Genomic DNA, 72089 nt, shown 5'->3' on the forward strand with positions numbered 1-72089 from the left:
TGCAAGGCAAGCACCTTACTTGCTATACTATTGCTCCGACTCCCAAAAGCAGATAAATTTTCAGAATACAATAAGTTGTTATTCCTGAATTAAAAAAGTTATAGGTAGTACTTTAATGTTTTAAATAGATTTTGTTTTCCACCTGACCCTGAAGGCTTCACCGACATGGCAGCACTGAGAAGGATGAGAAAGGAGAGGCCGACAAAATCTCAAGGCCGACCTAGGATGCCACAACGAAGGAAGACAAAAATGATCGTCTATACTTTCAATGCACGTACACTAGCATCAGATGCATCCATCGAGGACCTGATGGTACAAGCGCGAATGATCAAGTACGACATCATTGGTCTGACCGAGACAAGAATGCACGAATCTCACCATGCCGTTTTCGACACTGGAGAATGACCACCAACTGGGAACTCTTTGGTACTATTGCGGCAACATGGGAAGATGCCATTGTTGACAACATTGACGAGGAATACGATCGACTGGTTCAGCACCTCCATGAATGTGCGAGGAACGCCAAGAGAGAGATAGCCACAAAAAGTCGCCTATCTTCGAAAACTCTTGAGCTAATTCGCCAGCGTGGTTTGGCACATGCCTCAGGCAACCGCAAGCTAACGTCCGAGCTTGCAAAGCAGTGCAGAGATGCGATCAAGGAAGACCTCAAAGAGAGAAGAGCAGAAGTATTGGTAGATGCGGCAGAAGCCGGGAAAAGTATTCGTAGCGCCCGCCTGTCCTTCGCCAACTATAAGACCAAGATGACTGCCCTCCGACGTCCTGATGGATCCATCACATCCTCCAGAACGGCAATGGAGAAGATTATCCATGACTTCTACTCAAATCTCTTCAAGCCATGTCCACTTGCCGACATACCAAATTCCACAGGATGGGTATGTCGTTCCTAACGTTCTCCCTTCCGAAATCCGACACGCCAATTCGTTGGTAAATAAGCAAACAGCACCCGGCCCAGACAAGGTCAGACCTGAACACCTGAAGAACCTGCCGTCAGTACTCATCAATACACTGGCTCGGCTCTTCACTCGCTACCTGTCTGAATGCAAGGTTCCATCCCAATGGAAAACCAGCAGGACCGTACTACTGTTCAAGAAGGGAGACATCCATGACATTGGCAACTATCGCCCGATCTGCCTATTGTCTGTCATCTACAAGCTGTTCACTCGAGTCATCCTGAATAGGATTGGCAGAACACTAGATGAAGGACAACCATGCGAGCAAGCAGGGTTCCGCAAAGGATTCAGCACCATCGACCATATCCACACGGTAACCAAGCTCATTGAGGTTTCTCGGGAGTTCAAGATGCCGCTCTGCTTAACGTTCATTGATTTAAAGAAGGCCTTTGATTCTGTTGAGACGGAAGTGGTCATTGAAGCCCTAGCCAATCAGGGCATTCAAGCCCAATACATCAGGATCCTCCGTGAGCTGTATTGCGGATTCACTACCAGGATCTCACTATTCTACAAAGAAGTGATCGTTGATGTCAAGAGAGGGGTGCGGCAGGGTGATACCATTTCACCGAAACTCTTCAGTGCCAGCCTCGAGAACATCATGCGACGACTGGAATGGGAAGGAATGGGAGTGAAGATAGATGGTCGGCAACTACACCACCTCCGCTTTGCTGATGACATTGTTTTAATAACACCAAACATCAGCCAAGCGGCACAAATGCTGGCCGACTTTGACCGTGAGTGTGGAAAGGTAGGACTACAGCTGAATCTTACGAAGACAATGTTTATGAGAAACAGCCTTGTTCCTGACGCCCCATTCGCTCTCAATGGAACGACCATCTCCGAATGCAACAGCTATGTGTACCTAGGTCGAGAGGTCAACATGACAAATGACCTGGCACCCGAGCTGCGCAGGAGGAAGAGAGCGGCTTGGAACGCCTTCAAGAACGTCGAAGAAATAGCTAAGAGGACGAAGAACCTCCGGCTCCGGGCACATCTCTTTGATTCCACTGTTCTTCCTGCATTAACATATGCCTCAGAGACCTGGGCCCTATGCAAACAAGATGAGAACGCCATTCAGGTCTCCCAAAGAAGAATAGAAAGAGCTATGCTTGGAATATCACGTTTCACTCAAATGAGAGAACGAATCCGGAGTTCTGACATCCGTCGACGATCAAGGATCAGGGACGCTGTCTCATATGCCAAGGTGTCGAAAATCAGATGGGCTGGTCACGTAATGAGATTTAAAGACAACTGTTGGACTAGAGCTGTTACTGATTGGATTCCACGGGATATCAAGAGACCGCGTGGCCGCCCACCTACCAGATGGTCAGACTTCTTTGTCAAGATCATGAACGATTGGTTTGAGGCCCTCCATGTTCCCGGAGCGAAGAGATGCCATTGGGCTACACTAGCACGCGACAGGGACAAATGGAGACGTTACTGGCGCCCGCTCGAGCAAATCGACGACTAATGGGAAGTTCAGTGATTAAGTGATTAAGTGGTATGAATGACTAACGTAAGAAAACTGAGAGCAAGCGGAAGCACACAGCTTATTATGTAAAAATCAAGTGATTTTTAGAGAATAGATTTGAGATGTGAATGTGAACTTCCTGATATAGGCTTTCATTGATACAAAGAATTTTGTTGTTTTCCATTTTTCAACAGTTTGCGATTTTACTTGTTCAAAGGAGTGGCATCAACATGGACGAACATGCTACTACTTTTCAGAAATTTTGTTTCCTCGGGATATATGTGATAAATTTTGCACGAGTTTATTTTCAAGTTTTCTTAAAGTGATTACTGAAGAAGAAATGGTAAATTTTTATGAAACATCCATTTAATATGAAAATTTTTAGATGCATAAGAGTCATATATTTAAAGTATTAAAATTTAGAGTTATCAAGCTATTACACTCCTCTTCACGATAGAAAGTTGTATTTCTGATATATTTTCATCTCACTTTGCAGAATTTTGTAATGGATTTGTCAAAAATATATTTTCGTAAGGAAAAAGCAAAATTTGTGACCAGCTTATACTATGACAATGTACAAAGGAAATGGGTTTGGGGAGATGGCACAGACTTTACCCTGGCCAAGTAAGTCTCTTTCTGTTTTAAAATTTCATTACAAAATCCTAATTTTTTTAATCAGACTTCAGTTTTACTGTGGATATGTGTGTAATTACATTACATGTCAAAGAAAATGCCCATAACCAAACAATAAAGAAAGCACAAGGGTAAATGGAAATGAATTATATAATGACATGATACTAGGCTAAATCACCCACTTTTATAATGGAAATAACTTTATAACTGATATGGTAGACTAAAGCATTCAATTTTATAACTAAATAGATTATCAGTTTCATAATGCTTATTCTGAAATTTATTAAGTGACAATTTTATACATATTAAACTTACATAAGACCACATTATAACAGAGCTGTCAAATTAATGTAACAACAATGATTTTGCTTCCAGACATGCACACATAAGCAATTTACTCAAGAAACCAGACATGAGAAGGGCAAGTCACATTTACGTTCATGCTAGTTCATGCCTTTTCCCCAGCCTTAGGGGCTTTCTTAATTTATTTTAATTAATTTCCTTAATTGAATTATAATACCACAATTTACAAAGTTGTTCCTAGTACAGCTGTATCAGGCATAGACTGTTCCAACACCAATCCCATAAGCACTGCCCTCAGTTGTCGTCCTACCCCCCACCCCCTCGCCCAGCTTGCCGTCTTAGGAAGCACATAAGAATTGACTTAATATTTTTTCTTATGGCAAATGGCAAATGGAATTTTCAGTGAATAAATCGATAAAAGTCCATTGGTGATGGCTGATTATTATATCTCACAACAGTGTTCCTGAGGTTACTGTGTGAAGATTTCCTGAGCTGGGTAGTGCTGGTTGAGCCTTCTGTGTTACTCTTTTTACTTGCTGAACTTGGTGGGTTTCTACTTAAGTTTCCCATCAAATTTGCTGTTACTGTTTTTCCTGATTGAGCAACTATGCAACTTTCCAACAGTCTAGCCATGCTCTATGTAGTTGCTCAATTCAGGAGCTATGAAGCTGGCTTGCTTAAATGGTGAACAAGGTCGGGTGTAGTGGCTGGTGGGCTTAGGCAGAGGGCAAGGGAATCTGTGCACCACTGTTATGGAAGGGTCTGATAGTTGAGTTCAGAGAACGATCTACCTTGACAGCGGACAGTGTGGCATCTTGGTAGTTTGGTGTTTTGTTTTGCAGAAATTTTCTTAAACCATGTTCTCACCCTGTCTTGAACTGCTGGTGTGTTCTTTGCTTTTGTGCTGCTTTCTCTGGTTAAATCAGTTGAGTGCCTTGCTCGAGGCCCTCCCGTTGATCGTCGATTTGCTCGAGCAGGCCCAGTAACATCTCCATTGGAGACTTTGTTGTTACTGTGTCTGGCATATCGAATACTCTCGGTAGCTTGCCGTGCTCTCCGAGAGGGGCGGAGGAATCGAACTCGGGTCGGCCATGTTGGCCGCTTGTAAGGCGAACGCCCTACCCGCTGTGCTATCGCTCCAGCCCTTAAAGCTACAGAATACATGTTGAGTTGAGTGCCTTAAAGCTACAGAATACATGTCAACAGTTCAGAAGATAAAAGACAGAAATCTAGGTGTTAGTTATTTCTAGAATTTCTTTTTCCTTTGGTGGAGCTAGCTGAAATTTTCTAACAATTATAAAATTATGTATTATTTTTGATAATAGTGTTCATATATAGGTACGTATATAACCTACTTATATCACTTTCTCTTCAACTTTTATGTCCTTTTGTCTACTGCAAAAATACTTTTATTAGATTAAGCTAAAAAATTCAGCATGATTTTTACCTTAATTTTTCCTACAAAGAATTTACTGTGGAAGCAGAACAATTTCTTGCTTTGTTTGGGTTTTAGGACCACACATGGCAGTGCTCAGGGCATACTCCTGACAATACACTTATGACTTGCAGCTGGCCATTTAGGGAACTGTACATTGTGTTGTGGGTAGAAATGGTGTTGACCAAAAGGAAGGCAAGCACCCTACTTGCTATACTGTTGCTCTGACTCCCAAGAGCACATCACTTTTGAGAATACAATACGCTATTATTCCTCATTAAACAAAGTTATAGGTATTACTTTAATATAGTATCTTTACAAATGAAATGTGCTCACAAAATGCAGTATGTAAAGGAAAATTGGCTAAGCTTAGTGAATACGAATGAGGGTATGACATGCCGGAAGTCACAGCTATCATAGGGAGAACTGAAGACATTTCTAATTCCTGAGTTAATATTTAATTCAAATAAATGTTGGTAAAACATAAGTTAATTTTTATTTTAGAAAATTGGGGAAATTATAATTCTGTTTTTCATAAGTATCTGAAAATATTATATACTAAAAATTTCACCATATATAATCACATTAATCTTTTAATGAAACTATGTTTTATTCTAGGTTTAAAATTTCAGAACATGTGAACACTACAATGTGTGGGTACATAATTAATGGCACAATAAGGAATGAAGACTGTCAAAGTAAAGGTTGTTGTATTTGTAAGAAATTGGTACATTTTCCTTAGATAAAATACAGAAAAAAATGTAATCTGAGATTTCGCAGTGTGATTCCATAAACAATGTGAAACAGTTAAATAAATGAAATATTTGACACTAAACATTAATGGCCAGAGTATTATTTTTTAACTTTAATTCATAAGCTGAAATGGCGTGAATACAATAAACAACATTTTAGTATCAGGTAATATCAGAGCAATAAAATGTAAAAGGAAAATTACTTTCATAATTCTTTACAGAAGAATTTTCTTTAAAACTCTAAGTATAGGGACTGAAGTATCAAACAAATTGAATTTTAGATTAGCAGACTTCCAGATCTTTTTTAGAGGTAACGTTCATTTATAAGACCATGTATTTCAGAGGGCTATTACATTATTCTAAATATACACTACCACACCACAGTTACCATCATAGTACACACATTCCATCATCAAAATTCACAGGAGCTTCTCCCATCTTTAATGCTTTTCATCCTTCCTTTTTTTGTGGCCTCAATTCTGAGGTCAACATCCAAGGGTTTGTAATGTTTGTATTTTTATGTTTCCTTAATTTGCTCCACTCCACACTGTCTATGAGTGAGATCATTCAGCATTTGCCTTTTCCCTTCTGACTTTGAAATTAGTGTGAGCCCACCCAGTTTCACCCATGTCACTAAAGGTGAGATTTTATCTTGTCCTATCACTCAGTAGTATTCCATTGTGTGTTACCCCACACATCCTCATAATCTGCTCATTTAACATAAGGCATTTCAGATGTTTTCAAATGTTGTATATTGTAAATAAAATTTCAGTGAACAGAGATGTAACTATTTTTTTTCTTTCTTTTGTGTTCTTGGGAATATACTGAACAATGAAATTCCTGGGTCATAAATTAGTTTTTTTTCCTTTTAATTTTTATTAAGATACCAGATTTATGGGCTGGAGAGATAGCACAGTGGTAGGGAGTTTGCCTTGTGAGCCGCCTGCCTGGCCGTGGCAGGTTCAATTCCTCCACCCTGTTTGGAAAGCCTGGCAAGCTACCAAGAGTATCTCGCCCACACGGCAAAGTTTGGCAAGGTACCTGTCACGTATATCAATATGCCAAACACAGTAACAACAAGTCTCACAATGGAGACGTTACTGGGTCCACTGGAGCAAATCTATAAAAGAAGGGAGTGCAGTGCAATGCTAACATGATTTATAAACTTATTTATAATTGAGCTGTTCCAGGCATATTATGTTCCATTAAAAAATCACACAACCAATGTCCCCTTACCTCCACCAATGTCCCAGTTAACCTTCCATATCCAGGCCTGTTACAAAAAATCCAGAAATTTCATTATTTTTCTTAGTAATGTAAATAATCAAGCAATATCTATAGTATAATATTTTGTGATATTAAAGAAATAATCCTTTCTTATGAAAAGTTTGTACTTTTATAAATCTATTTATATTTTACCACATAAATTTTTAAAATTCTCTGTATTTTTTTTTACTAAATTTTACATTTGTAGATTTTTCCTGTTTAATGCAAACTAAAATACATTGGCATAAAATTTAAACAAAAATATTTATTATAACAGGGAAGACATGATAATTACCACGACAAGATCCAAGGGCAGAATAGAATTTAACTCAAAAAATTTTAGATGCCAGAATTAAAAATTTATTAAATTATAATAGGATGTAAAATGTATTGCAATAAATGATTTGAATATTTTCGCACAAGTTAAAATCGTATAACAATCATCACAAATGGATTTTGTTGATTTATTTTCTAATAATTCCATTTGCTATTCTTTTCAGTTTTGTTAGAGCAAGTAATATGAAATAAATTTAGGAATAATAATAGTACTATCAATATAAATGAGATGGCAATTTATTATTGAAAATATGTGAAATCCCTTAACAAGCTAGGAGTAAACTTCATTCTCTTAATCTAGTAGAGGGCCAGCACATGTATGGTTGGTGAGCACCGTACTCGATGCCACACTGCCAACATTCACTAGGGCTCCTCTGGAAGGGGAGGCAGAGCCCCTCCTTTCTTACTAGGACCCTGCAGCCTCCAGAGTCCACATGTACTTATACCTGCCCCACACCACAGTTCCTGAGGACTGCTGCATAAGAAGATGAGCAACAAGTGCACTCACCGAATTATAGGCAGCTCCCAAGGTTTATTATTATTATTATTATTATTATTATTATTTCTTTGTTTGTTTGCTTTAAAATATCTTTCTACTTTAAAACTCCATAGAATTTGGACCAACCTACATTCACATCTATTTTTTTCTCCAAACCCCAATTATTAGTTGTGATTTCTCTGCTTTATGCACGCTATTTAATTGCATGAGGTGGTCTCTAATCAGTATTTTCATTCAAATTTACATGATGAATAGTACAAAAAGAGCAACCTTTTAGTGTACTTATAGGCCATCCAATTGTCTACTGTATTGATATTGACGTGCGTAATTAGCTCTCTTTCCATTTTTCATGGGGTCATTTGTTTTCTTTGTTTTTGAGTTTTATGAATGCCTTATAGAAATATGCATAGAGCCCATCTGTTGCGCGGTGAACGATTATTTTATCCTGTTAAGTAGATGTTTTTCAGCTATATATATATCTATATGTATATAGATATATATATATTTCTTTATTTTTCCTGGGAAGTGAGGGTGTAGATGATCACTACAGTGGCACTCAGGGTGCTTTGTAATGTCACGGGTCATGGGTCAACCCAGGACACACAAAGAATGTGCTCTAGTCCTTTGAACCATATAAATATTTATGAGTAAAACAATACTGTTTTTATATTACTATGATTTCATAATGCATAAAATCAAACAACAGTCCCTCTCACCCCAAATATATTCCCATAGTTGAACTCCATTTGAGTAATTCCATTTTTTAAAAGTTCTCATTTTTATCCAGGGTAAGTAATGATAAAACAGCTTATTTTGTGACATAAACATGAAACCGAATATAGTTGGGGGGGCATGAACTCTAACTATTGAAAATAAAATATTTTTAAATAATGATTTTATTATTTATTTAAAATTTTCATAGAAATGATCATTTTAACAATGTTAATTTGATCCATCCTTGAACATTTTCCCAATTTTTAAATGTCTTTCTTTAATTTTTTGGTCGTGACTTTATGCATATATTTCCCCTCCTTACTTAAGTTGATTCCTAATGACTTTTTATGTTATTGTAAATAAGGTTCCATTAAAAATTTTTTTCCCAATTTTAATTAATTTAACTTAATGTTCTTGCTTTAATTGTGTAGTTAAGACTTCTTTTATTTTTTGCTTTTTGGGTCACACCCGGCGATGCTCAGGGGTTACTCCTGGCTCTGCACTCAGGAGTTACTCCTGGCGGTGCTCAGGGGACCATATGGGATGCTGAGAATAGAACCCTGGTCGGCTGCGTGCAAGGCATATGCCCTATCCACTGTGCTATCTCTCCAACTCCCAAAGACTTCTAATGTCATATTGAACAGCACTGTTGATAGTTCACATTTTGTTGTGTGTCTGGCCTTAGTAGAAAATATTTCAGTTTTTCACTCTTCGATATAAAATTAGCTGTGTTGCATATAAAATTTGCATTGAGTGTTTTCTCTCCCAGTTTTGTGGAGAGCTTAATTTTTACAATTGGATGTTGAATCTGGTCCAAAGCTTTATCCCCATCTATTAATATAAGCCACGTGATTTTTATCTTATCATAGCTCTTGTTGGTTCAGTGCACAGTGTGGGGTGATTTGGTTGTCTCCAATTTTAGTTGCATCACTGAATAAAATTCACTTCGTATTATACATGATTTTTTTAGAAGAACTTTTCAGTTCAGTGAGATTTTATATATAAATATTTTTTCATTCATGTCATGGGGTATACTGTTGATAATTTTCTGTTTATATATCCTATTTCTGATATAAAAGTCTTCTTCTTTTCATCCAAACAAATATTACTGAAGATTGTATGGAATCACAAAACCACCGGAATGTTCAAAACAATCCTGATGGGGGGAAAATTGGAGGTTGGATTCCCCTACTTTAAATTATAACATTAAAGTATATTAATCAAAATGTAAGTCATTAAGAAAAAAATTGATACTCAGATTAATCCTTATAATTGAGAAAAATGCAGACAGCTAATATTTGCAGACAGGTGAAAACATAAAATAGAAAAAGAACGCTTTTGTCAAATCTGTATTCTCTCTTGAACATTTATTTTTCTTTTTTAATCTCCTTTCATACTTCTCTGAAAACATTGGTTCAATGAAAGTTATTTTGCTTCACTAAAAATAATACTAAAAGAAAAGCTTTATAAACAACTGGTTCTATAAAACTGGGTGATCCCATGAAAAATTATTACCTTAAACTATTGTGCAAAAATTCAATATTTAAATATTAGTCCTGAATTTATAAAATATGTTCGAGAAGATAGAATTGAAACACTGCATTATGTTGACTTCAGAGGTATCTTCAGTAATTTAACTCCATTAGCAACTAAAATTAAAATGTAATAATAAATGAAACTATCTGAAAACAAAAAGGCTTTTTTCACTGTGAAAAAAACTACCACCTAAACATGAAGAAATCTTACTGACATGAGAAAATATTTTTGTGCACTATTACTAACAGAGACTAATATCCAAGATAAATAAAGACTCAACAAAACTGAATAAAAACTAATTCAAAAAACCTACAATATATGGGAGAACTGAACAGACACCTCTCCAAATAAAAAATATAGGAGGTAAACACGCCTGAAAAAATACTCATGTTTACTGATTGTAATTAAATGCAATGAAAGCAATAAAAAACGATATGATCCATGCTAAAAGTAGTCTATAGACCAAACATGATTGCCACTCAATGCCTCTCTTGCAAAACACAGTACCCAAAAGAAGAGAGAGAGAACAAGGGGGAATGCCCTGCCACAGCGACAGGGTAGGACGGGGGGATGGGGGTGGGAGGGATGCTAGGACACGTGGTGGGGGAGGATGGGCACTGGTGGAGGGATGGGTACTTGATCATTGTATCACTGAAACCCAAGCACAAAAATTTATAAGTCTATAACTGTACCTAATGGTGTTTCACTAATAAAAAATGATTAAAAAATAAATAAATTCATGTTTCATACATACTGATGCAACCTCATTAATTATTATATTCAAGTGTCTTACTTAGACTACTCATACATTATAGAGTGACCCAGGTATATTAAAGTGTCCTGTATTTATGCAAATTTATTTTATTTTTCCTATGGGTTTTGACTATATTTTGCTATTAGTAATTGGTATATAAATCTCTACTTCTGCTGACATATTTTATCAATTAAATATGACCCTTTGTCAAAAAAAAAAAAAACGATATGATCCAACATAAGTGAGAAAGGCCAATGAGAAAAATACCAGAAACAAGAAGTGCTGGTGGGGATATGAAAGATAAGGAGCCCTAAATCATTGCTAATTGGGATGTAAATTAATTCAGATGTTTTAGAAAACAGCCTGGAGATTTCCCAAAAGGTTAAAACCAAAAATCCAGTATTAGCCAGTAATTTCACTCTAAGTATCTATCCTCAGAATATCACTCAAAAATATTTCTACCAGGAATGGAATGATCACACTCGCTTTACACATGGACAAGCCCGCAGGATGTTGGTCTGTCCCTTAAGCCACTTAAATATTACAAGGGGTGATTTCTCATCTTTTCCAGGTGTTCCCCAATATAAAAATATGGTCGAGAAGAGAATTTCAACAATAGTTCTTTATACAACATTCCTTCACTAAGATTTATTGGAGCTTACCATAACTTACAAATATAAACTTGACTCTAATAATGAGAGTTTATAGCACCAAAGTGAAAGAACACACGAGTTTCTAGTGTAAAGGGTCTAACTGCTCCGAGTAACATCCAGTTTGTGCTTCAATGCATTTGACTTAAAGAATCATGTTATTTTCCAAGTCTTTTCTTATCTATCATATGTGTATTTATATATTTATTACATATATTCCCCCCACCCGTACAGCACAAACTGTATTTTCAAGAATAGAAAATACTCTACTGATGAAAAACAGAATAAAAAGCATGTTTCTTTGGGACATGAATCAATTTGATTATTATTCATTTTGAATATTTTTCTTTTGTATTTTGGGGAGAGTCTGATCCACTTGAGTTACTGTTCCATTCACACTCTTTTCTGTTACTTTCCTAAATCTACCTTTGGTCACTGTTGGTTTCTACTTCAACAGTTGATGCCTGAGAACCAGAATGTTCCCTTCACCTCCAAAGCTGAAAATTAATGAACTTCCACATCATGAATGCTTAGGTAATGCACATAGATGCCAGAACAGCAATTCTAACAGCTAACATGTTGAAGTTTCCTGTGCTAAAATCCAGCTTCTGAACTCAGCTCCTCCTTCAAGGCAGAAGCCAACAGTGGCACTGAAAGAGTTAAAGTCAGAAGTCCTCCCCAAAACAAAAGAACTGTCCACAAAGGAAACCCTTTCTGATATTTTTCATCATTAAAATAAAACGGGAGGAAATATGGAAAGTAATTCAACAAAACAATGTATTACCAGAAGAACAAGTCCAAGATGATTCAAGTTCAAAAGATAAGTTCAAAAGATAAGCTCCAGCAATTTATTAAAAATGTGCAAGATTTATTATAAATATGTATTATATAATTATGATACATTATATGCATTTATATATGCATATAGAAATATATTATATGTATTTGTATATATCTATATACTTATTATTTAGAAAAATATAAATATATTAAATTACTTGTCATTCGTTAACTATATATCATTGTGTTTTATATATGCAGATACATTTATTACATTATTGTATAGTATATGTGCATTTATACATACATAAATTTATTTATATATCAGGGATGTATTATTCATATCTCTGTCAGTGTATATTTGGTGAGTGATTGACCCTCAGTGAAAAGGTGTCTTGTATAATTAGAGGAGAGACTGAGAAAGGTCCAAACTAAAAAGACTATTGGGCTAAACTGAAGAGCAATAAATGAGCTTCCTGTGTGGTTACCTCCAGAGCACGTTTACTCTTGAATTCTATGTTCACCAAAGTTTCTCATAGGATAGAATAGGTTTTAATTAACCTGTCTCTTTCTTTCCATTCTTCTTTTCCTGGTTCTTCATTAAAACAAAAAACAACCAGAATTTTTAAATTCAAGCTTCATAGATTAGAGTTAAGATTTGTGTCTTTCCAGGGTATTTATACACACTCCGAGAAAAATCAGAAATTTTATTCTAAAACACAGGTATTTCTTTCACATATATTTATACTTCTCTCTCTCTTATTTTAAGAATTAAATCAAAGTAGGACATACTGTTATATTAATCTCTGTATTTTTTCCCAAATTGAAGATATATAATATATATTTCTCCTAAAGAGCCTTGAATATAATCTCAGGGGTAGGATGAAGGAGACGTTACTGGGGCCTGCTCGAGGCAATCGACGAATAACAGGATGGTCGTGATTCGTGATTCGTGAAGATATAACTTCACTTATCTGTGGAATTTTCAAGCAATATGAAGCTATACAGCAGTAAACTTCTCCATATAACATTTGAATAAATGGATGGATGAGAGTCGTAAATGGAATTAAGAGGAAAACATAGGACAAAAATCTTGAAGAGGTGTTTGGAGGTAAATTAGATGGGATTATGCCGCATTACCTAATCAATAATTAGCATGTTTTCATTAATTTTTTATCACTGTTGGGGTATGGTGCTGCCAGCAGATCAATCTGTACCTGTGAGGTGAGTGCATCAGCAGCCTGATGGCACCATCAGACTTTCAGATACCCCAAAATTGCTGCTGTGCCTTTGGCCAGACCCCAAAAACTTGGGGCAAACTTTACCAAGAAAGTAAATGGCCAAAAGCTAGGTATGTGGGAGACACACACACAAACCTCCGGCTCAACTATATAATTGGAGGCATGGCCTCTCTGGCTCCTGATCAAGCTAATTAATGGTCATGATTCCACAGACTCAGAACCAGATCTCGAAACCCAGTGGCTTTTGGCAGAAATGCATCTGGACCTCATACAAGGTGGCCGCCGCCTCAGAGCTTATTGGAAATCCAGGTGTGTTCTGGTGGTGACGGGGCAACTGCAGTCTCATGGGAAGGGGGACGGTACCGGCTCGTCCTTCACACCCTACCGGGGTCACGAGTTGCCCCCGACAAGCAGCTCTCTGGCACAGCCATGGCTCCAGAGGCAAAAGGACTTAATCCAGAGCCTGGCAGCTTGCAGCATAAAAGTGAATGGAACGTGCGTTAAACTACAGCGCCCTGCCTCCCCAGGAGGGAAAGGATGTTGCTCCCTTCCACCTCCCTCCACCCCCCCGCCCCCCGCAACAAGTTGGCCACTGCCTCAGAGCTTATAGGAAAGCCAGGTATGAGCCGGTGGTGATGGGGCAACTGCAGTCTCATGGAAGGGGGTTGTTACTGGCTTGTCCTTCATGCCCTACAGAGGTCATGAGTTGCCCCCCACGAGTGGCACTCCGGCACAGCCATAACACCACACGCACAGAAACCAGTCTCGTAATTACCTGGCTCTTTGCAGAAATCCAAAATTGGGCAGCTGCTATAAAGGCCGTGCGACATTGTATGATTCTTGTAACCAGCTACAGAAAACAAGGTATTTCACAATGACTTTTCAGCAATTCTGATTGTTGGGGGGAAATTCTAAACAATAATGGTGCATCTTTTGTAGAAATAATGAATGTAATCAATGTAGAGAAGAGTTAAGTGGAAATCATCTGCCTCACAGGCATTGGGAGGGGTGGGTTTGGGGTTATATTGGTGTTCCTGGTGGGGAAAAGTGAGTACTGGTGAAGGGAGAGGTGTTTGATCATTGCATGACTGAGAATTAAACCTGAAGGCTTGGAAAATTTCCCCACAGTGATTCAATAAATAAATATAAGAAGAAAAATAAATAAATAAAATTATTAAAAAAATGAAAGTAAGGTAGAGTTCATGCCCAATTCAATCAGCTAATCATGTGTCATTCTCTTTTGGGAGCTTCAGTTTGTCATCTCTGGGTCTTGGCCATTGATGAGGTTACATGGCTCTGGGGCAGTTCATGGGTGTGACTATGAACTTTATTCAATTGTCTGTTCTTGGGCACTCACGTTGTTTCCAGATCTGGCTATTGGAGATGAAAAAATTTTAAAACACAAGGTATGTCATCATTTGGGATAGAGTGGGAATTCACATGGGGTGTATGATCATAAAAATGACACAATTGTTTAAAAAAAAGGAATAAATCTCTAGCTCTGTGCAAAATCTGTGATGAGACAGTTAAGTACCTTAACTTTCTAAGTTGTGAGTCATGGTCTTATGTTAGGTTATGCAATTTAAGGAAATAATTCTATTATACAAGTATTTATGATTTATTATCAGTAATTGTTGATTTACACGTTTTCTAATATGTTCAAAGGGTATGAAAAACAGTTATGAGTGGAAAAGTTTAATAAGCTCAGGATTACAGTTGATGATCAACAAAGGATCAAATAGTGTGAAGTGGAACAAGAAAAACCTTTCTAACAATAGCTGTGGAAAACAGATTAGTCGCAGAGAAAAAATAAATTTAAACGCACTACTCACACCATGCACAAAAGTCAATTCAAAATGCATTAAATACCTTGATATAGAGCCTGAAGAAAATATAGGCATGCCAATTCTTGATATTGAATCAAAATATATTTAAATTACTCAATGTCATTATTCAGCAAATGGAAGAAAAAGTAAATTAGACTTCAAATAAATATGAATCTTCTACACAACATAAGAAATGAGAACTTGTACTAGGAAATATCTGACAAACTGTGTGAAACTCATTTTCTACTACACATCTGAGAAAGGACTAATATCCACGAACTACTTGTAACTTAACAACAACAACAGCAGCAGGAGCAAAAAAAAAAAAAACCATCAAAAAAGTGAGGAGAAATAAACACATTCCCAAGAAGAGCTGTATGTGACCAAAAAGTCTATGAAAAAAATTCTTTCTGTCACCTATCATCAGAGACTCTCAAATCAAACCCACAATAAGGTCATTCTACACCAGTGAGAAGGCACTCTTCAAAAAGAGCAACAACAGCAACAACAATACACAGTGTTTGAGGAGATGGATGTGGGGAGAAAGGAACCCTCATTCCCTGCTGGTGACTTTCCCTCTTTGGATAACCATGCGAACACTTCTCAAAAAACTAAACACTGAGCTTCCTTATGGCACAGCAGTTCCACTTCTTGGCATCTACACCAAGGACCCAAGAACTTCTATTCTGAAAAGACATTTACGTTCATTGTTCATTGTGGTGCTATTTACAGTAGCCAAAATCTGGATACAACCCAGGTGTGCAACAACATACATACACTATGGACTAGTACTCAAACATAAGAAAATATTAAATCGTTAAAAAAAAGTGCTATGAGGATGGATCCGGAGAGTGTCTTGCTGAGTGTTGTCAGCTAAAATGACAGACACATAACTATTTTTCTCATATACAGGATATAAAGACACGGAGTAGGAGCATAGCAAGTAACCAAAGACCAAAAACCCTGAGAACTGGTCTATAGAACTGTTCTGACCATGGCGGGGAGACTGAGGGTGGTGAGGGACAAACATTGAGACAATGGTGGAGGGAAGCACACACTATGGTGGATTTAGGGTGAGTTTTTGGAAATATACTAGACATCTTGTTGACACTTAAGAAAGATTAATCTAGCGAGGATACACAACAAACTCAGCAGCAGTCACTGAGTTTCCTGTGTGGTTGCTTCGAGAACACCACTATTAAACTCTGTGTTTGCCTATCAGAGTCTCTCATCGACAGACAAGGGAATTATCAGCCTGTGTGTCTTTCTTGCCTTTCTCTTTGCTGGTCTCATATTTGGTACTAAGGACTTTCAGGATTCTTAAATTCATCTTTAAGGATAAGAGTTACGATTGGTGCTTCATAGGATATATATATATATGTAAATATATATAGACAGATCAGAGGTTTTCTTCAAAAATCAGGTATTTATTATTTCACAAATATCAATTTTATTTATTTATATGTATGAATTTAAATAAGTAAAATTAGATCTAAGTATATTTTAGCAAGTTTCAGAGAAAAATTGTTAAGCCATTATGAGAAACATAATTTTTATTCCTATAATCTACATAGATATACATAGTGACTTTCTAGGTAATGCCTAAGTGTCTCCATATAATATTTGGAAGAAATGGAATAAGGTATTTTATAGTAGGTAAAGAAGGCAAGACGAAAGGACATGAGATAAGATTAAAGAAAAGAGTTGTAAGAATGTAAATTAAAGAAGAGTGATCTTAAGCTTTTGTAACTGACTTTTTAAAATAATTTAATGTTATCATCACTGTTAATGTTTCATAAGTTTTGTGACAGTTAAAATGAAGTTTCATTATGTATTTGTTTCAAAAATAAATATTAATGAAGTTTCATTACGTATTTGTTTCAAAAATAAATATTAAAATTGTAGCAAAGCATAATTAACTTTTTCAGAGGTTATGTCTGATTATTAGAAACTGGGTCTAATATGATTAGAGAGTAAAAAAAAGTCATGTTAATTTCTTTTGAAATTTCTAAGGGGTTTTAATCACGATTTTTTTCAAAATCTAAGTATGTAACTAAATTTATGTGGTATAAAAATAGCTGTTTTGTGTTCAGAAGAAAAGTATTTATTACTTTAGTAACTGATTATTAGATGTGTTTAATTCTTTATGACATAGTCAAAAGACTTTAATTAAATCTAGAGAAAATAATGACCACAAAAAGTAAAGGATAAAATTAAAGAACAAATTGTTAATGGAACATTTTGGATTTTGATTTAAAGTGGTAGAATTTAATTTACTAATTGAGTTAACTGAACTTATAGTCAGGAAAATATGCCAGAAAGGTAAGAAATTGCTCAAAACATCAAATTTGTAAAAGTACTTCTTATGCCTGTCATGGTCCTCCCATTCATCGATTTACTCAAGCGGGCCCAATAACGTCTCCATCGTGAGACTTTTTGTTACTGTGTTTGGCATATTGAATATGTCATGGGTAGCTCGCCAGGCTGTGCTGGCGAGCTACTCTCAGTAGCTTGCCGGGCTCTCTGAGAGCGGTGGAGGAATTGAACCTGACTCAGCTGGGCAGGCTGAGCACAAGGCAAACGCCCTACTGCTGTGCTATCGCTCTAACCCACTTATGCCTGTATGAAAGTCAAAGATTATGGAAAATAGGTGTAAGAAAGAAAGTGAATACAGTAAAATTAGCAATAATGGATGAAAATGGAGCAATATGAATGTCAGGTGGGAAGAATTCCTTCAGTTCCACAGGAAGAAATCAAGGAAGTCATTTGATTGATACACTATATAAGGTAATTTAATGTGATATCTAATACTAATTAATTGACTAATTATAAAGATTGTGCATTTTAATTTTAGAATTTTTTTCTAAATTTATTTATCAAAGCATCATGAGTTAGAAAGTTATTAAAAGGTCTTAGACATACAGTGTTCCAGCACCAATTCCACCAAGAGTGTCAACTTCAGTTCATTAGTTTTCCCAGGTTTCCTGAACTAGGACACACTCCGAGCCTGTCATTTTGATAGGATCCTCTTAAGTTTGATCTTTAAAGTTTGGTTCACAAGGTCTCTGTATTGTTGATTCTGTGGTTTGAATATTCGTATCTATTATTTCTTAAGGGGCTAGAGTGATAGCACAGCAGTAGGGTGTTTGTCTTGTGTGTGGCCAGCCTGGCCAAGCCGGGTTCGATTTCTCCACTCCTCTCAGAGATCCCAGAAAGCTACCGAGAGTATCTAGCCCTCAAGCAAAGCCTGGCAAGTTACCTGTGACGTATTCAATATGCCAAACACAATAACAACAAGTCTCACAATGGAGACATTACTGGGCCCACTCAAGCAAATCGATGAACAACAGGAGGACAGTGCACTGCTACAGTGCTATTCCTTAAGATCACCAGTGTACCTGACCCTTCCCTGCTGTTTCTTCTCAGCTGTCTCTTCTACCCACTTCCCTTCAGTGTCTTTCTTTCTCCTCCCTAAACATTTGGACTAAATATGATCTAGGCATCCCCCCTTAAATCAGTACATTTCCTCATCCAGTTACTCTACAAACCATATATAAGTGATATCCTATATTCTTTTATTCTTAAAATATTTACTGTACTTACAATTATATACAAAATCACTGTTTTCTTTAAGCAATTTGCCAACACTGCTTACTTCAAAACTATTTTCATAAGTGATTTCACAATTGGCATGAACTGAAAACATATTTTCCTTTTTAATCACCTCTGATAGTAAAAATATTATTATATTTTTATTATGTCTATCCTTTAGCTATGGCAGAGGAAGGTGTAATTTATTCTAAAGTGCGAGTGTCAAGACCTTCTCGACCACCTAGAAGTCTATCTTGTGTTAAATGCCAAGGTATGTATGTGTGATATGTAGAGATTCTAATTTTGTTACATTAAAAAATACAAAATTCAGGAGTGACCTACAAGAACAAATCAGAAATGACTCCTGAACATTACTGGGTACCATCCAAACCTCTCTATTAGAGAGGAGTATAAATATACAATTTTTATATACACACACAACATTGTATACACATACAAAATTAAGAAGCACCTCACTCATATATGCATATATTTCTACAAGTGCATACATTATTAAATTTTTATCTTTACAAAACAAGGAAAGGTAGAATACTTAAGGACAGACTAGATCAATTTTCCTGTGAAATAGTTTAATAGTTTTTATTAGTTTAAAAAATGACATATATCACTTCGACTATACATTTTAGCCTCTCCGGGGTATATTCCCAGTAGTGGTATTGCTGGGTCAAATGGGAGCTCAATTTCTAATTTTTTGAGAGTTGTCCATACTGTTTTCCAAAAGGGTTGGACCAGCCGGCATTCCCACCAGCAGTGAAGGAGGGTCCCTTTCTCGCCACACCCACGCCAGCACAGGTTGCTTTTGTTCTTGTGGATGTGGGCCAGTCTCTGGTGTGAAATGAAATCTCATTGTTGTTTTGATCTGCATCTCCCTGATGATTAATGATGTAGAGCATTTTCTCATGTGCCTTTTAGCCATTCAAATTTCTTCTTTGAGAAAGTCTCTGTTCATTTCGTTTCCCCACTTTTTGATAGGGTTGGATGTTTTCTTCTTGTGGAGTTCAACCAGTACTTTGTATATCCTTGATATCAACTCCTTTTCGGATGTATATTTGGAGAACATCCTGTCCGATTTTGTAGACTGCTTTGTATTTTGGTCACTGTTTCTTTTGAGGTGCAGAAGTTTCTTAGTTTAAGATAGTTCCATTTGTCTATCTCTCTTTTCATTTGCTTGGGCAGTGGTGTGACATTTTTGAACATACCATTGGCTTCAATGTCATGGAGGGTTTTGCCAACTTTGTCTTCAATGTACATTATGGATTCCTGTCTGATGTAGAGGTCTTTGATCCATTTTGATCTTACTTTTGTACATGGTGTTAGGAAGAGATCTAAACCCAGTTTTTTGCATGTACTTTTCCAGTTTTGTCAGCACCACTTGTTAAAAAGTTTTTCTTTATTCCACTTCACATTTCTTGCCCCTTTATCAACGATTAGATGATAATATGTTTGAGGGGAGATGTCAGTATATTCAACCCTTTTCCATAGTTCTGCAGCTCTGTCTTTGTTCCAGTACCATACTGTTTTAATTTTTAGTGCTTTGTAGTAGAGTTTGATGTTCAGGAGGTTAATTCCTCTCATTTTCTTTTTCCCAATAACTGCTTTAGCTATTCGAGGGGGTTTGTTGTTCCATATAAATTTCAGGAGTGTTTGCTCCATTTCTTTGAAGAATGTCATGGGTATCTTATTAGGTATCCCATTGAATTTGTTCAGTGCTTTGGGAAGTATTGCCATTTTGACAATATTAATTCTCCCGATCCATGAACAGGGGATATTTTTCCATTTCCTCGCATCCTCTTTTATTTCAAGAAGCAGCATTTTGTAGTTTTCTTTGTACAGGTCCTTTACAGGTCCTTCCTTTGTACAGGTCCTCCTTAGTTAAACTAATTCCTAGGTAGTTGATTTTCTGGTGTACAATTGTAAATGGGATTGTTTTCTTCATGTCATTTTCTTCTCTCACTATTTGCGTATAGGAAAGTCATGGACTTTTGGGTATTGATTTTATAGCCTGCAACTTTACTATACAAGTCTATCGTTTCTAGGAGTTTCTTGGTAGAAGTTTTAGGGTTCTCAAGGTATAGTATCATATCATCTGCCAATAGTGAGAGCTTGATTTCTTCCTTTCCTATTTTGTTGCCCTAAATCTCTTTTTCTTGCCTAATCGCTATTGTTAGTATTTCCAGTACTGTGTTGAACAGTAGTGGAGACAGTGGGCATCCTTGTCTCATCCCTGATTTTAGGGGGAAGACTCTCAGTTTTTCCCCATTGAGGATGATGCTTGCTGTAAGCTTGTGGTAGATGGCTTTGTTCATTGCAGCACTGTTTACAATAGCTAGAATATGGAAAAAACCTGAGTGCCCGAGAACAGATGACTAGTTAAAGAAACTGTGGTACATCTACACAATGGAGTATTAGGTAGCAGTTAGAAAAAAATGAAGTCATGAAATTTACATACAAGTGGTACTACATGGAAAACATTATGCTAAGCGAAATGAGTCAGAAAGAGAGGGACAGACATAGAGAAATTGCATTCATCTGGGTAACATAAAGTAACAAAATAAGAGACTAACACCGAAGAACAGCTGTGATAAATACCAGGTTGTTCACTCTATGGCTTAGAGGCCAGCCACACACTCTAGGGGTAAAGGCAGCTCAGATAGAGAAGGGAGCACCAAATAATGGGTGCTAGGATGATCAGCCCAGGATGGGAGATGCCTGCTGAAAGTAGTCCAATGTCTCTTCTGCAGACCACAGCACCCAAAAGGAGAGATAGAACAAAAGGGAGTGCCCTGCCACAGAGGCAGGGTGGTATGGGGGATTGGGGGTGTGGTGGGTGGGAGGGACACTGGGATTGGCAGGGGTGGAGAATGGGCACTGGTGTTGGGATGGGTACTCGATCATTGTATAACTGAAACCCAAGCACAATAACTTGTAAGTATATGACTGTACCTCATGGTGTTTCACTAATAAAACAAAAAATGGCATATTATATAATATAATATACGAGAACTATAGATAATAAAAATGAACAAATGTTCATTCTTTTACAGTGTATGTATTAGGAAATTCTTTTCTATTGTACACCTTATTATTTATGTATTTTCCAGCACAGTGTATTTTAAGTTTACAATCTTATTTACCAGGTTTCTAATAATGGATGAACCACGGTGCTATCATTTACAAAAATATTTGATCATATGAAGTTTGACTGCATATGCCTGTCATTTACAATTCTCTCTACTTATTATTTTAATTGCTACTTATTTATATTGATCAAATATTTTAAGTCAATATGTAAAATGACTGTAAGAGAATTTATAATAATTAATAGTTTAACTGTGTAAAATTAAATAGATATTTAACACTACCTAAGATGTGTTATTATTCTTTACTAGAACCTCAGTTGATATTTTAAAATGAAAATAATTGGTATATGTAAATTATGCCATTCGTGTCATGTATATAAATGCATGCTAATGATACAGCTTTAAATATTGCTCACTATGTTCTTCGATTAATAAAAATATGTATGCTACTCTATATACCTTAGATATTGCCCATATTTTTTATATGTTTTTGGACCACAGCCAGCATTGTCAGGGGCTACTCCTGCTTTGTGGTCATTCCCAGTCGTGCCTCGGGGACTTTGAGGTGTTGGGAATAGAACATGGTGCTCCCATGAGCAAACCTCTCCCTGCAGCTGTTGGACTATTTCTTTAACCCATAATTTCTCCTATGAAATTCCTGATTAGGAATTCATGTCAACAGTTTATGAAACTATCATTAACTATATTTGGAGAACTTTATTAATATAATTATTCCTTATAGATACATATATACATATTTGTGTAAATTAATATATAATCATTATTCTTATTTCTCTATATCAAAACAGAGTAATCCAGAGTAACCAGAGGCATAGGTAGTCAAAAATCTCTGTTTTTTCCCATCTGTTTTGGGGTCACATCTGTCTATGCTCAGGGCTTACCCCTGGCTCTACACTCAAGGATAGCTCCTGACGGGCTCAGGAGACCATATGACATGGGTCTGCCATGATCAAGGCAAGCACCGCAACTGATACATGTTTTCTCTGAGCCTTACTAAACTTTTGAAAACCTTGATATTTTTTCTGACTTCATTATCTTATTCTCTAATATTCTGGTTTTTAAGTGGAAATTTTAATTCTCAACTGATTGCTGATGAGTGTCTTTCTTTAATTTTTTACTTGAGCATTTAATTGTTACCTATTTGTTTAAGTGTTTCGAGAAGGGGCATATAGAAATCCCTTCAATATAACAATATAAAGGCATGTGAGAGCTCTATCTCATGGAAATTTAATAAAAATTAATAAATAAATTATTGTTTGTTTGTTTGTTTAAAGCATATGAGAAGTAATACCCATGACCACACATCTCTAACAGGAGAGATCAATGCTACCGGTGCCTTCGCCATTTACAGCACAACACACTCTTTTATTCAGATAGAGCAGCGGCTTTTACAACTACAGTTTATTCTATATTGTAATTGTGAAGAAGGATTTTAGAACTGGTTATAGTTATAAGAACAAATAGCTGATGAGTTTCTAGATAGATCAGGGATGAGTTCCTTAAGTGATTACTATGCTTTAAGAAAGGAGTGCTATGAGATCTGAGATGAATTTGCTATTGTTGCAGCTCATATATTGAAGAAAATCTTTTTTCTGGAGTCTCAGTACATATTGTTGTTGGGAGCAAGGGAGGTTGATTCAAAAAAAGAGTTTCTACCTCTCTGCTCACCAGCGCTCTTCTCCTTCAACACCCTGCACTGGGGGAAGACCTGGCTTGTGTCAGGGACTGATAAAGTTTCCTACCAGCACCTAACCAGCACTGATGCTCACTCTTCTGGGCCCATGAGGAAGTTGTCAAGCTGGGCCTGAGTTCAGTGTTCAGCACAATGTGGGAGATGACCCGTGCCACCTGGTTTCTCAGGAGCCGTGAACTGATTGAGGACCTCTTTGCAGAAAAGGAAAGTCACATTAACCCCGGTACAGGGAATCTGGGTCTATCTCCTTTCCCTTTCTTTTCAGGAAATAAAAAAAATTCAGGAGGAGGGGAAGTAGTGAAACAGGACAGTTTTAATGGAAATGACGTAGACAGAAATGAGGAGAAATCAGATAGAATTTTCCTTTTTCCTTCTAACATATTTGATTTATATGATGTAATTAGATATGAGTAATAATTTTGTAGCTCCTTTGCTACTACACCTAAAAGACAATCACAAATCTGAATAGCCATTTAGAAACTGATTTCACACTGGTTTCTAATTTCTCTATTCAGCCTAATTTTATTTATGTCTTTTTGTAGGTCTGTGTTCTTCGCCTTCACCATGGAAAGTTGTTGTGGTAATTCTGGGGAGTGTTTGCCTGGTCCTTCTTTTAACTGTTGCACTCTTAGTCAAAAAATGTAAGCCGCTAATTTTCCAACAGTTACATAAAGAAATGATAACAGTATTTTTTACAATTCAATTATTTGAACAAATAAAGTATTATCTTAAAGTCAAGATTGTACAGGCAGATCAAATTATTTCCCACTTCGAATCATCTCAAGGATCTTCTTACTAAATGCCCTATTACTGGGTTTTGTGTTTTCTTCATGACAAATGACATTTTAAAAGTTCTTTCTTGGAGCATGGAAACGGAACAGCCTGTACTATGCTTACCTTATATGGGTTCATTAAGGTTTGATATCAATCCCACATAATTTTCCCTGGTCACTACCAGGTGTAAATATATAGGCAGGAGTTAGTCTAGAGCATAGCCAGGTGTGTCTCAAATAAAACTAACAACAGTAAAATTCTTTTCTCTCAGGCCACAAAGATAGGTAAGGGATTAAGACATGCTGTGATTGCAGCCAATACACATAGCTCTAGAAGTATCTCTAGGGTGCATCTCTGGAGACCCTAAAACACTGCCAGGTGTAGCTCTTGAGTCTCCGATGATTCAACTGAAGTAGGACAGGTAATCCCCAGCTGCACAGGGCCAAGCAGCATTCCTTTCAGGGAAGCGTACATTCAACCTCAGCCCTATTGGAGGGGATTTGCTGTAACTGGTCTCTGGGAAGCATAAACACAACTGAGAGGCCTCCCCTCCACACACATAATTCTTTCTCTGGGTAGGGAGAGTGTGCATAGGACTGGAACATTAACTGGCTAAGTGCTAGATCTGTTTGACCCTGGTACCACATAGCCTCACAAATACCATCAGGCAGAACTCTAGACACCATTTGCACCCAAAGCACTAGCAGATGGTCCTGATGAATGCCAGAACCCCAATTCTCAAGCATCTAAATCTTTCTGGCTCTAGCATTGAATCATCAATTCCACAGAACCAACCAATCATAGTCAGGAGGGCCTCTGTCCCTGAAGATACACTTTAAAGTTCCACTGTATCTTTGAGATATTTCTGACTGAAAAACTTACCCACACTATTATCATAGTTTTCTTCTTGAGAGATTGCTATATGAATTTACCACATAGGTAGCATAATTTCATATTCAGTTCTTAACACTGCATTTTAAGTTGTGTGAAATCCATGATGTCACATGAATTTTTTTTCTGACAAAATTTATGAATGCTATACATGCTATTCAGTCCACTTATTTTAATTTTTGAAGTAAATACTGTCTTTGAAATTGTCTTTAGTAAATGAGAAGTCAACTCCTCCAGAAGGATATCAAAGAAATGTTTCTGCCTACAAGAAAGAAAATAAAACAGGTATTTTTTTTAAATGATTCTTTAACTCAAATTTTTCTTTGCAGGATAAAGAAAAGACTATACATAAAATGTTTTTGCTGTATATGCATAACTGAATCCAAGTAAACAGATTTAAAACTTACCTACTTGTATATCCAAGAAAAGTTTTCTATATAGTAGTACATGCATTAGTTCTGTGCCCAAAATGATAAGCTTGCTTATGATACCCTAAGGCACAATTCAGTCTTTGACAAGACATAGTAAGTTTTTATTGAGTGAATATACACACTATATTTAAAATGCTTCTCATCTGACTTTGAAATTATCAGCTATGAATGCTTGGGGAGCAGAATATGGTGCAAGTGACAGACACATCCTAGCATTCATAAGTCCCTGTGCTCTATAGCCAGGGCAGCAGACACCTGACCATCATATGCTGTGACTGGCTGCCCCCACCAACTACCAGGTGATGCTTCTATAGAACATAAAATAGGGGTGAGGATGGAGAAAGTCAAAGTGGGTAGGGCACTTGCCTTTCTTACAGCCTATCAGGCTGGATCCCCTATAATTCATATGATCCCCCAGGGTTGCCAGGAGGGATGTCTAAGATCAAAGCCAGAAGAAAGAATTGAGAAACACAGGGTGTGGCCCCAAAGGAAGAATAAAACCCAAAAACCATAAAAATGAGGGTTTGACAGCTGACTCAGTGGTCTGAAGCCCATATCGGGGCCCAAGTTTGATTTTCAGAAACACATGGTTCATGGTTCCCAAATCAATACCGAAATTGACCCCTGAATACAGAGCCAGTAGTATATTTGGAGTACCACCAAATGTGTCACCACACACCATAATGACTGATTAATCTTTGTGTGAGGATGTCTTTTTTATTTTTAACATGAAATTGTCAATTGTATTTGTGGCATACATTCAGTGTCTTCTCATGTTTTACTCTGGAAACAGAAAAATTTCTTGCTTTGTTTGGTTTTTAGGACCACACACGGCAGTGCTCAGGGTTTACTTCTGACAATACATTCAGGACTTGCAGCTGGCCAGTCAGGGAAGTGTACACGGTGTTGTGGATAGAACTGGGTTTGACCAAATGCAAGGCAAGCACCTTACTTGCTATACTATTGCTCCGACTCCCAAAAGCAGATAACTTTTCAGAATACAATAAGTTGTTATTCCTCAATTAAAAAAGTGATAGGTACTACTTTAATGTTTTAAATAGATTTTGTTTTCCAGTAGATAATGAAGACCAAATTAAGTTCAATGGTATGGATGACTAACATAAGAAAACTGAGAGCAAGTGGAAGCACACAGCTTATTATGTAAAAATCAAGTGATTTTTAGAGAATAGATTTGAGATGTGAATGTGAACTTCCTGATATAGGCTTTCATTGATACAAAGAATTTTGTTGTTTTCCATTTTTCAACAGTTTGCCATTTTACTTGTTCAAAGGAGTGGCATCAACATGGACAAACATGCTACTACTTTTCAGAAATTTTGTTTCCTCGGGATACATGTGATAAATTTTGCACGAGTTTATTTTCAAGTTTTCTTAAAGTGATTACTGAAGAAGAAATGGTAAATTTTTATGAAACATCCATTTAATATGAAAATTTTTAGATGCATAAGAGTCATATATTTAAAGTATTAAAATTTAGAGACATCAAGCTATTACACTCCTCTTCACGATAGAAAGTTGTATTTCTGATATATTTTCATCTCACTCTGCAGAATTTTGTAATGGATTTGTCAAAAATATATTTTCGTAAGGCAAAAGCAAAATTTGTGACCAGCTTATACTACGACAATGTACAAAGGAAATGGGTTTGGGGAGATGGCACAGACTTTACCCTGGCCAAGTAAGTCTCTTTCTGTTTTAAAATTTCATTACAAAATCCTGAATATTTTTAATCAGACTTCAGTATTACTGTGGATATGTCTGTAATTACATTACATGTCAAACAAAATGCCCATAACCAAACAATAAAGAAAGCACAAGGGTAAATGGAAATAAATTATATAATGACATGATACTAGGCTAAATCACCCACTTTTATAATGGAAATAATTTTATAATTGATATGGTAGACTAAAGCATTCAATTTTATAACTAAATAGATTATCAGTTTCATAATGCTTATTCTGAAATTTATTAAGTGACAATTTTATACATATTAAACTTACATAAGACCACATTATAACAGAGCTGCCAAATTAATGTAACAACAATGATTTTGCTTCCAGACATGCACACATAAGCAAGTTACTCAAGAAACCAGACATGAGAAGGGCAAGTCACATTTACGTTCATGCTAGTTCATGCCTTTTCCCCAGCCTTAGGGGCTTTCTTAATTTATTTTAATTAATTTCCTTAATTGAATTATAATACCACAATTTACAAAGTTGTTCCTAGTACAGTTGTATCAGGCATAGACTGTTCCAACACCAATCCCATAAACACTGCCCTCAGTTGTCCTCCTACCCCCCACCCCCTCGCCCAGCTTGCCGTCTTAGGAAGCACATAAGAATTGACTTAATATTTTTTCTTATGGCAAATGGCAAATGGAATTTTCAGAAAATAAATCGATAAAAGTCCATTGGTGATGACTGATTATTATATCTCACAACAGTCTTCCTAAGGTTACTGTGTGAAGATTTCCTGAGCTGGGTAGTGCTGGTTGAGCCTTCTGTGTTACTCTTTTTACTTGCTGAACTTGGTGGGTTTCTACTTAAGTTTCCCATCAAATTTGCTGTTACTGTTTTTCCTGATTGAGCAACTATGCAACTTTCCAACAGTCTAGCCATGCTCTATGTAGTTGATCAATTCAGGAGCTATGAATCTGGCTTGCTTAAATGGTGAACGAGGTCGGGTGTAGTGGCTGGTGGGCTTAGGCAGAGGGCAAGGGAATCTGTGCACCACTGTTATGGAAGGGTCTGATAGTTGAGTTCAGAGAATGATCTACCTTGACAGCGGACAGTGTGGCATCTTGGTAGTTTGGTGTTTTGTTTTGCAGAAATTTTCTTAAACCATGTTCTCACCCTGTCTTGAACTGCTGGTGTGTTCTTTGCTTTTGTGCTGCTTTCTCTGGTTAAATCAGTTGAGTGCCTTAAAGCTACAGAATACAAGTCAACAGTTCAGAAGACAAAAGACAGAAATCTAGGTGTTAGTTATTTCTAGAATTTCTTTTTCCTTTGGTGGAGCTAGCTGAAATTTTCTAACAATTATAAAATTATGTATTATTTTCAATAATAGTATTCATATATAGGTACGTATATAACCTACTTATATCACTCTCTCTTCAACTTTTATGTCCTTTTGTCTACTGCAAAAATACTTTTATTAGATTAAGCTAAAAAATTCAGCATGATTTTTACCTTAACTTTTCCTACAAAGAATTTACTGTGGAAGCAGAACAATTTCTTGCTTTGTTTGGGTTTTAGGACCACACATGGCAGTGCTCAGGGCATACTCCTGACAATACACTCATGACTTGCAGCTGGCCATTTAGGGAACTGTACATTGTGTTGTGGGTAGAAATGGTGTTGACCAAAAGGAAGGCAAGCACCCTACTTGCTATACTGTTGCTCTGACTCCCAAGAGCACATCACTTTTGAGAATACAATATGCTATTATTCCTCATTAAACAAAGTTATAGGTATTACTTTAATATAGTGTCTTTACAAATGAAATGTGCTCACAAAATGCAGTATATAAAGGAAAATTGGCTAAGCTCAGTGAATACGAATGAGAGTATGACATGCCAGAAGTCACAGCTATCATAGGGAGAACTGAAGACATTTCTAATTCCTGAGTTAATATTTAATTCAAAAGAAATGTTGGTAAAACATAAGTTAATTTTTATTTTAGAAAATTGGGGAAATTATAATTCTGTTTTTATAAGTATCTGAAAATATTATATACTAAAAATTTCACCATATATAATCACATTAATCTTTTAATGAAACTATGTTCTATTCTAGGTTTAAAATTTCAGAACATGTGAACACTACAATGTGTGGGTACATAATTAATGGCACAATAATGAATGAAGACTGTCAAAGTAAAGGTTGTTGTATTTGTAAGAAATTGGTACATTTTCCTTAGATAAAATACAGAAAAAAATGTAATCTGAGATTTCGCAGTGTGATTCCATAAACAATGTGAAACAGTTAAATAAATGAAATATTTGACACTAAACATTAATGGCCAGAGTATTATTTTTTAACTTCAATTCATAAGCTGAAATGGCGTGAATACAATAAACAGCATTTTAGTATCAGGTAATATAAGAGCAATAAAATGTAAAAGGAAAATTACTTTCATAATTCTTTAGAGAAGAATTTTCTTTAAATCTCTAAGTATAGGGACTGAAGTATCAAACAAATTGAATTTTAGATTAGCAGACTTCCAGATCTTTTTTAGAGGTAACGTTCATTTATAAGACCATGTATTTCAGAGGGCTATTACATTATTCTAAATATACAATACCACACCACAGTTACCATCATAGTACACACATTCCATCATCAAAATTCACAGGAGCTTCTCCCATCTTTAATGCATTTCATCCTTCCTTTTTTTGTGGTCTCAGTTCTGAGGTCAACATCCAAGGGTTTGTAATGTTTGTATTTTTATGTTTCCTTAATTTGCTCCACTCCACACTCTCTATGAGTGAGATCATTCAGCATTTGCCTTTTTCCTTCTGACTTTGAAATTAGCATGAGCCCACCCAGTTTCACCCATGTCACTAAAGGTGAGATTTTATCTTGTCCTATCACTCAGTAGTATTCCATTGTGTGTTACCCCACACATCCTCATAATCTGCTCATTTAACATAAGGCATTTCAGATGTTTTCAAATGTTGTATATTGTAAATAAAATTTCAGTGAACAGAGATGTGACTATTTTTTCTTCTTTTTTTGTGTTCTTGGGAATATACTGAACAATGAAATTCCTGGGTCATAAATTAGTTTTTTTTCCTTTTAATTTTTATTAAGATACCAGATTTATGGGCTGGAGAGATAGCACAGTGGTAGGGAGTTTGCCTTGTGAGCCGCCTGCCTGGCCGTGGCAGGTTCAATTCCTCCACCCTGTTTGGAAAGCCTGGCAAGCTACGAAGAGTATCTCGCCCACACGGCAAAGTCTGGAAAGGTACCTGTCACGTATATCAATATGCCAAACACAGTAACAACAAGTCTCACAATGGAGACGTTACTGGGTCCACTGGAGCAAATCTATGAAAAAAGGGAGTGCAGTGCAATGCTACCATGATTTATAAACTTATTTATAATTGAGCTGTTTCAGGCATATTATGTTCCATTAAAAAATCACAGAACCAATGTCCCCTTACCTCCACCAATGTCCCACTTAACCTTCCATATCCAGGCCTGTTACAATAAATCCAGAAATTTCATTATTTTTCTTAGTAATGTAAATAATCAAGCAATATCTATAGTATAATGTTTTGTGATATTAAAGAAATAATTCTTTCTTATGAAAAGTTTGTACTTTTATAAATCTATTTCTATTTTCCCACTTAAATTTTTAAAATTCTCTTTATTTTTTTTTACTAAATTTTACATTTGTAGATTTTTCCTGTTTAATGCAAACTAAAATACATTGGCATAAAATTTAAACAAAAATATTTATTATAACAGGGAAGACATGATAATTACTACAACAAGATCCAAGTGCAGAATAGAATTTAACTCAAAAAATTTTAGATGCCAGAATTAAAAATTTATTAAATTATAATAGGATGTAAAATGTATTGCAATAAATGGTTTGAATATTTTCGCACAAGTTAAAATCGTGTAACAGTCATCACAAATGGATTTTGTTGATTTATTTTCTAATAATTCCATTTGCTATTCTTTTCAGTTTTGTTAGAGCAAGTAATATGAAATAAATTTAGGAATAATAATAGTACTATCAATATAAATGAGATGGCAATTTATTATTGAAAATATGTGAAATCCCTTAACAAGCTAGGAGTAAACTTCATTCTCTTAATCTAGTAGAGGGCCAGCACATGTATGGTTGGTGAGCACCGTACTCGATGCCACACTGCCAACATTCACTAGGGCTCCTCTGGAAGGGGAGGCAGAGCCCCTCCTTTCTTACTAGGACCCTGCAGCCTCCAGAGTCCACATGTACTTATACCTGCCCCACACCACAGTTCCTGAGGACTGCTGCATAAGAAGATGAGCAACAAGTGCACTCACCGAATTATAGGCAGCTCCCAAGGTTTATTATTATTATTATTATTATTATTATTTCTTTGTTTGTTTGCTTTAAAATATCTTTCTACTTTAAAACTCCATAGAATTTGGACCAACCTACATTCACATCTATTTTTTTCTCCAAACCCCAATTATTAGTTGTGATTTCTCTGCTTTATGCACGCTATTTAATTGCATGAGGTGGTCTCTAATCAGCATTTTCATTCAAATTTACATGATGAATAGTACAAAAAGAACAACCTTTTAGTGTACTTATAGGCCATCCAATTGTCTACTGTATTGATATTGACGTGTGTAATTAGATTTCTTCCCATTTTTCATGGGGTCATTTGTTTTCTTTGTTTTTGAGTTTTATGAATGCCTTATAGAAATATGTATAGTGCCCATCTGTTGCACGGTGAACGATTATTTTATCCTGTTAAGTAGATGTTTTTCAGCTATATATATATTTCTTTATTTTTCCTGGGAAGTGAGGGTGTAGATGATCACTACAATGGCACTCAGGGTGCTTTGTAATGTCATGGGTCAACCCAGGACACACAAAGAATGCGCTCTAGTCCTTTGAACCATATAAATATTTATGAGTAGGGCGTTTGCCTTGCACGCAGCCAGCCTGGCCGAACCGGGTTCGATTCCTCCACCCCTCTCGGAGAGCCCGGCAAGCTACTGAGAGTATCTCGCCCACATGCAATATGCCAAACACAGTAACAAACAAGTCTCAAAAATGGAGACGTTACTGGGCCTGCTTGAGCAAAACAATACTGTTTTTATATTACTATGATTTATTTCATAATGCATAAAATCAAACAATAGTCCCTCTCACCCCAAATATATTCCTGTAGTTGAACTCCATTTGCGTAATTCCATTTTTTAAAAGTTCTCATTTTTATCCAGGATAAATAAATATAAATAAATAAAGGCCCTCCCGTTGATCGTCGATTTGCTCGAGCAGGCCCAGTAACGTCTCCATTGGAGACTTTTGTTGTTACTGTGTCTGGCATATCGAATACTCTCGGTAGCTAGCCGGGCTCTCCGAGAGGGGTGGAGGAATCGAACTCGGGTCGGCCATGTTGGCCGCTTGTAAGGCGAACACCCTACCCGCCGTGCTATCGCTCCAGCCCTTTATCCAGGATAAGTAATGGATAAAACAGCTTATTTTGTGACATAAACATGAAACCGAATATAGTTGGGGGGTCATGAACTCTAACTATTGAAAATAAAATATTTTTAAATAATGATTTTATTATTTATTTAAAATTTTCATAGAAATGATCATTTTTAACAATGTCAATTTGATCCATCCTTGAACATTTCCCCAATTTTTAAATGTCTTTCCTTAATTTTTTGGTCGTGACTTTATGCATATCTTTCCCCTACTTACTTAAGTTGATTCCTAATGACTTTTTATGATATTGTAAATAAGGTTCCATTAAAAAAAATTGTTCCCAATTTCAATTAATTTAACTTAATTTTCTTGCTTTCATTGTGTAGTTAAGACTTCTTTTATTTTTTGCTTTTTTGGGTCACACCCGGTGATGCTCAGGGATTACTCCTGGCTCTGCACTCAGGAGTTACTCCTGGCCATGCTCAGGGGACCATATGGGATGCTGAGAATCGAACCTGGGTCGGTTGCGTGCAAGGCAAATGCCCTATCCATTGTGCTATCTCTCCAGCTCCCAAAGACTTCTAATGTCATATTGAACAGCAATGTTGAGAGTTCACATTTTGTCGTGTGTCTGGCCTTAGTAGAAAATATTTCAGTTTTTCACTCTTCGATATAAAATTAACTATTTGTTGCATATAAACTTTTGCATTGAGTGTTTTCTCTCCCAGTTTTGTGGAGAGCTTTATTTTTACAATTGGATGTTGAATCTGGTCCGAAGCTTTATCCCTACCTATTAATATAAGCCACGTGATTTTTATCTTATCTTAGCTCTTGTTGGTTCAGTGCACAGTGTGGGGTGATTTGGTTGTCTCCAATTTTAGTTGCATCACTGAATAAAATTCACTTTGTATTATTCATGATCTTTTTTTTAAAGAACTTTACAGTTCAGTGAGATTTTATATATAAATATTTTTGCATTCATGTCATGGGGTATACTGTTGATAATTTTCTGTTTATGTATCCTATTTCTGATATAAAAGTCTTCTTCTTTTCATCCAAACAAATGTTACTGAAGATTGTATGGAATCACAAAACCTCCGGAATGTTCAAAACAATCCTGATGGGGGGAAAAATGGGGGCTGGATTCCCCTACTTTAATTATAGCATTAAAGTATATTAATCAAAATGTAAGTCATTAAGAAAAAATTGATACTCAGATTAATCCTTATAATTGAGAAAAATGCAGACAGCTAATGTCTGCAGGCAGTGAAAACATAAAATAGAAAAAGAAGGCTTTTGTCAAATCTGTATTCTCTCTTGAACATTTATTTTTCTTTTTTAATCTCCTTTCATACTTCTCTGAAAAAATTGGTTCAATAAAAGTTATTTTGCTTCACTAAAATAATACTAAAAGAAAAGCTTTATAAACAAGGTATTCTATAAAAACTGGGTTATCACATGAAAAATTAATACCTTAAACTATTGTGCAAAAAGTCAATATTTAAGTATTAGTCCTGAATTCATAAAATATGTTCAAGAAGATACAAGTGAAACACTGCATTATGTTGACTTCAGAGGTATCTTCAGTGATTAAACTCCATTAGCAACTAAAATCAAAATGTGATAATAAATGAAACTATCTGAAAACAAAAATGCTTTTACACTGTGAAAAAAACTACCACCTAAACAGAAAGATATCTTACTGACATGAGAAAATATTTTTGTTCACTATTACTAACAGAAACTAATATCCAAGATAAATAGAGACTCAATAAAACTGAATAAAAACTAATTCAAAAAACCTACAATATATGGGAGAACTGAACAGACGCCTCTCCAAATACAAAATATAGGAGGTAAACACACCTAAAAAAAACCTCATCTTTACTGATTGTAATTAAATGCAATGAAAGCAATAAAAAACGATATGATCCATGCTAAAAGTAGTCTATAGACCAAACATGATTGCCACTCAATGCCTCTCTTGCAAAACACAGTACCCAAAAGAAGAGAGAGAGAACAAGGGGGAATGCCCTGCCACAGCGGCAGGGTGGGACGGGGAGATGGGGGGTGGGAGGGATGCTAGGACCCGTGGTGAGGGAGGATGGGCACTGGTGGAGGGATGGGTACTTGATCACTGTATAACTGAAACCCAGGCACAAAAATTTATGAGTCTATAACTGTACCTAATGGTGTTTCACTAATAAAAAAATGATTAAAAAATAAATAAAATCATGTTTCATACATACTGATGCAACCTTATTAATTATTATATTCAAGTGTCTTACTTAGACTACTCATACATTATAGAGTGACCCAGGTATATTAAAGTGTCCTGTATTTATGCAAATTTATTTTATTTTTCCTATGGGTTTTGACTATATTTTGGTCTTAGTAATTGGTATATAAATCTTTACTTCTGCTGACATATTTTATCAATTAAATATGACCCTTTGTCAAAAAAAAAACGATATGATCCAACGTAAGTGAGAAAGGCCAATGAGAAAAATACCAGAAACAAGAAGTGCTGGTGGGGATATGAAAGATAAGGAGCCCTAAATCATTGCTAATTGGGATGTAAATTAATTCAGATATTTTAGAGAACAGCCTGGAGATTTCCCAAAATGTTAAAACCAAAAATCCAGTATTAGCCAGTAATTTCACTCTAAGTATCTATCCTCAGAATATCACTCAAAAATATTTCTACCAGGAATGGAATGATCACACTCGCTTTACACATGGACAAGACCGCAGGATGTTGGTCTGTCCCTTAAGCCACTTAAATATTACAAGGGGTGATTTCTCATCTTTTCCAGGTGTGCCCCAATATAAAAATTTGGTCCAGAAGAGAATTTCAACAATAGTTCTTTATACAACATTCCTTCACTAAGTTTTATTGGAGCTTACCAGAACTTACAAATATAAACTTGACTCTAATAATGAGAGTTTATAGCACCAAAGTGAAAGAACACACGAGTTTCTAGTGTAAAGGGTCTAACTGCTCTGAGTAACATCCAGTTTGTGCTTCAATGCATTTGACTTAAAGAATCATGTTATTTTCCAAGTCTTTTCTTATCTATCATATGTGTATTTATATATTTATTACATATATTCCCCCAACCCGTACAGCACAAACTGTATTTTCAAGAATAGAAAATACTCTACTGATGAAAAACAGAATAAAAAGCATGTTTCTTTGGGACATGAATCATTTCATTTTTTTTTCATTTCATCATCCTGTTATTCGTCGATTGCCTCGAGCAGGCCCCAGTAACGTCTCTTTCATCCTAGCCCTGAGATTATATTCAAGGCTATTTAGGAGAATGAGACCCATCATTGTTACTGGTATTTGGCATATTTGGTACACCACGGGGAGTTTGCCAGACTCTGCCCTGTGGGCAGGCTACATTCGTTAGCCTGCAAGTTTGTCCAAAGTAGGAATGAGACAATAAGATGTCATAAAAAAGGTTCTGATAAGATGTCGCGCGGCCGCGTAGTTCCGGGATCTGGATTTTATAGTCTCTGAGTCTTGGCCGCTGATGGGATTACACGGCGCCAGGGGGCCAGGTGGTGGGTGTGACCCCCGCCTACTGGAATTTGGAGGATCTGGGTGGAAGATGCTCGACTCCAATTCGAGTAGGCTTGGAGGTCTCGGCCCCGGAACCCGCGTGGCTTTGTCCCTCTGCCAGTACCTTCATGTGTGCGGAGAGTGGTCTCGGCCTGGTGGTGGCTGGTCCTGGAGGTCTTTGGCTGCCGGAGCCCTGGTCGGGGCAGGGAGGAAAGCTCAACCCGCTCCCCTCCAAGGGGCTCCGGGAAGGAACACCCAGGCGCGGGGGCAGAAGACTGCACTGTTCTCGTCCGGGATCTGGATTTTATAGTCTCTGAGTCTTGGCCGCTGATGGGATTACATTCGTGTCTCTTGAAACACGGACCAAGGGACATGAATCAATTTGATTATTATTCATTTTGAATATTTTTCTTTTGTATTTTAGGGAGAGTCTGATCCACTTGAGTTACTGTTCCGTTCACACTATTTGCTGTTACTTTCCTAGATCTACCTTTGGTCACTGTTGGTTTCTTTTTTAAAGTTGATGCCTGAGAACCAGAATGTTCCCTTCATCTCCAAAACTGAAAATTAATGAACCTCCACATCATGAATGCTTAGGTAATGCACATAGACGCCAGAACAGCAATTCTAACAGCTAACATGTTGAAGTTTCCTGTGCTAAAATCCAGCTTCTGAACTCAGCTCCTCCTTCAAGGCGGAAGCCAACAGTGGCACTGAAAGAGTTAAAGTCAGAAGTCCTCCCCAAAACAAAAGAACTGTCCACAAAGGAAACCCTTTCTGATATTTTTCATCATTAAAATAAAACGGGAGGAAAAATGGAAAGTAATTCAACAAAACAATGTATTACCAGAAGAACAAGTCCAAGATGATTCAAGTTCAAAAGATAAGTTCAAAAGATAAGCTCCAGCAATTTATTAAAAATGTGCAAGATTTATTATAAATATGTATTATATAATTATAATACATTATATGCATTTATATATGCATATAGAAATATATTATATGTATTTGTATATATCTATACACTTATTATTTAGAAAAATATAAATATATTAAATTACTTATTGTCATTTGTTAACTATATATCATTGTGTTTTATATATGCAGATACATTTATTACATTATTATATAGTATATGTGCATTTATATATACATAAATTTATTTATATATCAGGGATGTATTATTCATATCTGTGTCAGTGTATATTTGGTGAGTGATTGACCCTCAGTGAAAAGGTGTCTTGTATAATTAGAGGAGAGACTGAGAAAGGTCCAAACTAAAAAGACTATTGGGCCAAACTGAAGAGCAATAAATGAGCTTCCTGTGTGGTTACCTCCAGAGCACGTTTACTCTTGAATTCTATGTTCACCAAAGTTTCTCATAGGATAGAATAGGTCTTAATTAACCCGTCTCTTTCTTTCCATTCTTCTTTTCCTGGTTCTTCACTGAAACAAAAGACACCCAGAATTCTTAAATTCAAGCTTCATAGATTAGAGTTAAGATTTGTGTCTTTCCAGGGTATTTATACACACTCCGAGAAAAATCAGAAATTTTATTCTAAAACACAGGTATTTCTTTCACATTTATTTATACTTCTGTCTCTCTTATTTTAAGAATTAAATCAAAGTAAGGACATACTGTTATATTAATCTCTGTATTTTTTCCCAAATTGAAGATATATAATATATATTTCTCCTAAAGAGCCTTGAATATAATCTCAGGGGTAGGATGAAGGAGACATTACTGGGGCCTGCTCGAGGCAATCGACGAATAACAGGATGGTCGTGATTTGTGATTCGTGAAGTTATAACTTCACTTATCTGTGGAATTTTCAAGCAATATGAAGCTATACAGCAGTAAACTTCTCCATATAACATTTGAATAAATGGATGGGTGAGAATTGTAAATGGAATTAAGAGGAAAACATAGGACAAAAATCTTGAAGAGGTGTTGGGAGGTAAATTAGATGGGATTATGCCGCCTTATGTAATAATAATTAGCATGTTTTCATTAATTTTTATCACTGTTGGGGTATGGTGCCGCCAGCAGATCAATCTGTACCTGTGAGGTGAGTGCATCAGCAGCCTGATGGCACCATCAGACTTTCAGATACCCCAAAATTGCTGCTGTGCCTTTGGCCAGACCCCAAAAACTTGGGGCAAACTTTACCAAGAAAGTAAATGGCCAAAAGCTAGGTATGTGGGAGACACACACACAAACCTCCGGCTCAGCTATATAATTGGAGGCATGGCCTCTCTGGCTCCTGATCAAGCTAATTAATGGTCATGATTCCACAGACTCAGAACCAAATCTCGAAACCCAGTGGCTTTTGGCAGAAATGCATCTGGACCTCATACAAGGTGGCCGCCGCCTCAGAGCTTATTGGAAATCCAGGTGTGTTCTGGTGGTGACGGGGCAACTGCAGTCTCATGGGAAGGGGGACGGTACCGGCTCGTCCTTCACACCCTACCGGGGTCACGAGTTGCCCCCGACAAGCAGCTCTCTGGCACAGCCATGGCTCCAGAGGCAAAAGGACTTAATCCAGAGCCTGGCAGCTTGCGGCAGAAAAGTGAATGGAACGTGCATTAAACTACAGCGCCATGCCTCCCCAGGAGGGAAAGGGTGTTGCTCCCTTCCACCTCCCTCCGCCTCCCCCCCCCCCCCCCCCGCCCCGCAACAAGTTGGCCACTGCCTCAGAGCTTATAGGAAAGCCAGGTATGAGCTGGTGGTGATGGGGCAACTGCAGTCTCATGGAAGGGGGGTGTTACTGGCTTGTCCTTCACGCCCTACCGAGGTTACGAGTTGCCCCCCACGAGTGACACTCCGGCACAGCCATAACACCAGACACACAGAAACCAATCTCGTAATTGCCTGGCTCTTTGCAGAAATCCAAAATTGGGCGGCTGCTATAATGGCCGCACGACATTGTATGATTCTTGTAACCAGCTACAGAAAACAAAGTATTTCACAATGCCTTTTCAGCAATTCTGATTGTTGGGGGGAAATTCTAAGCAATAATGGTGCATTTTTTTTGTAGAAATAATGAATGTAATCAATGTAGAGAAGAGTTAAGTAGAAATCATCTGCCTCACAGGCATTGGGAGGGGTGGCTTTGGGGTTATATTGGTGTTCCTGGTGAGGAAAAATGAGTACTGGTGAAGGGAGAGGTGTTTGATCATTGCATGACTGAGAATTAAACTTGAAGGCTTGGAAACTTTCCCCACAGTGATTCAATAAATAAATATAAGAAGAAAAATAAATAAAGTTATTAAAAAAATAAAAGTAAGGTAGAGTTCATGCCCAATTCAATCAGCTAATCATGTGTCATTCTCTTTTGGGAGCTTCAGTTTATCATCTCTGGGTCTTGGCCATTGATGAGGTTACATGGCTCTGGGGCAGTTCATGGGTGTGACTAACTATGAACTTTATTCAATTGTCTGTTCTTGGGCACTCACGTTGTTTCCAGATCTGGCTATTGGAGATGAAAAAATTTTAAAACACAAGGTATGTCATCATTTGGGATAGAGTGGGAATTCACATGGGGTGTATGATCATAAAAATGACACAATTGTTTAAAAAAAAGGAATAAATCTCTAGCTCTGTGCAAAATCTGTGATGAGACAGTTAAGTACCTTAACTTTCTAAGTTGTGAGTCATGGTCTTATGTTAGGTTATGCAATTTAAGGAAATAATTCTATTATACAAGTATTTATGATTTATTATCAGTAATTGTTGATTTACACGTTTTCTAATATGTTCAAAGGGTATGAAAAACAGTTATGAGTGGAAAAGTTTAATAAGCTCAGGATTACAGTTGATGATCAACAAAGGATCAAATAGTGTGAAGTGGAACAAGAAAAACCTTTCTAACAATAGCTGTGGAAAACAGATTAGTCGCAGAGAAAAAATAAATTTAAACGCACTACTCACAACATGCACAAAAGTCAATTCAAAATGGATTAAATCCTTGATATAGAGACTGAAGAAAATATAGGCATGCCAATTTTTGATATTTAATCTAAAGATATTTAAATTACTCAATGTCATTAGTCAGCAAATGGAAGAAAAGGTAAATTAGACTTCAAATAAATATGAATCTTCTACACAACATAAGAAATGAGAACACGTATTAGGAAATATCTGACAAACTCTGTGAAACTCATTTTCTACTACACATCTGAGAAAGGACTAATATCCAAGAGCTACTTGTAACTTAACAACAACAACAGCAGCAGGAGCAAAAAACAAAAAAAAACATCAAAAAAGTGAGGAGAAATGAACACATTCCCATGAAGAGCTGTATGTGACCAAAAAGTCTATGAAAAAAATTCTTTCTGTCACCTATCATCAGAGACTCTAAAATCAAACCCACAATAAGGTCATTCTACACTAGTGAGAAGGCACACTTCAAAAAGAGCAACAACAGCAACAACAACACACAGTGTTTGAGGAGATGGATGTGGGGAGAAAGGAACCCTCATTCCCTGCTGGTGACTTTCCCTCTTTGGATAACCATGCGAACACTTCTCAAAAAATTAAACACTGAGCTTCCTCATGGCACAGCAGTTCCACTTCTTGGCATCTACACCAAGGACCCAAGAACTTCTATTCTGAAAAGACATTTACGTTCCTTGTTCATTGCGGTGCTATTTGCAGTAGCCAAAATCTGGATACAACCCAGGTGTGCAACAACATACATACACTATGGACTACTACTCAAACATAAGAAAATATTAAATCGTTAAAACATAGTGCTATGAGGATGACTCCAAAGAGTGTCTTGCTGAGTGTTGTCAGCTAAAATGACAGACACATAACTATCTTTCTCATATACAGGATATAAAGACACGCAGTAGGAGCATAGCAAGTAACCAAAGACCAAAAACCCTGAGAACTGGTCTATAGAACTGTTCTTACCATGGCGGGGAAACTGAGGGTGGTGAGGGACAAACATTGAGACAATGGTGGAGGGAAGCACACACTATGATGGATTTAGGATGAGGTTTTGGAAATATACTAGACATCTTGTTGACACTGAAGAAAGATCAATCTAGCAAGGATACACAACAAACTCAGCAGCAGTCACTGAGTTTCCTGTGTGGTTGCTTCGAGAACACCACTATTAAACTGTGCTTGCCTATCAGAGTCTCTCATCGACAGACAACACAATTATTAGCCAGTGCCTCTTTCTTGCCTTTCTCTTTGCTGGTCTCATATTTGGTACTAAGGACTTTCAGGACTCATAAATTCATCTTTATGGATAAGAGTTAAGATTGGTGCTTCATACGATATATATATGTAAATACATATTGACAGATCAGAGGTTTTCTTCAAAAAAATCAGGTATTTATTATTTCACAAATATTAATTTTATTTATTTATATGTATGAATTTAAATAAGTAAAATTAGATCTAAGGATATTTAAGCAAGTTTCAGAGAAAAATTGTTATACCATTATGAGAAACATAATTTTTATTCCTATAATCGACATAGATATACATAGTGACTTTCTAGGTAATGCCTAAGTGTCTCCATATAATATTTGGAGGAAATGGAATAAGGTATTTTATAGTAGGTAAAGAAGGCAAGATGAAAGGACATGAGATAAGATTAAAGAAAAGGGTTGTAAGAATGTAAATAAAAGAAGAGTGATCTTAAGCTTTTGTAACTGACTTTTTTTTATAATTTAACGTTATTCTCATCACTGTTAGTGTTTCATAAGTTTTGTGACAGTTAAAATGAAGTTTCATTATGTATTTGTTTCAAAAATAAATTAGGAATTACATATTAAAGTTGTAGCAAGCATAGTTAACTTTTTCAGAGGTTATGTCTGATTATGAGAAACTGGGTCTAATATTATGATTAGAGAGTAAAAATAATTCATGTTAATTTCTTTTGAAATTTCTAAAGGGTTTTAATCACGATTTTTTCAAAATCTAAGTATGTAACTAAATTTATGTGGTATAAAAATAGCTGTTTTGTGTTCAGAAGAAAAGTATTTATTAAACTTTAGTAACTGATTATTAGATGTGTTTAATTCTTTATGACATAGTCAAGACGTTAATTAAATCTAGAGAAAATAATGACCACAAAAAGTAAGGTATAAAATTAAAGAACAAATTGTTAACGGAACATTTTGGATTTTGATTTAAAGTGGTAGAATTTAATTTAGTAATTGAGTTAACTGAAATTACAGTCAGGAAAATATGCCAGAAAGGTAAGAAATTGCTCAAAACATCAAATTTGTAAAAGTACTTCTTATGCCTATCATGGTCCTCCCATTCATCGATTTACTCAAGCGGGCCCAATAATGTCTCCATCGTGAGACTTGTTGTTACTGTATTTGGCATATTGAATAAGTCTCAGTAGCTTGCCGGGCTCTCTGAGAGGGGTGGAGGAATCGAACCTGACTCAACCGGACAGGCTGAGCACAAGGCAAACGGCCTACTGCTGTGCTATCTCTCCAGCCCACTTATGCCTGTATGAAAATCAAAGATTATGGAAAATAGGTGTAAGAAAGAAAGTGAATACAGTAAAATTAGCAATAATGGATGAAAATGGAGCAATATGAATGTCAGGTGGGAAGAATTCCTTCAGTTCACAGGAAGAAATCAAGGAAGTATTTGATCAATACACTACATAAGGTAATTCAAAGTGATATCTAATACTAATTAATTGACTAATTATAATGTTTGTACATTTCATTTTTAGATTTTTTTTCTAAATTTATTTTATCAAAGCCTCATGATTTACAAAGTTATTAATCCACCAAGAGTGTCAACTGCAGTTCATTAGCTTTCCCAGGTTTCCTGAACTACACACTCCCAGCCATTTTTATAGCATCCTCTTTAGTTTGATTTTTAAAGTTCGGTTCACAAGGTTTCTATATTGTTGATTCTGTGGTTTGAATATTCATATCTATTATTTCTTAAGGGGCTGGAGTTATAGCACAGTGGTAGGGCATTTGCCTTGTGTGCGGCCAGCCTGGCCAAGCCGGGTTCGATTTCTCCACTCCTCTCAGAGATCCCAGAAAGCTACCGAGAGTATCTAGCCGGCAAGGCAAAGCCTGGCAAGCTACCTGTGACGTATTCGATATGCCAAACACAATAACAACAAGTCTCAAAATGAAGATGTTGCTTGGCCCGCTCAAGCAAATTGATGAACAAGGGGAGGACAGTGCAGTGCTACAGTGCTATTCTTTAAGATCACCAGTGTACCTGACCTTTGCCTGCTGTTTCTTCTCAGCTCTCTCTTCTACCCACTTCCCTTCACTGTCTTTCTTTCTCCTCCCTAAACATTGGGACCAAAGATGATCTAGGCATCCCCCCTTAAATCAGTACATTTCCTCATACAGTTACTCTACACACTACATATAAGTGATATCCTATGTTCTTTTATTCTTAAAATATTTATTGTACTTACAACTATATACAAAATCACTGTTTTCTTTAAGCAATTTGCCAAACACTGCTTACTTCAAAACTATTTTCATAGTGATTTCACAATTGGCATGAACTAAAAACATATTTTCTTTTTTAATTACCTCTGATACTAAAAATATTATTATCTTTTTATTATGTCTATCCTTTAGCTATGGCAGAAGAACGTGCAATTTATTCTAATGTGCTAGTGTCAAGACGTTCTCGACAACACAGAAGTCTATCTTGTGTTAAATGCCAAGGTATGTATGTGTGATATGTAGAGATTCTAATTTTGTTACATTAAAAATACAAAATTTAGGAGTGACCTTCTAGAACAAATCAGAAATAACTCCTGAACATTACTGGGTACCATCCAAACCTCTCTATTAGAGAGGGGTATAAATATACACTTTTTAAATACACATACAACATTATATACACACACAAAATTAAGCAGCATCTCACTCATATATGCATATATTTCTTCATGTGCATACATAATTAAAATTCTTATCTTTACAAAACAAGGAAAGATAGAATACTTAAGGACAGACTAGAACAATTTTACTGTGAAATAGTTTGATAGTTTTTATTAGTTTTAAAAATGACATATATCACTTCGACTATACATTTTAGCCTCTCAAGGGTATATTCCCAGGAGTGGTATTGCTGGGTCAAATGGGAGCTCAATTTCTAATTTTTTGAGAGTTGTCCATACTGTTTTCCAAAAGGAGTCAACCAGTCGGCATTCCCACCAGCAGTGAAGGAGGGTCCCTTTCTCGCCACATCAGGGCCAGCATCGGTTGCTTTTGTTCTTGTGGATGTGGGCCAGTCTCTGTGGTGTGAAATGATTTCTCATTGTTGTTTTGATCTGCATCTCCCGGATGATTAATGATGTAGAGCATTTTCTCATGTGCCTTTTAGCCATTCAAATTTCTTCTTTGAGAAAGTCTCTGTTCATTTCGTTTCCCCACTTTTTGATAGGGTTGGATGTTTTCTTCTTGTGGAGTTCAACCAGTACTTTGTATATCCTTGATATCAACAGCTTTTTGGATGTATATTTGGAGAATATCCTTTCCAATTCTGTAGACTGTCTTTGTATTTTGGTCACTGTTTCTTTTGAGGTGCAGAAGTTTCTTAGTTTAAGATAGTTCCATTTGTCTATCTCTCTTTTCATTTGCTTGGCCAGTGGCGTGACATCTTTGAACATACCATTAGCTTCAATGTCATGGAGGGTTTTGCCAACTTTGTCTTCAATGTACATTATGGATTCCTGTCTGATGTAGAGGTCTTTGATCCATTTTGATATTACTTTTGTACATGGTGTTAGGCAGAGATATAAACCCAGGTTTTTGCATGTAGTTTTCCAGTTTTGCCAGCACCACTTGTTAAAAAGCTTTCCTTACTCCACTTCGCATTTCTTGCCTCTTTATCAAAGATTAGATGATTATATGTTTGAAGGGAGGTGTCAGTATATTCAACCCTGTTCCTTAGGTTTGCAGCTCTGCCTTTGTTCCAGTACCATGCTGCTTTAATTTTTAGTGCTTTGTAGTAGACTTTGAGGTTCGGGAGGTTAATTCCTCCCATTTTCTTTTTCCCAAGAATTGCTTTAGCTATTCGTGGGGACTTATTGTTCCATATAAATTTCAGGAGTGTTTGCTCCATTTCTTTGAAGAATGTCATGGATATCCTAATATGGATCCCATTGAATCTGTTCAGTGCTTTGGGAAGTATTGCCATTTTGACAATATTAATTCTCCCGATCCATGAACAGGGGATATTTTTCCATTTCCTCTCGTCCTCTTTTATTTTTTTTTATTATTATTACTGAAACACCATGAGTTACAGTTGTAGATTTACAATTTTTTGTGCTTGAGTTTAGATTATACAATGATCAAATACCCATCCCTCCACCAATGCCCATTTTCCACCACCATGGATAATATCCCATCAGCGGCCAAGACTCAGAGACTATAAAAACCAGCTCCCGGAGGGAGAACAGTGCAGTCTCCTTCCCCGCCCAGCCTAGCTATTCCTCGCCGGGGCCCCTTGGAGGGAGCGGGTTGAGCTTTCCTCCCTGCCCTGACCAGGGCTCCGGCAGTTGAAGACCTCCAGGACCAGACACCACCATGCTGAGACCACTCTCCGCACACCTGAAGGTACCGGCAGAGGGACAAAGCCACGTGGGTTCCAGGGCCGAGTTCTCCAAGCCTACTCGGATTGGAGTCGAGCATCCTCCACCCAGATACTCCAAATTCCATTAGGTGGGGGTCACACCCACCAACTGGTCCCCTGGCGCCGTGTAATCCCATCAGCGGCCAAGACTCAGAGACTATAAAAACCAGCTCCCGGAACCGCGCAGCCACGAATGCGGTTATTATGACATCTCATTCCTACTTTGACAAACTGGCAGGCTACCGAATGTAACCTGCCCACACGGCAGAGTCTGGCAAACTCCCTGTGTCATACCCAATATGCAAAATACCAGTAACAATGATGGGTCTCATTCTCCTAAAGAGCCTTGAATATAATCTCAGGGCTAGGATGAAGGAGATATTACTGGGGCCTGCTCGAGGCAATCAACGAAGAACAGGATGATCTGTGATCTGATCTGATCCCTCGCACCCCCATCCCTCCCATCCCACCCTGCCTCTGTGGCAGGGCGATCCCTTGTGTTCTCTCTCTCCTTTTGGGTGTTGTGGTCTGCAAAAGAGGCTTTGAGTGGCAAACATGTTCAGTCCATAGTCTACTTTCAACATTCATCTCCCCTCCTGGGAGGATCCTCCAAACACCCTTTATTTGGTGCTCCCTTCTCTAACTGAGCTGCCCTTTCCCCTAGAATACCTGACTGGCCTCTAAGCTAGAAGTAATCCTCCTGGTGCTGATCTCAGCTATTCTTGGGTATTAATCTCATATTTTGTTACTTTATATTCCCCAGATGAATGCAATCTTTCTATGTCTATCCCTCTCTTACTGACTTATTTCGCTTAGCATGATACTTTCCATGTTGTACCACTTGTATATAAATTTCGTGACTTCATCTTTTCTAAGAGCTACATAGTACTCCATTGTGTAGATGTACCAAAGTTTCTTTAACCAGTCATCTGTTCTTGGGCATTCAGGTTTCTTCCAGTTTCTGGCTATTGTAAAGAGTGCTTCAATGAACAAACAAGTGCAGATGTCACTTTGACTACACATTTTTGCCTCTCTGGGATATATTCCCAGGAGTGGTATTGCTGGGTCAAATGGGAGCTCAATTTCTAATTTTTTGAGCATCATCCATACTGTTTTCCAGAAGGGCTGAACCAGTCAACATTCCCACCAACAGTGAAGGAGTGTCCCTTTCTCGCCACATCAGGGCCAGCATCGGTTGCTTTTGTTCTTTTGGATGTGGGCCAGTCTCTGAGGTGTGAGATGGTATCTCATTGTGGTTTTGATCTGCATCTCCCTGATGATTAATGATGTAGAGCATTTTCTCATGTGCTTTTTTGTCATTTGGATTTCTTCTTTGAGAAAGTGTCTGTTAATGTCATTGCCCCACTTTTTGATGGCGTTGGATGTTTTCTTCTTGTGGAGTTCAACCAGTATTTTGTATATCCTTGATATCAACCCCTTGTCAGATGTGTATTCGGTGAATATCCTTTCCCATTCTGTAGACTGTCTTTGTATTTTGGTCACTGTTTCTTTGGAGGTGCAGAAGCTTCTTAATTTAAGATAGTCCCATTTATCTATCTCTGTTTTCACTTGCTCGGCCAGTGGCGTGGCATCTTTGAAGATACCATTAGCTTCAATGTCATGGAGGGTTTTGCCAACGTTGTCTTCAGTGTACCTTATGGTTTCTGGTTTGATGTTGAGGTCTTTAATCCATTTTGATCTTACTTTTGTACGTGGTGTTAGGCAGAGTTCTGAGCCCACTTTTTTGCATGTAGCCATCCAGTTCTGCCAGCACACTTTGCTAAAGAGGCTTTCCTTATTCCACTTCACATTACTTGCACCTTTATCAAAGATTAGATGATCATATGATTGAGGGGAGATGTCAGTGTATTCAACCCTATTCCACTGGTCTGCAGTTCTGCCATTGTCCAGTTCCATGCTGTTTTAATTATTACTGCTTTGTAGTACAGTTTGAAGTTCGGGAGTTTGATTCCTCCCATTTTCTTTTTCCCAAGAATTGCTTTAGCTCTTCGTGGGGGCTTATTGTTCCATGTAAATTTCAGGAGTGCTTGCTCCATTTCTTTGAAGAATGTCATGGGTATCCTTATAGGGATTGCATTGAATTTATACAATGCTTTAGGTAGTATTGCCATTTTGACAATGTTAATTCTCCTGACGCATGAGCAGGGAATATCTTTCCATTTCCTCATGTCCTTTTTTATTTCTGAAGTAGCATTTTGTAGTTTTCTTTGTACGGGTCCTTTACTTCCTTAGTTAAGCTGATTCCTAGGTACTTGATTTTCTGGGGAACAATTGTGAACGGGATTGTTTTTGTCATGTCGCTTTCTTCTCTCTCACTGTTTGCATATAGGAAAGTCATGGACTTTTGGGTATTGATTTTATAGCCTGCAACTTTACTATACAAGTCTATTGTTTCTAGGAGTTTTTTGGTAGAGGTTATTGGGTTCTCTAAGTATAGTATCATATCATCTGCGAATACTGAGATCTTGATTTCTTCCTTTCCTACCTGAATGCCATTAATATCTTTTTCTTGCCTAATCGGTATTGCAAGTACATCCAGTAATATATTGAACAGTAGTGGAGAGAGTGAGCATCCTTGTCTTGTCCCTGATCTTAGAGGGAAGACTCTCAGTTTTTCCCCATTGAGGATGATGCTTGCTGTAGGCTTGTGGTAGATGGCTTTAATTATGTTGAGGAAAGTCCCCTTTATACCCATTTTGGCTAGGGTTTTCATCATAAAGGGGTGCTGGATCTTGTTAAATGCTTTCTCTGCATATATTGATATGATCATATGCTTTTTAATCTTTTCTTTTGTTGATATGATGGATTATGTTGATTGATTTCCGAATGTTAAACCATCCTTGCATCCAAGGGATGAATCCTACTTTTTCATGGTGTATGATCTTTTTGATGAGTAGTTGGATTCTATTTGCTAGTAGTTTTTTGAGGATTTTTGCATCTGTGTTCATCAGGGATATCGGTCTGTAATTCTCTTTCTTTGTGGTATCTCTGTCTGCTTTTGGTATCAGTGTGATATTTGCTTCTTAGAAACTGTTCTGAAGAGTTATTGATATTTCAATTTCGTGGAAAAGCTTAAAGAGGATTGGGAGTAAGTCCTCTTTAAAGATTTGGAAGAATTCACTAGTGAATCCATCCGGGCCAGGACTTTTGTGCTTGGGGAGACTTTTTATTACCATTTCAACTTCCTTGATGGTGATAGGTCTGTTCATGTATTCCAGGTCTTCTTGGTTCAGCCTTGGGAGTCTGCAGGAGTCTAGAAATTCATCCATTTCCTCGAGGTTTTGATGTTCCGTGGCATAAAGCTTCTCAAAGTACTCCCTGAGGATCCTTTGAATTTCTGTAGTTTCTGTTGCAATGACCCCATTTTCAATTATGATTTGGTTTATTAGGGTTTTCTCTCTCCCTTTCTTTGTGAGTTTTGCTAGAGGCATATCGATCTTGTTAATTTTCTCGAAGAACCAGCTCTTGGTTTCATTGATCTTTCGGATTGTTTTTTGGGTTTCCATCTCGTTAATCTCTGCTCTGAGTTTTATTATTTCCTTTCTCCTATTCGGGTTGTGCTCCTTTTGTTGGTCCTTCTCCAAGCTCTTTAGCTGTGAGGTTAGGTTACGTATGTGTGCTCGCTCCTCCTTCCTGAGGAATGCTTGTACAGCTATAAACTTTCCTCTTAACACAGCTTTTGCTGTGTCCCATAAGTTTTGGTAACTCGTGTTCTCATTTTCATTCGTTTCTAGGAATCTTTTGATTTCCTCTTTGATTTCCTGTCTAAGCCACTCGTTGTTCAATAGCGCACTGTTTAATTTCCAGGTGCTTGATTTAGTTTTCTGTTTTTGTGTGTGATTTACTTCTAATTTCAGCGCATTATGGTCTGAGAAGATTCTTGATACAATCCCTATCTTCGTAATTTTATGGAGGCATGTTTTGTGGCTCAGCATGTGGTCTATCTTGGAGAATGTTCCATGTACGCTTTAGAAGAATGTGTATTCAGCTTTTTGTGGATTAAGTGTCCTGTATATATCTACTAAGTCCCTTTCTTCTATTGTTTCCCTCAGATGAAGTATGTCCTTGCTATGTTTGAGACTGGTTGATCTATCAAGAGGTGACAAAGCGGTGTTAAAGCCTCCCACTAGTATTGTGTTGCTATTGATGTCTTTTTCCAAATCTATGAGTAGTTGTTTTAAGTACTTTGCTGGTCTCTCAGTAGGTGCATATACATCTATTATTGTAAGTTCTTCCTGTTGTACAGATCCTTTGATCAATAAGAAATGACCTTCACTGTCTCTTATGATCTTCTTCACTCTGAAATCGATGTGGTCTGATATTAGGATGGCTACCCCAGCTTTTTTATGGGAGCTGTTTGCCTGTAGGATTGTTTTCCAGCCTTTGACTCTGAGTTTGTGTTTGCTTTGACTATTGAGATGTGTTTCTTGCAGCAGCAGAATGTTGGGTTGAATTTTCTAATCCATCCTGCCACACTATGTCTTTTAATTGGTGCGTTTAGCCCATTGACATTGAGAGAGATTATTGTTATGGGATTTTGTCCCATTGTTCTGTTGAAATTTGGTGTATTTGAGGGGCCTTTCTTGCCTTAAAGTAGCCCATTTAGTTGTTCTTGTAACCATGGTTTTGAGTCTATGAAGTTCCTGAGCTGTTGTTTGTCTGTGAAACTGTGTGTTGTTCCTTCTATTATGAATGAGAGTCTCTCTGGGTAAAGTATTTTTGGAGAGGCATTTATTTCATTGAGTTTTTTCACTATGCCCCACCACTGTTTTCGGGCCATGAGGGTTTCATCCGAAAAATCAGCTGTGAATTTTAAGGATGCTCCTTTGTAAGATATTTCTTTCTTCTATCTTGCTGCTTTCAGAATTTTGCCTCTGTCTAAGGTTTTGGTCATTTTGATCAGGATGTGTCTTGGGGTATTTTTATTCGGATTTCTTCTAGCTCTTACCCTTCAGGTCTCCTGTATGTGGTCACAAGTTTTCTTCAGCTCTGGAAACGTTGTAGCAATGATGTCTTTGACAGTTTCTTCTTCATCAAGGTTTTCTTCCTGTCCCTCTGGGACTCCAATAATTCTTATGTTAGCCCTCTTGGTTTCATCATGATCTTCTCTTGCCAACTGTTCCCGAATAGTGAATCTCTTTTCCATTTTCTGCTCTTTCCTGGAGAGTCTTTGAACTTCATCTTCATGCTCACTGATTCTGTTCTCAGCGGCTGTTACTCTGCTGCTGAGGCCTTCCACTGAGTTTTTCAATTTGCCTACCAGGTTTTTCGGGTCTGACATTTCCAATTGCATTTTCCTCATTTCTGCCTTCAAATCCTCTTGTCTTTTATTGGCATTGCTTTCCATTGTTTCTTTTAGTTCCCTAAGCATCCTAAGTAGCTCCCTTCTAAATTCCTTGTCAGAGAGATTGTTTAACACTACAGTACTGTTGGTGTCTTCTGGGCTAGCCTCTTCAGTAAGAAAGTTTGGTGGGCTTTTGCGTTGCTTTACCATTGTGACAAGTGTGGTTTAGTCCTTCACGTTCACTGTTACTATTCTGTTTGATATGCAGCATGAATTGAGATAGGCTTATGAGTTATTGGCTACTGAGTTTCTAGTGGCTGAGCTAAAATAGAGAAGATTCCATCTAAGAAGGTAGCTTATGGTTCCTAGGGCATATGTAATGGGAGAGTATTTCGGGGCCGCATTAGCGGCCGCAGCTCCGGAAAGGGTCCCTGCGCTGGTCCCGCACAGATCAGGGGGAAAAACCGGCTGTCCTATGAGATAGAGCTAGCTGCTCATGCCCAGAGAGAATCCCAGGCCTTGGGGTTGGGCTGTACCTGAATGGAAAGGGAGAGAGTTCCCGGAGACCTTCAGCTTTGTTGCTGGGTGGTGGGGCTCGGTTCCTGTCCTGCGGAGGTCAAGGGAAAATACCAGCTGTCCTACGAGATCGAGCTAGCTGCTCATGCGCAGAGAGAGTCCCAGGCCTTGGGGGTGGGCTGTACCTGAATGGAAGGGGAGAGAGTTCCCAGAGACCTTCAGCTTTGTTGCTGGGAGGTGGGGCTCGGTTCCCGTCGCGCCGTGTTCTCTTTTATTTCAAGAAGCAGCGTTTTGTAGTTTTCTTTGTAAAGGTCCTTTACTTCCTTAGTTAAACTAATTCCTAGGTAGTTGATTTTCTGGTGTACAATTGTGAACGGGACTGTTTTCTTCATGTCATTTTCTTCTCTCTCACTATTTGCGTATAGGAAAGCCATGAACTTTTGGGTATTGATTTTATAGCCTGCAACTTTACTATACAAGTCTATCATTTCTAGGAGTTTCTTGGTAGAGGTTTTAGGGTTCTCAAAGTATAGTATCATATCATCTGCAAATAGTGAGAGCTTGATTTCTTCCTTTCCTATTTGGATGCCCTAAATCTCTTTTTCTTGCCTAATCGCTATTGCTAGTATTTCCAGTACTGTGTTGAACAGTAGTGGAGACAGTGGGCATCCTTGTCTCATCCCTGATCTTAGGGGGAAGTCTCTCAGTTTTTCCCCATTGAGGATGATGCTTGCTGTAAGCTTGTTGTAGATGGCTTTGTTCATTGTAGCACTGTTTACAATAGCTAGAATATGGAAAAGACCTGAGTCCCCGAGAACAGATGACTGGTTAAAGAAACTATGGTACATCTACACAATGGAGTATTATGTAGCAGTTAGAAAAAAATGAAGTCATGAAATTTACATACAAGTGGTACTACATAGAAAATATTATGCTGAGGGAAATGAGTCAGAAAGAGAGGGACATCTGGGTAACATAAAGTAACAAAATAAGAGACTAACACCCAAGAACAGCTGTGATAAATACCAGGTTGTTCACTCTATGGCTTAGAAGACAGCTGCACACTCTAGGGGTAAAGGCAGCTCAGATAGAGAAGGGAACATCAAATAAAGGGTGCTGGGATGATCTGCCCAGGATGGGAGATGCCTGCTGAAAGTAGTCTATGGACCGAACATGATTGCCACCCAATGTCTCTTCTGCAGACCACAGCACCCAAAAGGAGAGACAGAACAAAAGGGAGTGCCCTGCCACAGAGGCAGGGTGGTATGGGGGATCGGGGGTGTGGTGGGTGGGAGGGATACTGGGATTGCTGGGGGTGGAGAATGGGCACTGGTGGTGGGATGGGTACTCGATCATTGTATAACTGAAACTCAAGCACAACAACTTGTAAGTCTACAACTGTACCTCATGGTGTTTCACTAATAAAACAAAAAATGACATATAATATAATAAAATAACATATAATATACGAGAACTATAGATAATAAAAATGAACAAATGTTCATTCTTTTACAGTGTATGTATTAGGAAATTCTTTTTGATTTTACACCTTATTATTTATGTATTTGCAGTACAGTGTATTTTAAGTTTACATTCTTATTTGCCAGGTTTCTAATAATGGATGGACCATGGTGCTATCATTTACAAAAATATTTGATCATATGAAGTTTGACTGCATACGCCTGTCATTTATAATTCTCTCTACTTATTATTTTCATTGCTACTTATTTATATTGATCAAATACTTTAAGTCAATGTGTAAAATGACTGTGAGAGAATTTATAATAATTAATAGTCTATGTAAAATTACCTAAGATGTGTTATTATTCTTTACTAGAACCTCAGTTGATATTTTAAAATGAAACTAATTGGTATATGTAAATTATACCATTTGTGTCATGTATATAAATGCATGCTAATGATTCAGCTTTAAATATTGCTCACTATATTCTTAGATTAATTAAAATATGTATGCTAATCTATATACCTTACATATTGCCCATATTTTTATATGTTTTTGGACCACAGCCAGCATTGTCACGGGCTACTCCTGCTTTGTGGTCATTCCCAGTCGTGCCTCGGGGACTTTGAGGTGTTGAGAATAGAACATGGTCCTCCCATGAGCAAACCTCTCCCTGTAGGTGTTGGACTATTTCTCTAACCCATAATTACTCCTTTGAAATTTCTGATTAGGAATTCATCTCAGCAGTTTATGAAACTATCATTAGCTATATTTGGAGAACTTTTTAAATATAATTATTCCTTACAGATACATATATACATATTTGTGTAAATTAATACGTAATCATTATTCTTTTTTCTCTGTACCAAAACAGAGTAACCCAGAGTAACCAGAGGCATAGGTAGTCAAAAATCTCTGTTTTTTCCCATCTGTTTTGGGATCACATCTGTCTATGCTCAGGGCTTACCCCTGGCTCTACACTCAAGGATAGCTCCTGACGGGCTCAGGAGACCATGCGACATGGGTCTGCCATGATCAAGGCAAGCACCGCAACCGATACACGTTTTCTCTGAGCCTTACTAAGTTTTTGAAAACCTTAATTTTTTCTGACTTCATTATCTTATTCTCTAATATTCTAGTTTTTAAGTGGAAATTTTAATTCTCAACTGATTGCTGATGAGTGTCTTTCTTTAATTTTTTACTTGAGCATTTAATTGTTACCTCTTTGTTTAAATGTTATGAGAAGGGGCATTTATAGAAATCCCTTTAACATAACAAATATAAAGGCATATGAGAGCTCTGTCTCGTGGAGATTTAATAAAAATTAATAAATAAATTATTGTTTGTTTGTTTGTTTAAAGCATATGAGAAGTACATCCCCATGACCACACATCTCTAACAGGAGAGATCAATGCTACCGGTGCCTTCGCCAACTACAACACAACACACTACTTTATTCAGGCAGAGCAGCGGCTCTCACAACTACAGTTTATTCTACATTGTAATTGTGAAGAAGGATTTTAGAACTGGTTATAGTTAAAAGAACAAATTGCTGATGAGTTTCTAGATAGGTCAGGGATGAGCTCCTTAAGTGATCATTATGCTCTAAGAAAGGAGTGCTATGAGGTGTGAGATGAATTTGCTATTGTTGCTGCTCATATATTGAAGAAAATCTTTTTTTCTGGAGGCTCAGTACATATTGTTGTTGGGAGCAAGGGAGGTTGATTCAAAATAATAATTTCCACCTCTCTGCTCACCATCCCTCTTCTCTTCCTCAACTCCCTGCACTGAGGGAAGACCTGGCTTGTGTCAGGGACTGGTAAAGTTTCCTACCAGCACCTAACTAGCACTGATGCTTACTCTTCTGGGCCCATGAGGAAGTTGTCAAGCTGGGCCTGAGGTCAGTGTTCAGCACAGTGTGGGAGATGACCCCTGCCACCTGGGTTCTCAAGAGCCGTGAACTGATTGAGGACCTGTTTGCAGAAAAGGAAAGTCACATTAACCCCAGTACAGGAAATCTGGGTCTATCACCTTTCCCGTTCTTTTCAGGAAATAAAAAATATTCAGGAAGAGGGGAAGTAGTGAAACAGGGCAGTTTTAATGGAAATGACGTAGACAGAAATGAGGAGAAATCAGCTAGAATTTGCCTTTTTCCTTCTAACATATTTGCTTTATATGATGTAATTAGATATGAGTAATAATTTTGTAGCTCCTTTGCTACACCTAAACAAAATCACAAATCTGAATAGCCATTTAGAAACTGATTTCACATTGGCTTCTAATTTCTCTTTTTAGCCTAATTTTATTTATCTCTTTCTGTAGGTCTTTGTGCCTCGCCTTCACCATGGAAAGTTGTTGTGGTAATTCTGGGGAGTGTTTGCCTGGTCCTTATTTTAACTGTTGGACTCCTAGTCAAAAAATGTAAGCCACTCATTTTCTTACAGTTACATAAAGAAATGATAACAGTATTTTTTATCAATTCAATTATTTGAGCAAATAAAGTATTATCTTACAGTCAAGTTTGTACAGGCAGAGCAAATTATTTCCCATTTCGAATCATTTTAAGGATCTTACTAAATGCCCTATTACTGGTTTTTGTGTTTTCTTCATGACAAATGACATTTTAAAAGTTCTTTCTTGGAACAAGGAAATGGTACAGCCTGTACTATGCTTACCTTATATGGGTTCATCAAGGTTTGATATCCATCCCACATATGTTTCCCTGGTCCCTACCAGGTGTAAACATATAGGCAGGATTTAGTCCATAGCCTAGCCAGGTGTGGCTCAAACAAAACAAACAACAGTAAAACTCTTTCCTCTCAGGCCACAAAGATAGGTAAGGAATTAAGACATGCTGTGATTGCAGCCAGTCCACATGGCCCTAGAAGTATCTCTAGGGTGCATCTCTAGAGACCCTAAAACACTGCCAGGTGTAGCTCTTGAGTCTCCAATGGTTCAACTGAAGTAGCACAGGTAATCCCCAGCTCCACAGGGCCAAGCAGCATTCCTTTCTGGGAAGCGTATATTCAACCTCAGCCCAATTGGTGGGGACTTACTGTAACTGGTCTCTGGGAAGCATAAACACAACTGAGAGCCCTCCCTTCCACACACATAATTCTTTCTCTCGGTAGGGAGAGTGTGCATAGGGCTGGAACATTAAGTCTCTAAGTACTAGATCTGTTTGACCCTGGTACCACATAGCCTCACAAATACCACCAGGCAGAACTCTAGACACCATTTGCACCCAAAGCACCAGCAGCTGGTCCTGTTGAACCCCAGAACCCCACTTCTCAAGCATCTAAGCCTTTCGAGCTCTAGTATTGAATCATCAATTCCACAAAACCAACCAATCATAGTCAGGAATGCCTCTGTTCCTGAAGAAACACTTTAAAGTTCCACTGTATCTTTGAGATATTTCTGACTGAAAAATTAACCCACACTATTATCACTGTTTTCTTCTTTAGAGATTGCTATATTAATTTACCCCATAGGCAGCATAATTTGCTATTCAGTTCTTAACACTGCACTTTAAGTTGTTTGTGATCAATGATGTCAATGATGTCACATGATTTTTTTGTGTTACACAATTTATGAATGCTATACATGCTATTCAATCCAATTATTTTAATTTTTGAAGTTAATACTGTCTTTGAAATTGTCTTTAGTAAATAAGAAGTCAACTTCTCCACAAGGATATCCAAGAAATATTTCCACCTACAATAAAGAAAATGAAAGAGGTATTTCTTTTTATGAGTCTTTAACTCACACTTTTATTTGCGGGATAAAGAATATAAATATACATAAAATGTTTTTGCTGTATATGCATAACTGGATGCAAGTAAACAGATTTAATTATAACCTACTTGTACATCCAAGAAAAATTTCCTACACAGTAGTACATGCTGTTAATTCTGTTCCCAAAATGATAAGCTAGCTCATGATACTCTAAGGCACAATGCAGCCTTTGACAAGAAATAGTAAGCTTTTATTGAGTGGATATCCACATAATATTTAGAAGATTTATCATCTAATTTTGAAATTACTAGCCTTAAAAAAGTGAAGGATTGGGGAAGAGAATACGGTGCAAGTGACAGACACATCCTATCATTCATAAGGCCCTGTGCTCCATAGCAAGGGAAGCAGACCCATTACCATCATGTCTTGTGACTGGTGGTCCCCAGCTCTACCAGGTGATGCTTCTATGAAACATAAAATAGGGGTGGGGATGGAGAGAGTCAAAGTGGGTAGGTCACTTACCCTTCTTACAGCCTATCAGGCTTGATCCACTATATTTCATATGATCCTCCAGGCTTGCCAGGAGGTATGTCTAAGATTAAAGTCAGAAGGAAGAATTGAGAAACACAGGGTGTGGCCCCAAAGGAAGAATAAAACCCAAAAACCATAAAAATGAGGGCTTGAGAGTTGATTCAATAGTCTGAAGCCCATATAGGGGCCCAAGTTTGAGTTTCAGAATCACATGGTTCATGGTTCCCAAATCAATACTGAAATTGACCCCTGAATACAGAGCCAGGAGTGTACTTCGAGTACCACCAAATGTGATACCAAACACCATACTGACTGAGTAATCTATGTGTGAGTGTGTCTTTTTTTATTTTGAACATGAAATTTTCAATTGTATTTGTGGCATACATTCAGTGTCTCCTCGTGTAGGTTTTAAATAGATTTTGTTTTCCAGTAGGTAATGAAGACCAAATTATGTTCAAAAGTATGAATGACTAATTTAAGAAAACTGACAGCAAGCCGAAGCACATACAACTTATTATGTAAAAATCAAGTGCTTTTAGAGAATAGTATGAGATGTGAATGTGAACTTCCTGATATGGGCTTTCATTGATATAAAGAATTCTGTTGTTTTCCATTTCTCAACAGTTTGCAATTCTACTTGTTCAAAGAACTGGCATCAACATGGAGGAACATGCTACTATTTTTCAGAAGAAATACTTCCTCGGGATGTATGTGATAAATATTGCATGAGTTTATTTTCAAGTTTTCTTATAGTGATTACTGAAGAAGAAATGGTAAATTTTTATAAAACAGTCATTTAGTGTGGAAAGCTATAATATCCCTCTTCACCACAGACAGTTGTATTTCTGATAAATTTTCATCTCACTTTGCAGAGTTTTGTAATGCATTTGTCAAGAATATATTTTCGTAAGCAAAAAGCAAAATTTGTGACCAGCTTATACTACAACAATGTACAAAGGAAATGGGTTTGGGGAGATGTCACAGACTTTAACCTGGACAAGTAAGTCTCTTTCTGTTTCAAAATTTCATTACAAAATGCTACTATTTTTTTCAGGCTTCAGTATTACTATGGATATGTTTGTAATTATATTACAAGGCAAACAAAATGCCCATAACAAAATAATAAAGAAATCACAGGGGTAAATGGAAATAAATTATATAATGACATGATGCTAGGCTAAATAACTCGCTTTTGTAATGGAAATAATTTTATAATTGATATAGTGGCCAAAGCATTCAATTTTATAACTAAATAGATTATCAGTTTCACAATGATTATTCTGAAATTTATTAAGTGACAATTTTATAAATATTATGCTTACATAAGACCTAATTATAACAGCTGTCAAATTAATGTAACAACATTGATTTTGCTTCCAGACATACACACATAAGCAAGTTACTCAACAAACCAGACATGAGAAGGGCAAGTCCCTTTTCCGTTCATGCTCGAATGCTTGAATCTTTTCCCCAGCATAGGGACTTTCTTAATTTATTTTAATTAATTTCCTTAATTGAGTTATAATACCACAACTGATAAAGTTGTTCCAAGTACAACTGTATCAGGCATAGAATGTTCCAACACCAATCCCATAAGCAGTGCCCTCAGTTGTCCTCCTACCGCCTCAGCTTGCCGTTTTAGGAAGCACATAAGAATTGACTTAATATTTTTTCTTATGGCAACGGAAAATGGAATTTTCAGAAAATAAATAGATAAAAGTCCATTGGTGATGGCTGATTATTATATCTCACAACAGTGTTCCTAAGGTTACTGTGTGAAGATTTCCTGAGCTGGGTAGTGCTGGTTGAACCTTTTGTGTTACTCTTTTCACTTGCTGAACTTGGTGGGTTTCTATTTAAGTTTCCCATCAAATTTGCTGTTACTGCTTTTCCTGATTGAGCATCTATGCAACTTTCCAACAGTTTAGCCGTGCTTTATGTGGTTGCTCAATTCAGGAGCTATGCAGGTGACTAGCTTAAATGGTAAACAAGATCAGGTGTAGTGCCTGGTGGGCTTAGGCAGAGGGCAGGGGAGTCTTTGCACCTCTGTTATGAAAAGATCTGAGAGTTGAGTTCAGAGAACAATCTACCTGGACAGTGGACAGTGTGACATCTTGGTAGTTTGGTGTTTTGTTTTGAAGAAATTTTTTTAAACCATGTTCTCACACTGTCTTGAACTGCTGATGTGTTCTTTGCTTTTGTGCTGCTTTCTCTAATTAAATAAGCTGAGTGTCTTGAAGCTACAGAATAAGATGTAAACAGTTCAGAAGACAAAAGACAGAAATCTAGGTATTAGTTATTTCTAGAATTTCTTTTTCCTTTGGTGGAGCTAGCTGAAATTTTTTAACAATTAGAAAATTATGTATTATTTTCCATAATAGTTTTCATATATAGGTATGTATATAGCCTAGTTATATCACTTTCTCTTCAACTTTTGTGTCCTTATGTCTACAGCAAAAATGCTTTTATTAGAATGAACTAAAACATTCACCATGATTTTTATCTTAACTTTTCCTATAAAGAATTTACTGTGGAAGCAGAACAATTTCTTGCTTTGTTCGGGTTTTAGGACCAAACACGGCAGTGCTCAGGGCATACTCCTGACAATACACTCAGGACTTGAGGCTGACCAGTCAGGGAACTGTGCACTGTGTTGTGGATAGAATTGGGTTTGACCCCGAATCAGAAATAAAAAGGGGGTCATTACAACAGAAACTACAGAAATTCAAAGGATCCTCAGGGAGTAATTTGAGAAGCTTTATGTCACGGAACATCAAAGGCTCGAGGAAATGGATAAATTCCTAGACTTCTACAGACTCCCAAGGCTGAACCAAGAAGACCTGGAATACCTGAAGAGACCTATCACCATCAAGGTAATTGAAATGATAATAAAAAGTCTCCCCAAGCACAAAAGTCCTGGCCCGGATGTATTCACTAGTGAATTCTTCCAAATCTTTAAAGAGGACTTACTCCCAATCCTCTTTAAGCTTTTCCACGAAATTGAAATATCAAAAATACTTCCGAACAGTTTCTAAGAAGCAAATATCACACTGATACCAAAAGCAGACAGAGATACCACAAAGAAAGAGAATTACAGGCCGATATCCCTGATGAACACAGATGCAAAAATCCTCAACAAACTACTAGTAAATAGAATCCAACTACTCATCAAAAAGATCATACACCATGACCAAGTAGGATTCATCCCAGGAATGCAAGGATGGTTTAACATTTGGAAATCAATCAACATAATCCATCATATCAACAAAAGAAAAGATAAAAAGTATATGATCATATCAATAGATGCAGAGAAAGCATTTGACAAGATCCAGCACCGCTTTATGATGAAAATCCTAGCCAAAATGGGTATAGAGGGAACCTTCCTCAACATAGTTAAAGCCATCTACCACAAGCCTACAGCATGCATCATACTCAATGGGGAAAAACTTAGAGTCTTCCCTCTAAGATCAGGGATGAAGACAAGGATGCCCACTCTCTCCACTGCTGTTCAATATAGTACTGGAAGTACATGCAATAGTGATTAGGCAAGAAAAAGATATTAAGTGCATACAGGTAGGCAAAGGGAAGTGGGCTGGAGCGATAGCACAGCGGGTAGGGCGTTCACCTTACACGCGGCCAACATGGCCGACCTGAGTTCGATTCTTCCGCCCCTCTCGGAGAGCCCGGCAAGCTACCGAGAGTATTCGATATGCCAGACACAGTAACAACAAAATCTCCAATGGAGACGTTACTGGGCCCGCTGGAGCAAATCGACGATCAACGGGAAGGCCTTTACTTTACTTTTACTTTTACAGGTAGGAAAGGAAGAAATCAAGCTCTCACCATTTGCAGATGATATGACACTATACTTAGAGAACCGAATAGCCTCCACCAAAAAACTCCTAGAAACAATAGACTTGTATAGTAAAATTGCAGGCTATAAAATCAATACCCAAAAGTCCATGGCTTTCCTATACAGAAACAGTGAGAGAGAAGAAAGCTACATAAAAAACAATCCTGTTCACAGTTGTGCCCCAGAAAATGAAGTACCTAGGAATCAGCCTAACTAAGGAAGTAAAGGACCTGTACAAAGAAAACTACAAAACGCTACTTCAGAAATAAAATAGGACATGAGGAAATGGAAATATATTCCCTGCTCATGGGTCAGGAGAATTAACAATGTCAAAATGGCAATACTACCTAAAGCATTGTATAAATTCAATGCAATCCCTATAAGGATACCCATGACATTCTTCAAAGAAATGGAGCAAACAATCCCGAAATTTATATGGAACAATAAGCCCCCACGATTAGCTAAAGCAATTCTTGGGAAAAAGAAAATGGGAGGAATCAAACTCCCTAACTTCAAACTGTACTACAAAGCAGTAATAATTAAAGCAGCATGGTACTGGAACAAAGGAAGAACTGAAGACCAATGGAACAGGGTTGAATACACTGACATCTCCCCTCAATCATATGATCATCTAATCTTTGATGAAGGTGCAAGAAATGTGAAGTGGAGTAAGGAAAGCCTTTTTATCAAAGTGTGCTGGCATCTCTGGACGGCTACATGCAAAAAAATGGACTCAGAAATCTGCCTAACTCCACGTACAAAAGTAAGATCAAAATTGATTAAAGACCTCAACATCAGACCAGAAACCATAAGTTACATTGAAGTCAAAGTTCGCAAAACCCTCCATGACATTGAAGCTAATGGTATGTTCAAAGATGTCACGCCACTGGCCAAGCAAATGAAAAGAGAGACAGACAAATGGGACTATCTTAAACTAAGAAGCTTCTGCACCTCCAAAGAAACAGTGACCAACATACAAAGACAGTCTACAGAATGGGAAAGGATATTCGCCGAATACACATCTGACAATGGGTTGATATCAAGGATATACAAAGTTCATAGATTTGCTCGAGCGGGCCCAGTAACATCCCCATTGTGAGACTTCTTGTTACTGTGTTTGGCATATTGAATACTCTCGGTAGTTTGCCAGGCTCTCCGAGAGAGGCGGAGGAATCAAACCTGGCTCGGCCAGGCTTGCTGCGCACAAGGCAAATGCCCTACCGATGTGCTATCACTCCAGTCCACTGCTTGAACTCCACAAGAAGAAAACATCCAACCCCATCATAAATGGGGCAATGAAATTAACAGAAACTTTCTCAAAGAAGAAATCCAAATGACAAAAAAGCACATGAGAAAATGCTCTTCATCATTAATCATCAGGGAGTTGCAGATCAAAACCACAATAAGATACCATCTCACACCTCAGAGACTGTCCCACATTCAAAACAACAAAAGCAACCTGTGCTGGCACGGATGTGGCGAGAAAGGGACACTCCTTCACTGTTGGTGGGAATGCTGACTGGTTCAACCCTTTTGGAAAACAGTATGGACGATTCTCAAAAAATTAGAAACTGAGTTTCCATTTGACCCAGCATTACCACTCCTGGAAATATATCCCAGAGAGGCAAAAATGTATAATCGAAGTGACATCTGCACTTGTTTGTTCATTGCAGCACTCTTTACAATAGCTAGAAACTGGAAGAAACCTGAGTGCCCAAGAACAGATGACTGGTTAAAGAAACTTTGGTACATCTACACAATGGAGTACTATGTAGCTGTTAGAAAAGATGAAGTCATGAAATTTACATACAAGTGGTACAACATGGAAAGTATCATGCTAAGCGAAATGAGTCAGAAAGAGAGGGATAGACGTAGAAAGATTGCATTCATCTGGGGGATATAAAGTAACAAAATATGAGATTAATACCCAAGAATAGCTGAGATCAGCACCAGGAGGATTACTCCATAACTTAGAGGCCAGCCGGGCATTCTAGGGGAAAGGGCAGCTCAGAGAGAGAAGGGAGCACCAAATAAAGGGTGTTTGGAGTATCCTCTCAGGAGGGGAGATGCATGTCGAAAGTAGAGTATGGACTGAACATGTTTGCCACTCAATGGCTCTTTTGCAGACCACAACACCCAAAAGAAGAGAGAGAAGAAAAGGGAATGCCCTGCCACAGAGGCAGGGTGGAATGAGGGTGCTGGGGGTGGGAGGGATATTATCCATGGTGGTGGAAAATGGGCACTGGTGGAGGTATGCGTATTTGATCATTATATAATTGAAACCCAAGCTCAAAAAATCGTAAATCTACAACTGTACCTCATGGTTTCACTAATAAAAATTAAAAAAAAAAAGAATTGGGTTTGTCCACGTGCAAGGCAAACACCCTACTTGCTATACTATTGCTCTGACTCCCAAGAGCATATCACTTTTGATAATACAACAAATTTTTAATCCTCATTAAGAAAAGTTATAGGTACTACTTAAATGTACAGTCTTTGCAAATGAAACGCGCTCACAAGATGCAGTATATAAAGGAAAATTGGCTAAGCTCAGTGAATACAAATGAGGGTATGCATATACTACTTTATAAAATATTTATTTGGCGGTATTAAGGGTCAAGGACATTTTAAATATACCACAATTTTAATTCAAAATAAAAGGAATGTTGGTAAAACATAATCTAACTTTTATTTTAGAAGACTGGTAAATTATAATTCTGTTTTTATAAGTATCTGAAAATATTATATACTAAAATTTTCACCATATATAATCACATTAATCTTTTAATGAAAACTATTTTCTATTATAGGTCTAAAATTTCAGAACATATGAATGCTACAATGTGTGGATACATAATTAATGGCACAATAATGAATGAAGACTGTCAAAGTAAAGGTTGTTGTATTTGTAAGAAATTGGTACATTTTTCTTAGATAAAATACAGAAAAAAAGAAAATCTGAGATTTTCCAGCATGATTCCATAAACAATGTCAAACAGTTAAATAAATGAAACATTTGACACTAAACATTAATGACCAGAGTGTTATTTTTTAATTTTAATTCATAAGCTGAAATGGCGTGAATACAATAAACAACATTTTAGTATCAGGTAATATAAGATCAATAAAATATAAAAGGAAAATTATTGTCATCAATTCTTTAGAGAAGAATTTTCTTTAAAACTCTAAAGTATAGGGACTGAGGCATCAAACAAATTGAATTTTAGATTATCAGACTTCCATATCTTTTTTAGAGGTGACGTTCATTTATAAGACCATGTATTTCAGAGGGCTATTACATTATTCTAAATATACAATACCACACCACAGTTACCATCATAGTACACACATTCTACCATCACAATTCAAAGGGCCTCTCCCCCCTTTAATACATTTCATCCTTCCTTTATTTATGGCCTCAGTTCTGAAGTCAACATTAAAGGGTTTGTAATGCTTGGATTTGTATGTTTCCTTAATTTGCTCCTCTCCATACTGTCTATGAGTGAGATCCTCCAGCATTAGCCATTTTCCTTCTGACTTTGAAGTTAGCATGAGCCCCCACAATTTTATCCATGTCACAAAAGGCGAGATTTTCTCTTGTCCTATCACTGAGTAGTATTCCATTGTGTGTTACCCACACATCCTCATAAACTGCTCATTTAACATAAGACATTTGAGATGTTTTCAATGTTATATATTATAAATAAAATTTCAGTGAACAGAGATGTGACTATTTTATCTTCTTTTTGTTCTTGGGATTATACTAAACAATCAAATTGCTGGATCACAAAATAGTTTTTTCTTTTAATTTTTATTAAGATACCATGATTTATAGTTATTCATAATCAAGCTGTTTCAGGCATATTATGTTCCACAAAAAATTGCACAACCAAAGTCCCCTTCCCTCCACCAATGTCCCATGTAACCTTCCAAATCCTGGCCTGTTTTATTAAATCCAGAAATTTCATTATTTTCCCCTCAGTAATGTAAATAATCAGGCAATATCTATACTATAATGTTTTGTGATATAAAAGCAATAATCCTTTTCTTATGGAAAGTTTGTACTTTTATAAGTCTATTTATATTTTACCATTTAAATTTTTAAAATTCAAAAATTAAAGAGAATTTCAACAATAGTTCTTTATACAATATTTCTTCACTCAGATTTATTGGAGGTTACCTACTTACAAATGTAAAATTGACTCTAATAATGAGAGTTCATAGCACCAAAATGAAAGAATGCATGAGTTTCTAGAGTAAAGGGTCTAACTGCTCTGAGTAACATCCAGTTTGTGCTTCAATACATTTGACTTAGGGAATCATGTTATTTTCAAAGTCTTTTCTTTCTGACCAAGATTCATCAGATATGAACCATGGAGCTTTACAATGTAATTTTTTTCTTTTTTTTTTTTGCCTGTAGGTCAGGATATAGGTACAGTGCAAATTTAATGCTACTTTGTGAAGATACTTGAGGTTTAGACTTCAAGAAGTGATAATTAGAGGGTTTGCTTAGAGAAAGAACTCAGTGGGTTACCAGAAAGATTTTCCAGCTCCATGGGGTTAATGTCAGTGCTGCAGTGGAGTAGCACTTTGCCACATACATGAGGATTTTGTATATACAAGATTTTAATCCTAGGTGATAAAAGTTGTAAGTAGAAGAGATGTTTATTAATGACTGAAATATGAAATTTTGAAGAACTTATTTGTTTGGTTACTGATTTATAAACCTGTACTCTTCCTATACACTGATAAAATCCAATAATTATCCAGAAATTTTGTTACAACTTAGGTCATCTTTATTTGGATAATTATTTTCCTATGCATATCCTACTTTATAAAATATTTATTTGGCGGTATTAAGGGTCAAGGACATTTTAAATATACTACAAAGTATACCATTTTTCCCCCATCACTTTATCTGAATTTTAAGGAATTCTTGTATTTTAAGAAATTGACTATTACTTGTTTCTAATATTTATTCATTCACTTATTTCTATGGCAAGCATTTATTCAATGCTTTACACTTAATACAGAAAGAAAAACTTTCTTGAGTAGAAACTATGGTCAAATTTCCTGATTGAATTTATGACTGTCAGTGACCGTTGCAACTGAAAAATTATTCTATACTTCCAAAAATAAAGATGTAATTTCCAAAACCCATAATACAATTGCAAACATACTGTACAATGTACCATAAATCAAGTAATGACAATGTACTGAAAGAAAACTTAAAATTAACACCTCTTAAAATGGTATATTATTTCTCACTTGTTTAGACAAAAAAGTACTATTTTGTACTTTGACTTTTTAGCAAACACTACCTAGCAACTACACAGCAAGATCCATACAGAATAATTTTACTCAAGTCTTGGAAAGTTAAACCAGTGAAACAATGAAATTGCCTCTTAGTATATTATTATTAATTTTAAGAAAAGAAATCATAACAAATTGTATTTTATTTAAGCAATTGCGATTTCCAAAGCTTTAATTTATATTGTTTCAAGCATTCAATGATTCTGTTTCAGACCCACTATTAGTGTTACGTGTCCAGTGTTGGTCACCAGTGACCCAAAGTGCCTTCCCTATTGCTCTCCTGTCTCCCTGGTCAATGTATTTTTTAATTCACTTAATATTCTTGCGTCACATACTATGAGTAGTGTTGATGCTTATGCTTTTGATGTTCATAGTTACCTTACCTCTAAACCACTGAAATGTCCATGACCATTATGTCATCCTAAAAACCAAGAAATTTGTTTTAAAACAGAAACTGTAATAACAAAATGTATAAGATACAAGGTGACAGTAAAAGTTAAAAGTTTGTTGGAGCGATGGCACAGCGGTAGGGCGTTTGCCTTGCACGCAGCCAACATGGCCGACCCGAGTTCGATTCCTCCGCCCCTCTTGGAGAGCCCGGCAAGCTACCGAGAGTATCTCGCCCGCACGGCAAAGCCTGGCAAGCTCCCCGTGACGTATTCGATATGCCAAACACAGTAACAACAAAGTCTCCAATGGAGACGTTACTGGGCCCGCTCGAGCAAATCGACGAACAACAGGAGGGCCTTTACCTTTAAAAGTTTGTTAAAATTAGTTTTAATATTATAAGCTATTTTATAACCAGAGATGTATTTATTTATATTTATATATCAGGGCTGTATTTCTATATACATTTATCATCTATTATTATCTATCATATATGTATTTATATATTTATTACATATATTCCCCCCAGCCGTACAGCACAAACTGCATTTTCAAGAATAGAAAATACTCTACTGATGAAAAACACAATAAAAAGCATGTTTCTTTGAGACACGAATCAATTAGATTATAATCCATTTTGAAGATTTTTCTTTTGTATTTTGGGGAGAGTCTGATCCACTTGAGTTACTGTTCCATTCACACTCTTTTCTGTTACTTTCCTAGATCTACCTTTGGTCACTGTTGGTTTCTACTTCAACAGTTGATTCCTGAGAACCAGAATGTTCTCTTCACCTCCAAAGCTGAAAATTAATGAACCTCCACATCATGAATGCTTAGGTAATGCAAATAGACGCCAGAACAGCAATTCTTACAGCTAACACGTTGAAGTTTCCTGTGCTAAAATCCAGCTTCTGAACTCAGCTCCTCCTTCAAGGCAGAAGCCAACAGTGGTACTGAAAGAGTTAAAGTCAGAAATCTTCCCCAAACCAAAAGAACTGCCCACAAAGGAAACGCTTTCTGATATTTTTCATCATTAAAATAAAACGGGAGGAAATATGGAAAATAATTCAACAAAACAATGTATTACAAGAAGAACAAGTGCAAGATGATTCAAGTTCAAAAGTTCAAAAGATAAGCTCCAGCAATTTATTAAAAATGTGCAAGATTTATTATAAATATGTATTATATAATTATAATACATTATATGCATTTATATATGCATATAGAAATATATTATATGTATTTGTATATATATATATACTTATTATTTAGAAAAATATAAATATATTAAATTACTTATTGTCATTTGTTAACTATATATCATTGTGTTTTATATATGCAAATATATTTATTACATTATTGTATAGTATATGTGCATATATATATATACATAAATTTATTTATATATCAGGGATGTATTATTCATATCTGTGTCAGTGTATATTTGGTAGGTGATTGACCCTTTTCACTGAGACAATGCACAGTGTTTGAGTAGATGGATGTGGGGAGAAAGAAACCCTCATTCCCTGCTGATGATTTTCCCTCTTTGGATGACCATGTAAACACTTCTTAAAAAACTAAAAATTGAACTTCCTTATGGCACAGCAATTTCACTTCTTGGCATCTACATCAAGGACCCAAGAACTTCTATTCTGAAAAGACATTTACATTTCATTGTTCATTGCAATGCTCTTTTTGGTAGCCAAAATCTGGAAACAACCCAAGTGTGCAACAACATACATACACAATGGACTACTACTCAAATATAAGAAATATTAAATCATTAAAACATAGTGCTATGTGGATGGATCCGGAGAGTGTCTTGCTGAGTGTTGTCAGCTAAAATGACAGAGACGCAATTTTCTCATATGCAGGATATAAAGACACGCACTAGGAGCATAGCAAGTAACCAAAGACCAAAAACCCTGAGAACTGGTCTATAGAACTGTTCTGACCATGGCGGGGGTACTGAGGGTGGTGAGGGGCAAACACTGAGATAATGGTGAAGGGAAACACACACACTATGGTGGATTTAGGGTGAGATTTTGAAAGATGTTAGACATCTTGTTGACAGTGGAGATCAATCTAGCAAGGATACACAACAAACACAGCAGCAGTCACTGAGTTTCCTGTGTGGTTGCTTCGAGAACACCACTATTAAACTCTGTGTTTGCCTATCAAAGTCTCCCATCGACAGACAACGGTTTTATTAGCCTGTGTCTCTTTCTTGCCTTTCTCTTTGGTGGTCTCTTATTTGGTACTAAGGACTTTCAGAATTCTTAAATTCATACTTTATGAATAAGAGTTAAGATCGGTGCTTCATAGGATATATATGTAAATATATATTGACAGATCAGATGTTTTCTTCAAAAAAATCAGGTATTTATTATTTCACAAATATTAATTTTATTTATCTATATTATGAATTTAAATAAGTAAAATTAGATCGAATTATATTAACGTTAGTTTTAGAGAAATATTGTTATACCTTTATGAGAAATATATAATTTTTATTTCTATAAGTGACATGGATATATATAGTGATTTTCTAAGTAATGGCTATCTGTCTCTATATGACACTTGGAAGCAGTGGAATAAGGTATTTTATAGTAGGTAAAGAAGGCAATATGAAAGGACATGAGATAAGATTAAAGAAAAGAGGTGTGAGTATGTAAATTAAAGAAGAAGAATGATCTTAAGCTATTGTAACTGACAGTTTTATAATTTAATGTTATTATCATCACTGTTAATGGTTCATAGGTTTTGTGACAGTTAAAATGAAGTTTCATGACATATTCATTTTCAAAAATAAATAAGGAATTATATATTAAACCTGTAGCAAAGCATAATTAACTTTTCCAGAGGTTATGTCTGATTATGAGAGCCTGGGTCTAATATTATGATCTAGAAATTTAAAAAAATCATGTTAATTTCTTTTGAAATTTCTAAAGGGTTTTAAGCAGGAATTTTTTCAGAATCTAAGTATGTAGCTAAATTCATATGGTACACAAATAGCTGTTATTTTTTTAGAAGAAATGGTATATAATACATTACTTTAGTAACTGATTATTAGATGCATTTATTTAATTCTTTGTAACATAGGCAGAAGACTTTAATTAAATCTAGAAAAAAGATAATCTGATGACAACAAAAATTAAAGAATAAAAGTAAAGAGCAAATTGCTAATGAAAAATTTGGTATTTTTTTAAAGATGTAGAATTTGATTTAATAATTGAGTTAACTAAATTTATAGTGAGGAAAATATGTCAGAAATTTTAGATATTGTGCAAAACATCAAATTTGTTAAACTGCTTATGCTTGTATGAAAGTCAAGGATTATGGAAAATAAGTGTAAGAAAGGAAGTGAATACAGCAAAATTAGCAATAATGGATGAATTTGGAGCAATATGAATATCAGGTGGGGAATCGTTCCATTCAGCAGGAAGAAATCAAGGAAATTATCTGATCAATACACTATATAAGGTGTATCAAAGTGATATATGATATTAATTAATTGACTAATTATAAAGTTTCTACTTTTTAATTGAAGAATTTTTTCTAAGTTTATCTTATCAAAGCATCATGAAGTACAAAGTTATTAATATGTCTTTGACATACAATGTTCTAGCACCCATCCCACCAGCAGTGTCAACTTCAGTTCACTAGTTTTCCCAGGTTCCCTTCCTACACCCCACTCCCAGCCTAGTTATTTGATAGGCACCTTCTTAAATTTGATTATCAAAGTTTGGGTCACAAGGTTTCAGTATTGTTGACTCTGTGGTTTGGATATTTAGCTCTATTATTCCCTGACATCACCAAGTGTACCTTGACCCTTGAGCACTGTTGACTGCTTCTTCTCAGCTGTCTCTTCTACCCTCTTCCTTTCACTCTCTTTCTCCTACCTAAACTTTGGGACCAGGGTGATTTAGGAATTTCCCCTTAAATCATGCATTTTCTCATCCAGTTGCTCTACATACCATATATAAGTGATAGCCTATGTTTTTTATTCTTAAAATATGTACTATACTTATAATTGTATACAAAATTACTGGTTTTTATATTATAAATATTATTAAATGTAACTATTCTATTAAATACAACAAATTTTACTATATTATAAGCATTATTAAATATAAATATTTTATTAAATATTATGCATATATTTATAATAAATATTAAATATGAACATTTTATTAAACATAAATATTATCGAAGGAGTGACCTTTGAGCACAAATTAGAAATGACCCCTGAATATTACTGGGAATGATTCAAACCTCTCTATTAGAGAGGAATATAAATATACCTTTTTTACATACACACACAAAATTGTACACATACACACAAAATTAAGCAGTACCTCACTCATATATGCATATATTCCCACATGTGCATACATACTTAAGATGTTTATCTTTACAAATAAGGAAAGAAAGAATACTTAAGGACAGACTAGAACAATTTTCCTGTAAAATAATTTAATAGTTTTTATTAGCTTAAAAAAATTGAATCAATTTTGTAATAGTTGGAAGTATGGCCATTAAAATTATGTTGTTTGCAATTTTTGTCACTTTCAAATATTAGTACCATATAATATAACACATGAGAGCTGTAGATGATAAAACTAACAAATGTTCATTCTTTTGCAGTTTATGTATTAGGGAATTTTTTCTATTATATACTTTATTATTTATGTATTTGCCAGCACAGTGAATTTTAAGTTTATATTTTTATTTGCCATGTTTCTAATAATGGATGAACCATAGTGCTATCATTTACAAAATGATATATGAAGTTTGACTACATATTCCTATCATTTGAAATTTTTTCTACTTTTTATTTTAACTGCCACGAATTTACATTGCTCAAATACTTTAAGTCAATATGTAAAATGACTGTAAGATAATTTATAGTAATTATAGTTTAACTTTGTGTAAAATTAGATAGATATTTAACACTACCTAAG

Source organism: Sorex fumeus, unplaced genomic scaffold (assembly GCF_029834395.1).
Source record: "Sorex fumeus unplaced genomic scaffold, SorFum_2.1 ptg000003l, whole genome shotgun sequence".
NCBI lineage: Eukaryota > Metazoa > Chordata > Mammalia > Eulipotyphla > Soricidae > Sorex > Sorex fumeus.